The sequence below is a fragment of the Podarcis muralis genome, chromosome 10, assembly GCF_964188315.1.
Source record: "Podarcis muralis chromosome 10, rPodMur119.hap1.1, whole genome shotgun sequence".
NCBI lineage: Eukaryota > Metazoa > Chordata > Lepidosauria > Squamata > Lacertidae > Podarcis > Podarcis muralis.
The window spans coordinates 38642378-38714466 of record NC_135664.1 but is presented as its reverse complement, the minus strand read 5'-3'; the positions used below and the strand labels follow the sequence as shown (position 1 = coordinate 38714466).

The 72089-nt window shown below is 42.6% G+C and overlaps 1 protein-coding gene across 2 annotated transcripts; it reads left to right on the top strand.

Annotated features, from left to right (window-relative positions):
- Positions 1–16273: 16273 nt before the first annotated feature.
- Positions 16274–53961, top strand: RASSF9 (Ras association domain family member 9). 2 transcript variants are annotated; one of them, XM_028746812.2, is made up of 2 exons: positions 16274–16543; positions 51164–53961. In XM_028746812.2, the coding sequence occupies exons 1-2, from the start codon at positions 16497–16499 to the stop codon at positions 52428–52430; spliced, it is 1314 nt and encodes a 437-aa protein (XP_028602645.2). In that variant the 5' UTR covers positions 16274–16496; the 3' UTR covers positions 52431–53961. The 2 variants fall into 2 exon arrangements, with proteins under 2 accessions (XP_028602645.2, XP_028602646.2); XM_028746813.2 differs by lacking the exon at positions 16274–16543 and adding an exon at positions 16909–17191.
- The last annotated feature ends 18128 nt before the right edge of the window (positions 53962–72089 follow it).

Genomic DNA, 72089 nt, shown 5'->3' with positions numbered 1-72089 from the left:
GTGACTTGCCCCAAACTGGCATGTGATTAGGCCTTTCAAATTTACAGGTGGCCTGCAATTGGCCAAAAAAATATTTTACCTTTACGGGCCTCTCATGCAGCCAATGGAGGAAACACATTATCCAGCAGTCACACGAGAGCCAAGGATGCCCCCACCCCCACCCACCCTCCTTTTTGATCCCATCAGGCCTCAATTGTTGCCACTTGTCAAAATGGTAAGCAGGCTTTCTGGCACAATTAGAATAAGGTAGTTGGTACATCTCTCCTGTAGCGAATCAGGAGGTTGAAGGGACCCAAAGGATTTTCAGAAGTGCCTTTCATTCACTTCCAGCTTTGCATTCATAAGAACAGCACTGCTAGATCAGGAGAGTGGCCCACCTAGTCCAGCATCCTATTCTCAACCAGACGCCTGCAAGCAGGGCCTGGTCTAAACCATCCATTGAGAAAGCTTCCATCTAGGAAGCCCTGAATCTCAGCTGGTTAAGAATGGGGACACCTGTAGAAGCAAGAGAAGATGGCATGATGGTGGTACTAAGCAGCTAGAGCAGGACATGAATGCTGCACTCCAGAATCTCAAAGTTATTTGGTGGGAAAGGAAAATGCACAAGCAATTAGGCAAAGCTCACAATGATATAGTTGGTACTGCAAAGTCCAGAGGGTTGGTTGAAGTGGGAGGAAGCTGGAACATCCAGAAATCCTTTTCCTTGGGAAGTCAAAATACCTGGCACTGCCAGAAATGAGTAAGATTTGCTTTGGCAGGACAGTCTGAAGATCAGAGCTTTACTTTCATCATGTTAGGGGTTGTTGTTTTGTTTTCAAAGCAGTATCACACATCTCCCAAATGATTCATCCAGTAATTGATTAATACCTGTTTGGAAACCACTGAAAATTTAGAGTTGTTTGCTAAATAACATTTTTGCAAAATTATGATTTATTGTTTCATGACTTGTAAGTTGGGAAGGGTGATTAGTCATGGCATCCACATGCCATTTCTTGAATGCTTTTGATTAGATCTATTAACTCTGCTGTTTTTACAGTACAATTCCTATGCATGCTGAGTCGTAAGTAAGTCTCACTGTGTCCAACAGCATTTACTCCCTGGTGTGTATATTTATAGGAGTGCAGTCTGAAAATAAGACAATGATTTCAAAAAATGTAATAAGGCTTAATTTCAATGCGATCATAGTCTTGTGCCCTGGTTTTAATTCCTTACCTAGTTGGGGAAAGATTCAGATCCTTCAAATACCCATAAGTGGATATATTGCACAATGTCAGATTGACAGGGGAGATGTCCCAGCCTGTTTGAAACAGACAGTAACAGATTGGACAGATCACAAATTCTCACCAGTGACCACAGCCTTCTGTCTCTGGTTTGCTGGGAACCCTATGAAACACTGTGAACTAATTTTTATATACAGACTCCGCATATCAACTGATAAAGAGACCTGCATATTTTGCCTCTGCTTTAATAGTAAGTTATACCAGGTATAACCATACATAATAACAGTCATCAAACTAAATCAGTCTGGTTCTTTGCAAATATGGCATGCTGCAAACAAAATAATTAGCATGTGTGCACAGATGAAAGTACATGTCTCTTGCTACTTATTGAAATAACCATTGTCAGTCTGCAGTGTGCTATCATCAGGCCCACCTGCCTGTTGAGAAGGGATTGCTCCTTCAGGCTGCAATCCTATATAAATGTACCCAGAGTAAGTCCTACTGTACTAAATGGGGCTCACTTCTGAGTACACATACATATAATTACACTGCTAGACTGCATTCGCACCATTCATTTATTAAGTCTGCTCATCTTCTGTGGTGGTGGTATTGCAACCAGGCCACAGGCCAGGCCAGTGATCTGACAAATGGCTGGCCAGATCATGCAGCTGCTGGCAGTTGGCCAGTCCCAGCAGGCTTCAGACAGGTGTTCCCCGGGATTGGCCCAACTGACCAATGAGCAGCACTTGGGCCCGCTCCCAGCTCTCTTCCTCAGATCTCCCATGCCTCCCTTATGTTCACAAAAACAATGGCCCAAAGTTTCCTTTGCCAAATTGATAATTACTTTTCCTGGAATCCATACTGGTAATGTGGGGAACAAGCATGGATGGGCAGAACATTTTTTGTAGCCACAAACATGAAAAACAAACCTGTTTGAAATTCACCAGAAATCATTTAAATAGTTCTCAAGTAATCTGAACAGGTGTTCAGATTACTTGAGAACCATCTAAATGATTTCTGGTGAATTTCAAACAGGTTTGTTTTTCATGTTTGTGGCTACAGAAAAATGTATTTATGTAAATGACGTATTTCCTCACGGTGAAACACAGGATCCAAATGAGCCGAGGCTTGTCTTTGCTCTAAAGGAGACACATGAAAGCAGAACATTTCAGACTTCTTATAATTTGCCTTTAGCCCTGAAACTATATGAAAAGAGTCCAATTCATTACAGATTTTATTGCTCTTGTCAAAGCGTTTACCACCATGAATGTTGAATTATCCTCACAGAGGCGCTGTTTAAGGATTGGTTATATTTAAAACGCTTCCAATATGGTCAGCAGTTTGGTGGTTGGGAATCAACCAGATTTATCAAGATTCATTTAGGTAATTCTTTATTTCACACATTTAAAACCTCAACCGCCACTTTTATTTGCTAATTGCTTTATTATGGTACTTTTATCATCATTTTAATTTTGTTGAATGTCCTGGAACCAATTTTGGCAAAGAGTGGTATATAAATATTTTATACAAACGAGAAATAAAAACAAACATCCGGTCGAGGAGAGAACTAGGTGTATATTTCAAAGAAAGCTCAGTCGTCATAATAGTCTCACAGGGACGTCAACACCTGGCCTTAAAGGGTTTTCTGTACCTATAATCGCTAGATGGAAGAGACATCCTGGAGCACTGTAATGGCAAAATATATACTTAGTAAAAAAAAAAACTTCCTGTCAGACAACTATCAGAAGCACAGGAACCCTGAGTCAGGAGGTGGCACCTACAACAGGCATCACCAACTAGCAGTTTGAGGGCCCTAAGCACATTCTTCTGCCTCTGTGGTGCCCTCCAGATATTTTGAACTCCAACTCTCATAACCACCAGCTGCAGAACTGGGTTCCATTTAGAACATGTGGACTGGTTACCAGTTCATTTCTGGGCCCAATCCAAGGCAAACAAGGTACCAAACATTTGAAAGAACACCTCTATCCCTACAGATCCTCTCAGGTATGGGAATCCAAGGCTGTGGCTGTGGGAGAAGCAAGACCCTCTTGGGGTGTTAATGCTGTAACCCTCTCCATCATAGGCTCAAGTTGTATACCTTATTTTTTGCTCTATAAGACTCACTTTTTCCCTCCTAAAAAGTAAGGGGAAATGTGTGTGCGTCTTATGGAGTGAATGCAGGCTGTGCAGCTATCCCAGAAGCCAGAACAGCAAGAGGGATCACTGCTTTCGCTGCGCAGCGATCCCTCTTGCTGTTCTGGCTTCTGGGATTCAGAATATTTTTTTTCTTGTTTTCCTCCTCCAAAACTAGGTGTGTCTTATGGTCTGGTGCGTCTTATAGGGCGAAAAATACTGTATATGTGTAATTAAACCATATATCCTAAAGACTCCACAGTCCCTCATTCTGAAGGAAAGATGAACCCTGGGTAAGTGCCTGGAACTCCTGGAATCTCACACTGCTAAGATAGGGGTGGCATGCAACAATAGCAATAATAGTTGTTGTTGTGGTGGTGGTGGTTTATTACATTTGCAACTCTGTTTTACACATTGTTCCCATTGGGTTGCCACCTGCTTAACTTAGTGCTGCTGCAGCAACTACTCTAAAACTATGAACTATGAACATTTTTGTGCCATTTTAAATATTCCAGACTCACTCTTTGAAGTTTAAATTTCCTTTCTTTTCTTTTTGCTTCTTTGGCTTTGACCACTGGAGTTGACTTCTAAGTATACTTCCCAGCCTTGGAAATACCCTATACAGTGGTAACTCGGGTTATGAACTTAATTCATTCTGGAGGTCCATTCTTAACCCAAAACTGTTCTTAACCTCAGGCGCACTTTTGCTAATGAGACCTCCTGCTGTCGCCGCACCACCAGCATGTGATTTCTGTTCTCATCCTGGGGCAAAATTCTCAACCTGAGGTACTACTTCCAGGTTAGTGGAGTTTGTAACCCGAAGTGTTTGTAACCCGAAGCATTTGTAACCTGAGGTACCACTGTACGTGTGGCTCAGACACGAAGTTTAAGAGCAAAAGAGGTAACCTTTTTGTGATTTGCGTATCCATTAATATGCCATGGCTTTGAGCCTCTGGCACTGCTGATCAAGTGGGATGGGCTCAGAGCTGGAATATTCCGACCTTTGTTTGTAAATCTCCTGGGCATAAGCATTCTTGCTATGCGATACCCAAATACAAATGGTTTTACTCTCCTCTCTTCTTTTGAACCTAAAGGAGATTATTCATGGCAATTAGCTAGAATTGTTCCATTGAATAACTGAAATACTTGAGTGGATCCACAGGGCAATATATGAGCTGCTCAAGTTGTGGACTTCTGTGCTCAGTATCAATTTCACAGTTTTTGCTGAATTACAGAAGTGGCACCACCATCAGTACAAATGTTGGGCAAGATCACAACCATTTGGAGTGACATCTCTCCCAAATGGACATAATCACACCCTCGATTGGTGTTGATGGCAGGGCACCTGTGGGCGTGCCCACTCTGGGGTGTGTATGTGTGCTTCTGCCACCTGAAGCAGTGGCCTCACCCTGCCTAATGCCTGGGGCGGCTCCCACATTCGTGGTGGATTTACACTGGAAAGTCCACACACCACTCCACTTTATTCCTTGTTCTGTGATCCTTTCCCCAAAGTGACTGCCCCATTGTCATCTGGAGGGGCACTCTTGCACTATTGCACAACAAAAGCGAGACCAAAACTCCTGGAATGTTTGTGGTATAAAAAATTACAGGATTTCAGCAGGAAGCTGAACAGGGCATGCACTGACTGGGAATGAAAGCAGTATGTCCTCTCTGAAACTTTTGCAGGTGCAAATAGTCTTGAACGCATCAAACCACCCCAGTACTATCATGACTGCAAATTATCGTGAATGCAAAATATATTGACATCCGGAAGGGCCCATAGGAAGCTGTCTTATCTTAAGTTTAAAAAGAACCATTGGTCCATCTAGTTCAGTATTGTCCACACTGACTGGCAGCAGTTATTCCGGGTATTGGACAGGCTACATTCCCAGCCCTGCCTGGAGATGGGATTGAATCTGAGACCTTCTACATGCAAAGCAGATGTTGTGCTTCTGGGCCACAGCCCTCCTTCAAAAGCTAGAAATCTTGAGCTGGACATGTGTTAAATGGATTGACTGTACCTTGGTCCCAACACAGGTTTACTCCAACCTGAGAGCTTGGTTAAGACTACTTTGGGTATTTATGTCAGGAACGAGATTGAGATCACAGATTTCCTCATTTGTAGTGCAGCTTCTTAGACACCACGCTACACCACTTTCTGTTCTGCAGTAGTAATTGGCTAATTGTACAAATGTCAGATAAGCCGTAGCTGTCATAATGTTACCTTTTATCTTTGTAATAAGAGAAACTTAGGACCATAATGTAAAACTGCCTGTTGAAACAATCTGCCTATAATATTGTAAGTCAGACAAAGAAAGAGGGAAAAGGGAGGGGGAAGTAAGTTAATGTGTATTGGAGAAATTCCCAGCTGCGGAATGAGGTTTCTGTGCCAAGAAAAGACTGGCAGGCATTTCAGGTGGTTGAGAAATATTTGTCACCATTGAATGGTGCGGAAATTCCCTCCGGTTGAATTAAACCCCAGTTTTGAGGTATCAGTAGAAAGCTTTCTATGGAGATATGAAACAAGGACAGCTGTGCAATTGCCAAGTTTAGGGGATTTATTTGCTTCTTTTCTTTTCTTTTCTTTTCTCTTTTCTTTTCTTTTCTTTTCTTTTCTTTTCTTTTCCTCTCCTCTCCTCTCCTCTCCTCTCCTCTCCTCTCCTCTCCTCTCTCTCTTCTTTTTGTAGTCACAGTTTAGTGCCATGGGATTAACTGAAAGTATGTAGGGTATTCCCAAACCAGCTGCTAATAGGTAATCCATGGAATGAGTTCCAACATTGTTCAGTGAAGGTTGGTGTAGCTACAATACTAGTGTGATGGGATGATGAGCTGCTTGTGCGTAAAATGCAACTCCCTCAGAGTTTGATCAGGTTTTCAAACCTCTGCCTGTGACTGAGCCCTTCCTGCATGGCTGCGTCAGTCGCTAGCAGAATCCGAAAGTGGTTGCTTTCGGAATCGTTTCCAACATAAAAGCTCCTTAACGGAAACACGTCTTCTGGACTCTCGGCGTGACAGTTTCCGGCGAGGAGTGGGTGTCCCTATGGGAGGTCCTGAGACCTCCCCACTGTTTTCGCTGGAAGCGTCTCTGAGCCATCCCTCCGACTCACTTTCCCTTGGAGTTCCTCCTCTCCCCCTACTGGTTCCCTCTTCAGCTGCTGCGTCTCTCTCAATCTCAGTGAGCCTTTGCACCTCCTGTCCTTCCGATGGCAGTTCCCTGACATCCACCTCCCCTCCAGGGCCCCCTTCACCCCCTCCCGTCTCCTCCCCTACGGGCGGTGAGGAGGTAAAACCCCTGAAAGAACCTCCCTCATCTTCCGAAGTCTCGAACACTTCCCTCCACTTGTTGCTGTCCCTGGTCTCTCGGTACTCCTCGTCATCGGAGTCCATTTCCTCTTCCAACTCCGAATCCGCGAATCCTTCCAGTTCCTCTTCCTCGTCGGTGGTGCCGAAATACTCCCTCCTAAACCTTGCTACAGGCTGAGGTTTCCTCGGGAATCTTTGGTGGAACGTTTCTATTAAAACCTCGTCATTGACCTCCCCTGCAGTCACCCAGGTGTTTTCTGACTCCGGTTCCCCTTCCCACGCCACCAAATACTCCACCTGATTTCCCTTCCACCTGGAATCGATGATTTCCGCTACATGGTTGCTGCTTTCCCTTTCTTCCAAGGTGGGTTCCCTGGCGTGCTCCCCTTCACGTCCCCCCCTGTACGGTGACAGTAACGACCTGTGGAACACTGGGTGCAATTTCATGTGGTTGGGCAACCGGAGTTTGAAAGCCACTGGGTTGACCTGCTGAATGACCTCAAAGGGTCCCAATCTTTTGGGTCTCAATTTCTTACAACCCCCTTTGAACGGCAACCCTTGGGTTGACAGCCACACCTGATCCCCCACCCTTATGGTTTCACCTTCCCTCCTGTTCTTATCTGCCTGCTTCTTATATTGTGCCTTGGCCCTTTCTAAGATGAGCTGGAGCTGATGATGGATCGCTTCCATCTCTTCTACAAAATGTTCGGCCGCTGGGACGCTCCATCTCTCCCCTCCATCCCCTGGAAATGCCCTGGGGTGACACCCGTAATTAGCCAAAAAGGGGCTCATCCCTGTGGACACATTCTCCGCATTATTGTAGGCAAATTCTGCCAGCGCCAACTTTTCGACCCAGTCGTTCTCTCTGTCATTGACATAACACCTCAGATATTGTTGGAGGATGCCATTTGCTCTTTCCGCCTGCCCGTTGGTTTCAGGGTGCCGGGCAGTCGAAAAATTGACTTCCACGTGCAGCAAGCTCATGAGCTTCCTCCAGAACCTGGAAGTAAATTGTTTGCCCCTGTCTGAGATCACCCTCAAGGGGGCGCCGTGCAACCTAAAGATGTGTTCTACAAACAACTTCGCGGTTTCTTCCGCTGTGACTGCATGTGAGCATGCTACAAAGTGGCACATCTTAGTTAACAGGTCTACTACTACCATGATGGCTGTTTTCCCCTTGGACTTCGGCAGATCCGTCATAAAATCTATCGATACCGCTTCCCAAGGCCGTTCTGGCGTGGGTAATGGTTCTAATAACCCTGCCGGCGCCCTTCTTTCCCCTTTGGCTCGCTGACATTGGTCACACCCTCTTACATACTCCCTTACATCTTCCCTCACCTTGGGCCACCAAAATTCCCTGGTAACCAACCACATGGTCTTGTGTTGCCCAAAATGTCCCGCCGTGGGGCTATCGTGCAACTGCTTGAGTACTCTCCCCCTCAATTCACCTTCGGGTATATACAGTGCCCCTTTGTAATACAATGCCCCATTTCTTTCCTCAAAACCTCCAGGGCTCTCGCCCTCCCCCCTGAGACCTCTGAGCTTATCCTGGGCATATTCATCATTTTCCGTTTCCTCTACCAGTTCTCGTTGCCCCACCAGCGCCGCCCCACACACCCAGCGGTCCTCAGGGATGACATGTCTCTCTTCGATTGCCCCCTCCCCCTCCAAATACTCTGGTTTGCGTGAGAGAGCGTCCGCCCTGACGTTTTCTGGGCCTGGCACATAACAAATTTCAAAGTGGAATTTGGAGAATTCCTGTGCCCATCTCACTTGTCGTTGGTTGAGCACTCGAGCCGTTCTCCAATACTCTAAATTCTTGTGGTCGGTGCACACTTGCACCTTGTGTTGTGCCCCAATTAATAAATGTCTCCACCTCCGGAACGCTTCGTGAATGGCGAGTAGTTCCCGGTCATACACCGTGTAGTTCCTCTCGGATTTATTCAGCTTCCGCGAGAAGAAGGCACACGGTCTCCACTCCGACGTACTCCTCCCCGGTTGAAGAAGCACCGCCCCTACCGCCCGGTCGGACGCATCGGTTTCCACTCTCATTGGTTTCCGTAAATCCACATGCAGAAGTTGTTCTTCCGAGGCGAAAGCCCTTTTCAGTTCTTCAAATGCTCGCTCCGCCTCCGCCGTCCAAACAAATTTCTTCTTGCTGCTGAGGCAGTCGGTGATGGGCGCCGTCAAGTGGGCAAAGTTCTTGATGAACTTCCGATAGAAGTTCCCAAACCCCAGGAATCTTTGCACATCCTTCTTGGTCTTCGGTGTCTTCCATTCCAGTACCGCTTGGACCTTGCCTGGATCCATTGCCAATCCCTTGTCTGACAAGCGGTACCCCAGGAATTCCACCTCCTTGGTATGAAACTGACACTTCTCCAGTTTCACCCACAGCTGGTTGGCTTGCAGCCTGCCCAACACTTCTCGGACGTCCCTCACATGCTGCTCCTCATCCTCCAAATATACCAACACGTCGTCTAAAAAGGCCACACAATTCTTGTAGAGCAAAGGTCCCAGGACGTGGTTCATAAAGGCTTGAAAGCACGCCGAGCCTGCTTGTAGACCGAAGGGCATCACGAGGTATTCAAAGGCTCCCAAAGGGGTGAACATGGTGGTCTTCCATTCATCCCCCTTCCTTATGCGTATCAGGTTGTACGCCCCCCGCAGGTCCAGTTTTGTAAAAATCTTTCCCTTCCTCACCCTGGTCAAAATGTCATCAATTCGGGGCATAGGGAAAGCCAGGGGTTCCGACACTGCATTCAGGGCCCTAAAGTCCACTACAAGCCTCGGCTTATCTGTGTTTTTTTTGTCCACAAAAAACACTGGGCTGCCCCCCACCACTCTGGACTCTCTGATGAAACCTCGTTTCAGGTTTTTGTCAATGAACTCCCTCAACTCCTGCATCTCCCTGTCTGACATGGCGTACAGCTTGCCCACTGGGAGTTGGGCCCCAGGGAGTAGATTGATTTGACAGTCAAAGGGTCTATGCGGCGGCAGTTTGTCTGCTTCCCTTTCGCTGAATACGTTGCTCAGATCTGCGTATTGCGGGGGCACCTTCCCTTTATCCGTTACTTCCATCCCGGCTAGGGTGACTCTGGCTCCTCCCGGAACCATCCCCTCTTTGCAGTGTTCTAGGCAATGCGCTGACCCAAAGGAGACCACCCTCTGATGCCAGCCCACTAGCGGATCGTGTAGCGCCAGCCAGCTCATCCCCAAAATGATGGGAGCTCCTCCAAGGTGGCCACGTTAAACGCTATCCGTTCGGTGTGCCTTGCCACCCTCATTATCATCGGGACAGTCTGTTGGCTAACTTCTCCTCCCAACAGCTCTCTGCTGTCAATCGTGGTCACCTGCAAGGGGTTACTTAAAGGGAGGGTCTGTATCTGGTGCTCAGCTGCAAACTCCTTACTCATTAAATTACAGGAGCTGCCTGAATCCAAAAGCGCCTTGGTCTTTAGTGGGTGTCCGTTTGGCAGCTCTAGTAACACCTCTATCACTAAAGCAGGTCTTGGAGGTTCCGGCGTGGGCACTTTCACTGCTCTTTGGCCTGGCTGCTGTGCCCCGACGGTGGCAGCCAGGCGTTGGCTTTTACTTGCTCCTTGCCTTCCTCCTCTTTTTCCCCAACAGCTCCTGCCATCCCTTGCCATTCCTTTCTTTGTGGGCAGACTCTGGCAAAGTGACCTGGCTGTTGGCAGAGATAACATTTCTTGGCGCTCTTCCCCTCCTTCTTCCGCCCTTCACTGGGATTTGAAACTGCGCGCGCCCGCGCTCTTCCAACTTCCATCGGCTCTGCCGGCGGGAAAGGTGGCTCTGGAATGTCTGGAATGCGGAAATCCCTCCAACGTTCCCCTTTCCCTTCCCGCTTTTCCAAAGCCCTCGCCTCCTGGCGTGCTCCTATGGCCAGCGCGGATTTGGTCAGCTGGTCCATAGACTCCGCCCTGGGTGCCCAGGAAAGTTCATCTTTCACGGCCGGAGAAAGCCCCTCTTCGAAAAGCATCTGGATAGGTTCCGCCGATAGATCCCACCCCAACTTATGGATCAGCATGGTAAACTCAGTCCAGTACTCACGGACAGATCGGCTCCCCTGTTTGCAAGCTATTAACTGCCTTTGCACCACTCCCTGCTCAATGTCGCTGGAAAACATCAGGTCCATGGCACGGAAAAACTTCCTCGTGTCCTTTAGGATCTCATTATTCACTGCCATCAGGGGTCTAACCCAGTCCTTCGCTCCCGATTCGAGATGGCCAATCACAAAAGCCACTCGCGATTCCTCGTCGGGGAAGTCATCAAACTGCAGGTTGAGAGCATATTGCATCTCTGTTCTAAAAGCATGATAGTTCCTGGGATCCCCCCCAAACTTCTGCACCAATCCTGGCACCTTTCTGGCGAGCGGGGTGGTTTTCTCCTTTCCCTTTTCTGCATCCTGAGCCCTCCTCTCCTCGAGCCTCGCCGTTTGCAGCGCAAGCTGGATCTCCAACGCCCTGTACCTTTCTTCCAGGCTTGGACCCCCTCCAGCTGCTCCTGCTCCTCCGGTTCCGGCTGGGTCGCTCATGATGCCTCTCCCTGCACAAGCTGGCTTTCGAAGACTTTCGGATTGCTGTGATGGGATGATGAGCTGCTTGTGCGTAAAATGCAAGTCCCTCAGAGTTTGGTCAGGTTTTCAAACCTCTGCCTGTGACAGAGCCCTTCCTGCATGGCTGCGTCAGTCGCTAGCAATATCCGAAAGTGGTTGCTTTCGGAATCGTTTCCAACATAAAAGCTCCTTAACGGAAACACGTCTTCTGGACTCTCGGCGTGACAGTTTCCGGCGAGGAGTGGGTGTCCCTATGGGAGGTCCTGAGACCTCCCCACTGTTTTCGCTGGAAGCGTCTCTGAGCCATCCCTCCGACTCACTTTCCCTTGGAGTTCCTCCTCTCCCCCTACTGGTTCCCTCTTCAGCTGCTGCGTCTCTCTCAACCTCAGTGAGCCTTTGCACCTCCTGTCCTTCCGATGGCAGTTCCCTGACAACTAGGTATCATTCTTTTATTTCATTCTTTGCCACAATTACACAATGAACCTCTTCATGCAAAAAACAGGTCCCTATTCCCCTAGTCACTCAACTTCTTCCTTTCTCTGCATCAAAATATTAACCTCCTTCCTAATTTTGTTTTTTTACTCACCCTTCATCATGAGGTCCCAGAGCAGGTCACAACAGCTTAACGCTACCCTACTAATTTCAATAGAAACAAACGAACTATCAAGAAAATATGGTGATTCCTAGAAATATCTCTCTCTGGTGTCAACGGTCAAAGTAATGAGGTGCTTCTGAATACCAGTTGCTGGTATTGTGCCAGTTCCAGGATGCTCAACTAGATAACCTTTTAAAATGTGGGGTTTGGGGGGGGGTATTGGGTTGTTGTTTTTATTTTGATTATGTATTTTGTGGTTTATATTTTTATTTTATTCTGTGAAGTGCCCTGAGACTTGCAGGTATAGGGTGGTATATTATTGATGAAGATGATGGTGATAGATAGGCTGGGGGCCTGATCCTGCAGGCTCCTCTTACGTATCTTCAGCATATGATGAAAAACTACAAAAGGAGGTGCCAGACCATGGTTTAGGGACTGGCGGAGAGCATGCCCTTCCCCTATTCAAAACATTCATGGATAAGTCCAACCATTAAAAACAAATGCATTTGTAAAAGAAATCAGCAGCAAAAACCTTAGAAAAGGACAGTATGGAGCTATCACACCTCTATATCCAAGAAAACCTTAAAAAAACAAGGACACATGTTTTACAAAACAAAATGCTGAACTAGAAAGGCTGATTGAGATAGCCACTATAGCAGCATGAGGGATGATGCTGGCACTCATTTTTTTGCCATCATTCATGGCTGTTTCACAAATTTACAAAAATTTGACAAGGAAAACTCTTCCTTCTATATGGGGGAGGTGAGAGGAGGAAAATATAGGTTGTTGTTAGAGCATCACAATTGACTTCCAAGTTATTATCTTCATGCAAATTATGTTGTTATTATTTTTTCATTTTTTTTCACTTGTCAGTGAGCAAAGCAGCCCATAATGTTAAAAAGGCAGAATGTGCCTCATGACCCTCCCCATTCCTTCAATGAGACAGTAACAGGAGAAAAGAATTGGGATTCTAATTTAAAGCTTTTTGCACAGTCCCTGCACTAATGGACTCTGTTAAAGTGTCAGAAAGAATAATAATACCAACAAAGCATAAGGGATAAAATAGTAAAACATACCCAAAATTATCAAAGCTGCCTTCTAACTCTTTATGTCTGTGATGTGTAAAAATGATTAAAGAAGATGCACAACACCCTCATTTGATGGGTTTTTACACCTGTTCATTTGTCCTCTATATCTCATTTCCACACTGCCTCTCACAGGTAATTTCAGTCTCTGTCAATCTGCTGTCATCTCCCCTAGAGTTGATGGGGATAACGGTGAGATCCTGTATAGGCTGGATGCATAATACACAGCTGGTTGCCTGCTTTTTTGACACCTGTCCTCAGAGGGAAATATGACTTTCTTGTTCAGGGGTACTTTAGATTTGTGCCACAAAGCTGACTTGGGAGTTTTGTGTGTCCATATTTTCATGCCATAAATGTTTACATTGCATTTAGAGCTGACTTGAAATTTTTGGGGGAGTTTTTTTTAAAAAATAAAAATAAAAATCATCTTTTTCTCACTAAAAAGGTAAAGGTACCCCTGCCCGTACGGGCCAGTCTTGACAGATTCTAGGGTTGTGCGCCCATCTCACTCAAGAGGCCGGGGGCCAGCGCTGTCCGGAGACACTTCCGGGTCACGTGGCCAACGTGACATCGCTGCTCTGGCGAGCCAGAGCCGCACACGGAAACGCCGTTTACCTTCCCGCTAGTAAGCGGTCCCTATTTATCTACTTGCACTCGGGAGTGCTTTCGAACTGCTAGGTTGGCAGGCGCTGGGACCGAACAATGGGAGCGCACCCCGCCGTGGGGATTCGAACCGCCGACCTTTCGATCGGCAAGCCCTAGGCGCTGAGGCTTTTACCCACAGCGCCATCCGCGTCCCTACCCACCTCCAAAAATAAGCAAACAACCTGCAGACATTTTGCCAAATGCTCTCTAAATATTTTTGTGTCAACTGTCATTCGTCTCTGCAATGTTCTGTAATAACATTAGATCTGGGGCACTGTGAAAAATGAAAAATGGTTGCCACACTACCAGTCCATTAAGGTACAGTCATCATGTTTTGTTTAATTTTTCTCAGGGGTTGACAAGGCCTGTTTTGTTTTTAACTGTGAGCAGTTCGTTTTCATTCAAATTGGTCATTGAAAACATCAATAATTTGATATTTGAGCTTGTTTTCCTCTTCCCTCACCATCCATTTTCCTTTTGTGATTTGTCTTTTTAGGTTGTCTTAATTTTTGTTGATTTGTAAGCTGTTCTTAGAGCTTTTCAAATGAATAGTTGGTTACAAGTGTTTGATGGAATGAAAAAAAATCATATATACTTGATAAATACTTGAATAGCATGCATAGGAGTTGCAGGAGTGTCCTTTCTTTTTCATTCCACTGCTGCCATGTTGAAAGTACCAGGCTACGTGGGAAGATCCAGCAATGTGCCTGCCTCCCACACTAGCGTTGACCCCCACGATGCTTGGGAAGTGCTGGCATGGAGAGATGCTACATTGCTATGTTGTTGTGGCAGTACAAGAAATACAAACACAAGGCTCTCATGTTTCTCAGGAGACACTGGAAGGGGCCTTAAAAGTAACTTTGCACTTTAGTAATATCATGGATCACTGCCTTGTCGTGGCAAAGGGGCTTGAATAACTCAGAGAAGCTATGAGCTATGTCGTGCAGGGCCACCCAAGACGGACAGGTCATAGCTGAGAGTTTTGCCTAAACTTGATCCACCTGGAGCAGGAACCAGCAAGCCACTCCATGCACACGAAAGCTCATAGCAATAACAAACTTAGCTGGTCTCTAAGGTGCTACTGGAAGGAATTTTTTTATTTTGTTTTGACTATGGCAGACCAACATGGCTGGCTACCTACCTGTATGAAGTCTTGGGTTTGCAATTTTGGGAGACAGGAGATTGCCCGCTGGGGAGTGGGAGGGCTGGTGAGCCCCTTAGATTTAGAGGCCCTAGTCTTCAGCCTTCCTAGCCTATACATAAATCCGGCACTACAGGAAGGGTAAATGAACCATGTTTCCTGTATTCAAGTATATAATTAACTTTCAAAGTCAGGACTCTTCTCTTATACCTTCCCCAGGGAAAGAAAATATATGCTGTAACCATTCCAAGAGCATACACATTTCCCCATTCCCACTCCTATTATTTCTATTAATGTCTGATGCTACTCCCAGGCTGCAGTACTAATCATATCTAGAAGGAGGTCCTATTGAATGTAATGGGCCTTATTCTCAGGGAGAGTCAGAATTGCATCCTAACTTGCTTGAGATATCTTTCCCACCGCACTGTGTTCAAGGTACAGATACTTCCACAAATCCACTCTCCCCTCTCTCATGGAGAAATCTTCCCTTCTATTTCTGTCTGCTCACAAGAGTTATACAAAAAACCAAGAGCAAACAAATTCCTCTCCCCAAAAGTCCACATATAGAACAAAAAAACTCCAGCAAAAATAAAAATAAAACAGAACCACATTTTAAGACAGAATTAAAAACTTAGAAGACTAGACTATTTTAAAGGCTTTGGAAGGTCTTTACAGAGTTGGTGGCAGGTGATCTTCTCTGGGGAGGCAGAGATATGTTCATGTGTCCTCTTTTTCCAAGATGTGTCCTCTTCTTCAGGGGTAAAATTTGAGACAAATTGTATGTATTTGCTTTGAATGGCCATCATAGTGTCCTAGCATCCTCATTTTTTATTTTTTATTTTCAAAATACAGTCATACCTCTTGTTACGTCCACTTCATGTTACATTCTTTCAGGATACGCCCCGCGGTGACCCGGAAGTACCGGAAAGGGTTACTTCCAGGTTTCGCCGCTTGCGCATGCGCAGACGCACAAAATGACATCACGCGCATGCGCAGACGCGGCAAATCGCAACCAGCGCACACACAGACGCGGGTTGCGTTCTGCTCATGTTGCGAACGGGGCTCCAGAATGGTTCCCGTTCGCAACCAGAGGTACCACTGTAGGGCAATGCTAAATTGATGCAGCCAGTGGAATCCTCTCTGGTAGTTCAGTCAGTAGAGCATGAGATTCTTAATCTCAGCGTCATGGGTTCAAGTCTCATATTGGGCAAACGATTCCTGCATTGCAGGGGGTTGGACTAGATGACCCTTGTGGTCCTTTGCAACTCTACAATTTTATGATTCTATCCTTTAGTGGTCTGATGCTCTCCACCTTGCTTGCTCACCCCCAACAAAACAAAACAAAAAGTTGGCTTTCCGTTTTGCTTTGTTAAACCCCCTCTGCCCCGCGCTCCCAAACACTCTGGTTTTACTGATCCTGCTTTCTTTCTTTTTAAGTTAGCAGCTCGGAAAGTTTAGCAGCATTGCTCCCCCTCGCCATCGCTCCTATTCCCCCTTCCACCTCGGGTTTCGCCCTTCCTCTCTCGACACCCATCCCCTCCTCCCGCCTGTTCCTAAACGCCTCCTTCAAGATCGCGGCTGCTGGGCAGGGCTCCAGAAGAGCAGCAGCAACAAACAAGGAGGCAGGAGTTCAAAGTTAGCAACGGGTTGCACAACTTCGACGCTGGGTGACTATTAACAAGCTGGAGTAGCAGCAGCAGCAGCAGCAGGAACGCCAGCGAGACAGCAACGCGCCAGCCAGCCAGCCAGAGCTTTCTTCTGGGACCTGTTTGATGTTCTCCTCCTGCCTTTGGGACCTACCATGGCTCCTTTTGGAAGGAATCTCTTAAAGACCCGGCACAAAAATAGGTAAGGAGTTGTTTGGAGATTCTCTTTCTTGTACCTGTTTGATTCACACACAGCCGAGCTTTCTCTTACAAGACGGTCATCCGAAGATTAACTCTTCGGGGGAAGGTGCCTATATAAACTCAAGACGGGTGTGTGTCTCTTTCTCCCCCTTTTTGCACTTTCCCCCTGCCTATGAGTTGGCTTCTCCAACCATGGCTTTTCAATAGGAAAATTCCACCCCACTCTTATCCCTCCCCTCCCCCTTTATAAAAAGGTGCGTGTAAGCACTCGGATACTGGAGCACGACTTTACTACTACTACTACTACTACTACTACTACTACTACTACTACTACTACTACTACTACTACTTCATTTCCTCCTGCAAACTTGAACGTGTGAAAGAATGCCCGAGAAAATTCCAGGGTGGGATGAATATGTCCCGGCTAGGAGTGGGAACTAAACGCAAACGTTACAGCGCCCCTTATCTGGAAGCTGATAAGTTTCTGCGCGCACTAGTTGGCTGGCTGCAAACAGCGGGGACTCGCTCGTCCATTGAAGGGGGCGGCTCATGTTTTTGTTCGTGTCCCACCTAAACTTTGCCCAACATTTGCCTGAAAGCTCTCAGGAATCCACTCTCGCTTCTCAGCAGGCTACGCTCGCTTTTCAGTGTAAGTTTTGTACTGTAATGAGAAGTTTGTTGTGTTTGGCGGGCTGGATGATGGGTTTGCTTTTTTTTAGTTTTTTGGGTTTTAATCTATTCTGAGCGCAGAGTTTGGGATCTATGATTCCTAATTCATCATTTAAATTTCTGTTACCATTTTTTTACTGGGGATAAGAGTTGGTTCGTTTTGAATAGCCTAGTCTGTCCTAACAAGGGCAGAACTTCATGTTCCCCTCCCTCATATTTCAAGGGCTCCTATCCGTCCCCCTACCCCCAATAGCCACACTTGCTTCTGCATGTTCTTTCCAATACTCTAAAGAGAAAATTGCATGCTCCAGAATTGTGTAATTATTTTTAACTGCTGGTGTGGCTTTACATCTTAAGTGTAAGTTTCCTTGGAGCGAACATGATATTTTTTCTGTTGCTTTGGCAATTACAGTGACCTTGAACTTGAGATGGAATAGCTAAAGTGCCTATTGTTGAACTGCATTGTGTCCTCCTTGTTTCTGTAATTCCGATTTAAGTTCTATTGGGGTGTTTTCTATTTTTTTTTATTAAAAAACTATGTTGTATAGTCCCCCCCCCCAAAGTGAATGCTGTGTTCTCTCCCCGCCCCCAAACCCGTATGTATTAATTGGTTTTATTTACATTTGTGTGCCTTGGCCTCTTTAGGACCGTGGTCACATTCCATGATAAGGCCAATAATCTGCAATAATCTCTCTCTGCCTCTATCCGTATATTATCAGTGGTTATCATTCACAAGTGCAGGCAAAAATAAATGAGCATGTCTCTGTGTTTGAGAACAATGATTTGTTCATGAGTTTTCTGTTAATGTTAGAAAATGATAGCTGCTTTAGATTGCAAAAGCTATGTAGGATTTCCATCTGAGCAAATATGCATAGAATTGCAGTGTAAGAAGCTAATTTAGAAAACTCTACAGTGAGCTGCGATGGTGGTGGGCAGATATATGCAGAAAGTTTCAGAGGCCTACACTTGGATATATTCCTTTCCAATTAAATTACAAACAAGTGACACATTTTCAGAAGTTTTTGGGGGAGTTTTGTGGGATGGCATTGGGGCCTGCAGCCTTTGTTTTCCTCAAAAATTAGTGTTAGCCCCAAAATCTGCTGTGGTTCTATCACGTTCTTGTTGAACCGTGAGGTAGGGGTGGAGGGTAAGTCTTGGCACAATAACAAAGGGCAAAATCTGGAAAGTAAACAAAGGCACCCTTTCTTGCACTACAGTACTGGAACCAGAGGACAATTGTCTACAGCTTGCTCCTGGTAGAGATCTGTGTCTGATAATTTAAAGGCTGCCAAGAGAGATGGAAAACGGATGTTTTGTAAATCTGAAAAGTTGTGATGAGATAGGAATCATTTCCCTGAGTAGTTGCTGCCTTTTCAAACATAAGTAAAATCTTGCCGTAAGTAGGATCTGTCCATCAAAGTTTTAATTGATATATAGAACAGTAAGCTTGGAAATAGATGTTCCTTTTTCTTTTTGTTCCTGGCTCTGCTACTTTTGAACAAATAGTGCCAGCTAGTCCTGGTGGTTTGGTACATGCAAGTACTCATAATGCACTCATTTGTAATCCACAGAAGTGTTCTGAGGCCCATTGTTTCCAGTTCTGGGGAACTCAATAGACATCTCATAGCTCCACATGAATGTCCATAGAAATACATTTGAAATTATCAACAACTATCCAAGAAATAGTTTTTTAAGCCCCACAGAGTTACATGAGTGCCATCCATATTTTATCTCTGATTTTTCATCCTATTCTAACATGCTTGTATATTAAAAAGTCCCATTCATCTAAATGACTTCAGTGACGTTTAGGCAGGAGTTCTAAGCATCCTTAGATTTCTAGTACAGTGGTACCTCGGGTTGCAGATGCTTCAGGTTACAGACTCCACTAACCCAGACATAGTACCTAGGGTTAGGAACTTTGCTTCAGGATGAGAACAGAAATCGTGCGGCAACAGGAGGACGCCCCATTAGCTAAACTGGTACCTCAGGTTAAGAACAGTTTCAGATTAAGAACGGACCACCAGAACGAATTAAGTTCTTAACCAGAGGTACCACTGTATGTATGTTTCAGTTTACTCAGTCAAGCAAAGATGATGATGATTTATTAAATTTCTGTACAACCCTTCATTTGAAAGTCACAGGGCAGTTTACAAATGAAAACACAAAAATACTTACCATAATAACAAACAAAAACATTGACACACCCCCCCCCCCAGTTTAAAAGGCAATATATTGTTTAATTAGCCAAAGAGGTCAAGATTATTTGAAGCAGATGGAAGCAGAGTGTTCCTGTTGAGAGCAAATGGTCCTTTTATTCAGTTTCTAACAGTGGTCAGTGTGGTGTAATGGTTAGAGTGTTGGACTATGACCTGGAAGAGACCAGGGTTCAAATCCCCCCTCAGCCATGAAGCTCACTGGATGTGACTTTGGGCCAATTACTGCTTTATTACGGACATGGGCGGCGCTGCGCGTTAAACCACAGAGCCTAGGACTTGCCAATCAGAACGTCGCGGTTCGAATCCCCACGACGGGGTGAGCTCCCGTTGCTCAGTCCCTGCTCCTGCCAACCTAGCAGTTTGAAAGCATGTCAAAGTGCAAGTCCCACTCTGGCGGGAAGATAAACGGCATTTCCGTGCACTGCTCTGGTTTGCCAGAAGCAGCTTAGTCATGCTGGCCACATGACCCAGAAGCTCCCTCGGCCAATAAAGCGAGATGAGCACCACAACCCCAGAGTCGGTCACGACTGGACCTAATGGTCAGGGGTCCTTTACTTAACAGTGGTCAGAAACATCCTCTTGAAAAGGAAGAACACAGGGCAGAAGACACTGACTTATATTGAGTCAGATCATTTGGTCTATCTAGATAAATTCTGACAACACTGCCTGGCAGTGGCTCTCCAGGATTTCACGCAGGGATCCCTCCCAGACCTATTTGGAGATGCAAGCAGGATAAAATGTCCTTTGGGGGTGATGGTGGTGGGTGACAGGCCAAGTTCTACAAGGAAGGTGGAAGCAGTTGTATATATTTAAAAGAGGCAACAAAGAGGCTGTTTTCAAATATTTGAAGGACTGCCCCATGGGGGATGCAGCAAATTTGCCTTCTGTTGCTCAAGACGGTAGAACTTACACCAATAGTTTCAAATTACAAGAAAGAGGGTTTTGAGTAAATATTAGAAAGAGTTTTCTGATTGTATGAGGTGTTCGGCAATGGAACAAGCCACCCTGGAAGGATCAACTTTCATTTGAGGTTTTCATGCAGAAGCTGGATGGTGACCTTTCTGGGATGCTGTGGCAGCAGATTTGACTAGATGACCATTGAAATTCCTATGATTTTATGAAGGCAACATATTTTCCCTGTTATGTGGTCTCACAACACCTGGTGTTCAGCAATGTACTCTCTATGATCACAGGGAACCATTTAGTTATAATTTCTAATACAGACAATATTTTTGTCACCACAAGTGATGGGGGGAACTAAGGACATTTTGTGCTTAGTCAAAAAAATGGCATTTTTCCTGCTGCTTGTTTAGAATTTTCAGCACTGTATTCCAATGTGTGCTGAAGATGGTAGAGGCATAGTCACATCATATAGAAAGAGGATTTGTATACCCAAATGAAGAATTGAGTTTGGGACAGATCATTTTTGGGGAGTTACAGTTTGAGTTACTGTGGTTGTTGTGGCCATTGGCCTTATGTGAAAGCAATGATCATTTCCATGTTTTGAATGTATAATTTGGCAGACACGTGCCCTTTCATACTTCTTGCACTTCTAGAAGGCTTGGGTGGATGCTGTGGCCCATAACTAGAGCTCTTTCTGAAAAGAGGGGTGATCATTTCAATGCGACCAGTGCCAATTTGCCATTGCATCAAATGGATTGGTAGCAAATAGGTTTTCACCTTCCCCAGAAGTGTGTGGCAATGTGGCATGGCCAGCATGTTTGATCCATTGGGGCTTGGCTTCCTGAATGTGTTCCTTACCCTGAAGGCTGTGCTGGTCATCTGTATCTCTGGCTGCCTCTTTCTGCCATGCTGTAATCTGGATGATGACAGGCTGCATTCTCCTCTTCTTGCAAGGAGCTAATCTTTTAGGAATGTTTCGACTGCAGAGGAGGATACCTTAGCAGAGGGGGATTGCACACTAGAACATTATATTGTGTGTGTTTTTCAACGTATTCTGTCTACTCTGTCTTTATTATACATATAGATAATACAACAAGTTTCTTTTTAAAAAATCTCTATGTGAGTCTCAATCCTATAATTTAAATATATTGTTCGTGCAAGTTTTGCGAACCTGGTAGGGGATAAAGTATAAATATAAATGATTGACCAAGGTGAAAGTTTGTGATTCTGCTATAAACAATTTTCAGCTATAAACTAATATATATATATATATATATGACTCTCACCGGTCATCGCAAACCTGTACATGGAACACTTTGAAACCAATGCTTTAGACAAGTCAGAACACAAACCCAAACTTTGGCTCAGATATGTTGACGACACCTTTGTAATTTGGCCACACGGGAAAGAAAAACTGGACAGCTTCCTCACACATCTCAACAGCCTACACCCCAAAATACAATTCACTATGGAAATAGAAGCCAACAACCAACTTCCCTTCCTTGACGTCCTAATCTACAAAAAACCTGATGGCTCCCTAGGACACACTATCTACCGGAAAAAAACACACACCAACCGCTACTTACATGCACAATCACACCACCACCCTGCACAAATAAACTCCGTAGCCAAGACTCTCATCTCCAGAACCAAACGCCTGGCTGACAAAGACCACCTGACAACTGAGTTACAGAATCTCTCAAATGTGTTAATTGCCAATGGATACCAGCAAAACAGGGTTATGAAGCTAATCCAAAAAGAAACACCCCCCAAAAACCAAGACACAGAAGAAAACAATGGCATGGCCCTCCTTCCTTATATCAAGGGCACTACAGATAAAATTAGCAAAATCCTCCATAAACACAATATCAAAACAGCCTTTTGCACCAACCAAAAAATAGCCAATATCCTCAGAAACCCCAAGGATAAAATCCAGTTGGAAAACCAAGGGGTCTATGAAATACCCTGCAAAGTCTGCCCAGCCACGTACATTGGACAAACAAACAGACGAATAAATGCACGTATTGCAGAACACAAGAATGCCGTCAAAAAAGAAGAAAAAACTTCCTCTCTTTTCCAACACATGAAAGAAACAGGACACGAAATTAATTTTGCAGATTCCAAATTGCTCTTTAACATGGAACATCACCACAAGAGAATAATCATGGAAGCCATCGAGATAGAAAAACACCCTCACAACATGAACAAGCGTGACGACACATCCCGCTTGCCAGACATCTGGAAATTAGCCCTCCCCACAAAAACTGACACCAGAGCCAGAGGCACACAGAACGCCATCACCAATCAACCACACCAGATCCAAACCCAGACCCTCTCCACAGATAAATTACAGACACCATCCAGTAGCCAAACCATGGTGGCACCTCCGGATGCTGCACCGCCCTGCAATCCCTACACAGATCTGGCTGGCACAGGCCACAAAACCACAGCTCGCCCCTATACACGAAGCCAAGCCAGAGCACGACTAATTTCAGTACAGCCATCTTCTCAGAAAAACTCTTCACAAAGTTCAAGAGGTCAAGACACAAAGGCCTTAGCAACTAATCCACACCTAATGACCCACCTAAGTGGTACTCAGGATATCACTCAAGAAATCACTCAAGATATCCCTCAAGTAATTAAGGAACAAAAGAAGAAAAGGCACACTAGCCTGGGAACTTCCTCTCTGCCCAGAACATTGGAGGCTATACAACACACCTCCTCAACAGTATTTATAGGAACTCAAACACTGAGATCCTGCTCTGTTCCAGTAACAAGAAGCCGAAAGCACCAGCCTGAAGATGACGAGTGAGACCTCGTCGAAACGTCGCCTAGACACCCCATCTTTTACACGGGAAGACACCCGAGGACACCAAAACCTGCATATATATATATATATATATATATATATATATATATATATATATGCATAGAAATGTGTGGCTGCTTTTTCAGTGTAGATCTGCAAACAACAAAGTCAGGTCTAGCAAGCTACATTTAAAAAAATAATAATAGTAGTACTACAAGCAAGCATACCCATTTTGCCAGCTCTTAAATATGTAAAGACAAACCACCACTCTCACACACCCTTTATAACGGGTTATAAAGGAAAGTTACATTCGTAACTTTATCCACAAAAAGGTTCTGGTCCTACAGCTTAACCTGCTCTACAGCTTAGCCAGCTTAAAGTCCATGTAGGCAAACTAAGGCCCGGGGGCCGGATCCAGCCCAATCGCCTTCTAAATCCAACCCGTGGACGGTCCCGGGAATCAGTGTGTTTTTACATGAGTAGAATGTGCCCTTTTATTTAAAATGCATCTCTGGGTTGTTTGTGGGGCCTGCCTGGTGTTTTTACATGAGTAGAATGTGTGCTTTTATTGAAATGCATCTCTGGGTTATTTGTAGGGCATAGGAATTTGTTCATATATTTTTTTTCAAAATATAGTCTGGCCCCCCCACAAGGTCTGAGGGACAGTGGACTGGCCCCCTACTGAAAATGCTTGCTGACCCCTGGCTTAAAGCATTACTATGTTCATAAATTTCATCCACTGTAGCCAAAAGGGGGAGAAAGTTAAAGCTCTTTTTAGATTCTCCATGATAGTGAACGGGAGAGCACAGAGCTTCATTTTACAGAGAGTGGCTTAGAACCTTCAACATTGATTGGATTCATTAGAACACAGCGTGGTTGGAACTCAGAAATTGATCTTTCTTTTTAATGCACAGATACGAGGTGACTTTTGGTCATCCTTAATACTGTACACTGCTACTATGTAGCATCCTTGTATGCTGCTACCATGTAGCCAAAACAGGGCCATTGAGAAGCAAGAGGGAGGTATCAGTATGCTCAGTGGAAACCCCAATATTTGTTCAAGGGCATATTACACAGGATACACAGGCACTGGAGGCTGAGAGGGAGGGAGGAAGGAAGAGGGAGACTGCCTACAAGCACATTTACTTGCACACTTGCTGTTATCAGTTTATTTAGTACGTTTTTTATAGCTCAGTGCTGCACACAAGGTTGTCTCACCCTGCCACTATTTGATCCTTACAACAATCCTGTGAAGTGGTTAAGCTAAGAGTTGGTGATTAGCCTGAGCTAATCCTGCAAGCTTCATGGGACAACAGGGATTTGAATCCAAGCCTCGTTGGTCCTAGTCTATCACTCGAACCCAGACTTCCCCACTTGACCATTGTCCATGCTGACTGAGGTTGAGGAGTGTTGTTTCCCAGTAACATCTAAAGGACATCAGGTTGGAGAAGGTTTCTCTAACTAGACTTCATTTTCTCTCATTGCACACATGTGCAGTCACAGAAGAGAAAGGGCGGGGGGAATAGTGCCTTTTACAGGTTAGGCTATCTTTGCAACAAGCTGTTATGCCAGCTATCCTAGGACAAGTCTGGGGTACCTGAAGCCCTCCATATGTTGCCAATCAACTCCTATCAGGTTGTTTGGGGCTGATATCCAACAATATCTGTAGGCCCACAAGCTCACCGTTTCTTTTTAAGGGGAAAACCAACACAGCTTTATTACAGCCATCTCTTTCTTAAATTCACAATAGATATGATGTTATTGTTATTCATCATTCTGATATAAAAGTAGTACTGAATGTTTTGTGACTGTGATTCTTATCCACACAAACTTGTGAAACAGCTCCACTTAACAGAAGCCCAAAATATATGTTCCAAATTTGTGCATAGAAAGATCGACAAATGCTGGGCAACTGGTGATAAACTTCCATGCATCTGATGAGGTGGGCTCTAGTCCATTAAAGCTCATGCCACAATAGTTCTACTAATCTTTAAGGTACCATAAAACTCTTCTTGCATTAACATGAATACATGGAAGGGCTGCAGGATTGGGTCCATTTTCCTTACTCACAGCATGCATTCAGCATAACTTCTGTCTCCACATGCTCTCAGCCCTATATGAGTATTTATCAATGTATGTTCTTTAACCCAATTTTCCTCTTTCTCTGGCTTAGGTAGTATTACATATAATACCATTAGTCATGCAATCTACTCCACTAGAAAGAAACTGTTGCCTGCTTTCCGAAAGCAGTCGATCATTAACACTTAAGGCACAAATACTGGTGCTTTCTTTGCCACTGAGAGAAAACTCTTTCTGACGCTTAAATCAGTAAGTACCCAGAGATTGCTAAGAAATGCTTGCCAGTGAGCAATCTCATCCAGTACGTGCTTGCTCGGAAGTCACCCAAATAGCATACTAACAGGACCATAGGCTTGCCATCACATATTAATTCTGCATTTTCCTAGTAACCTTTAATTAAAGAAGGCAGACAGGCGTCATTGTCCCTGCCAAATGGCAAGCAATGCAGTGAAGCAGAGGTGGGGAAACTGACTCTGAGTTCCAAAGTTGTAGCCATTATAAAGATTCTTCAGAGGAATGCAGAGTGTACACACATACTCTCTGTTTGCAAATCTGAGACATTCTCTTTCAGTGATCCCTGTCAAACCTACATATTGTGGATTCACAGGCCCTTGCACACATGGGTTATGCCAGATGTGGTTGAGCCAGCAGGTACAATTCCACTCCCCTCTTTCTGCATGCATGTCAAAACACACAGGGACATAGGAATCTTTCTTAAATCAAGTCAGACCATTGGTCTATCAAACTCAATACTGTCTCCACTGACTGGCAGTGGCTGTCTGGGGTTTCATACAGAAGTCTTTTTCTACCATCCTTACAGGGATTCTGTTTATTTATTTCACAAAAATTTCTATACCGCTTGATTTGGTTAAAAAAACAACCCCCGCTTAAAGTGGTTTACAAAAAAATGAAACAATTACATTAGAAATAAGAAGAATTAACAACAAAAAGGTAAAACTTCCAAAAAATTAAAACAGCAATAGACGAAAAGCAGATTAAAACTTGCATCAACTTCCTAAACATCTGAGTAGACTTGTCTACACAAGAATGTTTTAGCAGGCACCAAAAAGCATACAATAAAGATTCCTGCCTGATATCCATAGGCAGGGAGTTCCAAAGTTTGATCCTGGGACCTTTTGCATGCAAAACATGTGTTCTTTCCCAAATGGAGTCCTGAACGCATGATGGCTCATGAAACCATGCTCGGTTTTCCATTTCATTGGCTGCCACTTCTTGAGAATACTCTTGAATGCAATGCCCCATGAATTTAACAGTAGTGGCTGGTAAACATTAGGACTGATGGTGCAGAAGGCAGAAATGCTAACAGTAGGTGGGGCCTGAGCCAATGATGGGCAGAGCCAACCAATTTGAGTTTTGTCCCCATCCTCCTCCCTACTGAGTTCTGCAAAGGGCAACACTGAAACTGAGGAGGAGGAAGCTGGCAATAGGGAACCCCTGAACTAGTTGTAAGTTAGAAGACAGGCAGGTGAGAACTAAATGAGGGCAGACTGAGGTTGGTAGGGCAGTGCCCCATCAGTCCTAATGGACAAGCCTACACTGGTGTTTAACTAAAGCACGCACAGGATCAGACTGCTAGTTAGCAAAAAAAAATTCTAGCAATATCTGGATTCTTACTCATTTACCCAGGAAGAGTTTTCTTTCAATGGCAAAGCACAAATACCTTCCCCTGCAACAGTTAATTATCTACCACTTTAGAAAGGCAGGCAACAATTTCATTCCGGCAGGCTAAATTACATGACTAATGGACTCGAGCATAAGACTGAATAATCTGGAGAAAGAGAAAGAGCTGGCTTGGATAGAAGCTAATAAAACACTTACTCAGAAATAATCACTTGAGTTAAGAAACCACAGTTTTCTTGTAGGGGAAGTACAGTATACTTTATGAATCCTGTAGAAAGAACAGATAGCACTTCTAAACTTCTCAGACACTTATTTAGAAATGAATGTTCAATGGCAGTTGTGAAGAGGGACTAGAGGTCAACACAGTTTCAGATGGCTAGCAGGATTGCTTCACTGGAAATTTTCAATAGAGGTCACTTCATACAGTGAGGAGTAGGAGATATTGTTGTTGATGGTTATTTATTTTAAAATATGTGTGTGCTGCCTGTGATTCTCACAGCAAGAGCACCATTTCAAAGTGGCATGTAGCAAAACAAATATACAATATACTTAAAAATCCCAAAAAAGGTGTCCAACATAATCAGAAAAATCATTTTAAAAACCATAATGCCTGCCAGCACACACCAGCACACACCAAAATGAACAGGATGGTTTTCAACGTTCATCAAAAGTGTAGCCGGGTTAATGTTTGCTTTATGTTTGGGAGATGCTTATTCCCCTCCAAAAAAGTGTCATGACAGGGAAGACTCTGTTGTGAGTTGTTGCCCATGAACATTTGCAGGTTGTGGGAGATGACTGAAAATGACTGCAGGAAGCAGACAGTTTTATATGGAAGGCATTTTCTCAGATAAGCTGGTCCCTAGCTAGTTAAGAAATTGTCAATTAATATTAGAACCTGGAACCTGTCCTGTTAGCTAATTGACACAGTACAGGTCTTTTAACAAGGGTGTTACATGTCCCTGGCTCATTAGCTTAACTGTTGCATTCTACGCTAGCTTCAGCTTCCAGACTGCAGCTAGGGGTGGGTCCACATAGAGCACATCACAGTAATCAAGGCATTAGGTTAGCAAGACACAAGTCACTGTGGCTAAACTGTCCCTGTCCAGACACAGCCAAAGCTGATGTACCAGCCAAAACTGGTAAGAGATGCTCCTCATTACTGCAGCCACTTGAGCCACCAGTGACATTGATGACTCTAGGAACATCCTCAGGCTACTGTTTTGGTACTTTTGTTGTTCATTTCTTCCAGACTCTTGGTTCAGGGACACAATCTCACCCACAGGGGAAATATTTCTGAGATTCTCTATAGTGCATCATATATCGGGCTTCTCTTATGGATGATCCAGAGGTGCCACTGCTGCAGAATGCCCACAGCCTGGGTGCTGAGTGGTGTCTTTTATTGGGCACACATCACACCTGTACTGATGGATCTGCTCTTGCTGCCTATTAGCTACTGAGCCAGCTTTAAGGTCTTGAGAGTTACATATAAACTGCTAAAATACTCTGGACTGCTGATTTCTCCTCTACGCGGGTGGCGCTGTGGTCTAAACCGCTGAGCCTAGGGCTTGCCGATCAGAAGGTTGGCAGTTCAAATCCCCACAATGGGGTGAGCTCCCATTGCTCGGTCCCAGCTCCTGCCAACCTAGCAGTTCAAAAGCACGTCAAGGTGCAAGTAGATAAATAGGTACTGCTCCAGCGGGAAGGTAAACGGCGTTTCCGTGCAGTGCTCTGGTTTTGCCAGAAGTGGCTTAGTCATGCTGGGCACGTGACCCAGAAAAACTGCGGACAAACGTCAGCTCCCTCAGCCAGTAAAGCGAGATGAGCACCACAACCCCAGAGTCATTCACAACTGGACTTAAATGTCAGGGTCCTTTACCTTTACCTTTTTACCCTGTAAAGGCACTGAAGTCAACAAATGGAACCCTGCTAATGTTGCCATGGCCCAACTGGCAATGTGAAGGTGGCCTTTTCCACTTACAGTGGTACCTCGGGTTACATACACTTCAGGTTACAGATTCCACTAACCCAGAAATAGTACCTCAGGTTAAGAACTTTGCTTCAGGATGAGAACAGAAATCACATGGCAGCAGCACGGCAGCAGCGGGAGGCCCCATTAGCTGAAGTGGTGCTTTAGCTTAAGAACAGTTACAGGTTAAGAATGGACCTCCAGAACGAATTAAGTACATAACCAGAGGTACCACTGTATTGTACCAGATTTATTGAATGCCCTCTCTGTTGAAATTTGAGAGACCCAGTCTGTGTTTGCATCCTGCAGGCGCTTGCAGCTGTGTAAGCATATTCCTGTTCCCTTGAACTAGATATTCTGTTTTTACTTTTAAAAAAAATCATACAGCTTTATTGTATATTTTAACCATTTTAAATTCAATTTATGTGCTTGGTTTTTAATATTTATATTTTGTAAACCACTTAGAAGAAACAAGTTCCGGTACTGAGCAGTATATAAATTAATCAACAATAGCAATGCAGGAAAATAATAATAATAATAGCAATGCAGGGAATGAACTTGTGCTTTTTCTTCCCTTGCTTCTATGCAATGTGCAGAGATGAATGCTCACCTCTGATAACCTACGTAATTTCCATCCTACTTAATTTCCATACATACATCATCAATGCAGTTGTCTGAAACACCTACTGGAGACCTGTGCTTAACCTGGAAGAAAGTCAATTATGTGTTGGTACATTCAGGTCAGGGATAGCAAAATCCTTACAGTTCACAGTGAATGCGACTCTGCTTCCAATATTGCATTGAATGGGGGGTGGAACCAACATTGTCAGGTTGAAAGAGCTTTCTGTGAGTGTTAGGGTAAAACCAGGACTGAATAGTGTAACTTCTACTGCTGTAGGTACTCTGAGCTGTGACTTTGAACCACTTTGTGATTCATGCATTTTTATCCCTAGAGAAGTACCTTCATAGCAGTTGATACCACCTTCTAAGAGAAACTCTACAGAAGAGTTGGGCAAATTGTTTATGGGAAAGCGTAATGTTAGAAGGAAAATTTGCTATTAGTATAAATAAAAATTGGAGTATGTCTGCAACACAGCTTCCTGCATTTTCAAAAGTAGCACATGAAACTTCTGTGCAAATCTGACCTAGTTTTTTTTAGTTTTTTTAAAGATGGGATGGTGGTTGAAAGGCAGAAGTTCGTTGCTTCACTTAGGTGTTGTGAGGATAAGTGCATTTAGAAGCTGGTTATTTACTCACAGGGCAATAATCATAGGGACAAAAAGTTCCTTGGGCATATACAGAATAATAAGATAAATACATAAATGTATTTCACAAACCTAATCTTCAAACATAATCTGCAAACTCTGTAATCACATGTTCTGAAAACATCAGTTCTTGAAGCATCCTTATGAATTAGGAATGTAAATATCATTTAAGGTCTGATTTCATTTTAAGACTAGACTGTGCAAACAGGTCACCAAAATGAATGTTGCATTCATTTGCTTGTGAGTGAGTGTCACTGCTTTCAATAGTTTTTACTAAATGTATAGTATCTGTTGAAATGAAAGTCACTTTCATGGAATCACAGAACTATAGAATTGGAAGGGACCCCAAGGGTCTCCTAGTTAGATGCCTTGCAGAGACAAAGGTAAGGTTCTACACTTAGGTAGGAAGAATCAGCACCACAAATATAAAATGAGGAACACTTGGATTGCCGATAGTACATATGACAAGGATCTAGGGATGTTAGTAGACCACAAGCCAACATTGTCAATGGGGAGTCAACAATGTGATGGAGCAGCAAAAAAAGCTAATGCTATTCTAGGCTGCATCAATAGAAGTATCTTGATCAATGGACATAATAGTCCTACTCAATTCTGCCTTAGTCAAACCACACCTGGAGTACTGTGTCCAGTTCTGGGTGCCACAATTTAAGAAGGATATTGACAAGCTGAAATGTGTGCAGAAGAGGGCAATCAAGATGATGAAGGGTCTAGAAACCAGGTCTAATGAGCAGCAGTTGATGGAATGGAGTATGTTTAGCCTTATAAAGAGGAGACTAAGAGGTGATATGATATCCATCTCCAAATATCTAAAGGGCTATCACATGGAGGGTGGAGCAAGCTTGTTTTCTTCTGCTCCAGAGAGTAAGACTTGAACCAATGGATGTATGTTACAAGACAGAATATTCTGAATAAACATCAGAAAGAACCTTCTGACAGTAAGAACTGTTTGACAGTGGAACACACTGCTACAAGAGATGGTGGACTCTCCTTCTTTGGAGGTCTTTAAGCAGGGTTTCGATTGTCATCTGCCATGTATTATCAGCTGAGATTCCTGCAGTTCAGTGGGGTGAACTAAATGACCCTGTGGCTCCCTTTCAACTTCACAATTCTATGATTCTATGAATGCAAGAATCACAGCTAAAGAATTCCTGACAGATGACCAATCAACTTCTGTTTTGAAAACCTCCATCTTCTGAGTTGCACTTAGACCACTTTTGAACTATGCTTGTTTCAGGGAAGACAGTGGACACTTCTGAGCCAGTCTGAGACTTGTCCTTTTTGGACAGCCTTCCATAAACCAAGGGACGCGGGTGGCGCTGTGGGTAAAAGCCTCAGTGCCTAGGGCTTGCCGATCGAAAGGTCGGCGGTTCGAATCCCCGCGGCGGGGTGCGCTCCCGTTGTTCGGTCCCAGCGCTTGCCAACCTAGCAGTTCGAAAGCACCCCCGGGTGCAAGTAGATAAATAGGGACCGCTTACTAGCGGGAAGGTAAACGGTGTTCCGTGTGCGGCTCTGGCTCGCCAGAGCAGCGATGTCACGCTGGCCACGTGACCCGGAAGTGTCTCCAGACAGCACTGGCCCCCGGCCTCTTGAGTGAGATGGGCGCACAACCCTAGAGTCTGTCAAGACTGGCCCGTACGGGCAGGGGTACCTTTACCTTTACCATAAACCAAAATAGTAGTTTCCCCCAAGATGATGGCAAATTGATATAACACTGCAAAAAGATATAATTCTAAAGAGAAATGTATCCTTAATTATTATTTATCTCTATGTTTCTGGATGGCAAAGTAGGTGCACTTCTCACACCTATTGTTCCTTGTGTTTGTGATAATTATGTGCTAGGATTTCCTGTATGGATAGAAAACAGCTTCCTGGCCAAGGGAGGTATATTTTGTCTTCCCTTCTGAAAAAGCAAGACTGACAGAAGGCTTGCAGGAGAAAACGCAACTCCTTCCTTGAGGGAGTAAAGGATCAAGCAGGGGTTGGGCGCCATGCTGTAGTTAAGCAGGTCCTAGCCTGGTATCCTTGAAGTAATGATTGGTTCATCCAAATTGCCAAACGCTGTATAGTTAAGCAGATGTAAATAAGCTGTCTCCCCATACTTAATGATTCACTGAGTGCAAAAGAAATTACATATGATTGTAGGTAATGATTTAGTTTGCAGGATTCCTAATTTAGGGCCTGAACTAAAAACGTGCTCAGCAAAAGGAAGTCTTTTGGAACATGTGGGGCAATGGATCTCAAAATGTTTAGGAAGAACTTCCACCAAAAGCCCAATGCTTGAAGCTGCACACAATTAGGGTTGCTGAATTTCCTGGACATATCTAGAATATGGCATTTGTCAGTAGTGTCCAGGCAGAAATTGGCTAAATGTCTTGGAAAATCTGGACAGATGGCAACCCATGTCAGTAGTGTCGTTTTTATAGAAAATAGTCAACAAGTTTGGGCAAAACTAAAAAAAGCTCAACAATGTTTTTGTCCGGATTTTCACTGTTTGAAATATGGCAACCCTACACACAATCATTTTACCTGAGCCTATTATTTTGAAGGTTCAGAGGTCCTAGCTCAGGCATAGCCAACATGGTGCAAATGATGCTGGACTTCACCATCCCAGAGCACAGGCCATACTGGCTGGGTCTGATGGGAATTGGAGCCAGACAACAACAGGAGGGAACCATGTTGGCTACCCCAGCCTGTTGACATGCCCTTCTCGATCATGGGTGATGTAAAGATTTGACACTCACAGGAAACAGAGGGACAGTGTTTTGACAGAGATAAGAAAATATGAGTTGCCTCTGGTAGGGATGGTCCATTCGTTCCTCTAGAAAAATGAAGCTGCCTCAGGAAGGAAAGGACCATGCTAGCAGGAACGGAAAGGAAGGATAAACTAGATAGCTTTTGAAAGGTCTCTGGCCTGGACCCCAGTATAGTATATGGTAACAGGTCCCTAAAGGCTTTATTTTCGTAGACTGTTTCCAAGGGAAAGACTGGTTTGGTTAGTTTCCTCCCAGCAGGTGGAAGGGCCATTGGGTCACTTTCAAAATAAATTAGGCATGAGCCTATCCATTTTCTTTTCCTCAGCTTTGATACAAGACATTCCTACATAATTTAACTGATTCAAGGGTGATTGGAAGGCAGCCAGATTTTATTGGGGTGGAGATGAGAGTGGAGTCCGAACAGGTGTATTTATGCATACTAGCTTCTTTGTTGTCTTCGCTACAGGGAAAAATAATAATAATTCAAAGGATATTTTATTGCTTCAGATCTCAGGAGCCCATTATGAAGATGAATTTAGATCATCTTGTGAGGGAAACATATTACCTAACTTTCTTTATGGTGAGATGCCACCAAATGGTGAAGATGTATATAGAGCCATTGTCATATAGCATTCCCAGCAACCTTTCCCTGATGAAAATAGGGAAATCCATTATTATTATTATTATTATTATTATTATTATTATTATTATTATTATCCCACCCATCTGACTGCCTTAAATTTATGAGTAACAAAAATAAAATCTGATTAACATTTATATAAGCTGGGTTGTTGTTGTTTTAAAAAAAGATATAAATAAAGGACTTCATTTAGAAAAAGCAAAGAAAGAAACCACACTAAATGCCCAAACATCTGCTGGAAAGATCTATAGATCGGAAGCCAATACATTAGGTTATGGTGTGACTGTGTGGCGCTAGGTCAGATGAAGATCCACCTTGTCCATCATTCTTGTCTTGTCCATCAAGAAACTGCTTAATGGACCACAATCTATTTTCTGTCCAGCCCTATGTTTGAGGAAATATGATGTATAGTTTTCTTGTTGTTTTCCCCCCTCAAGCAAGAACATGCATAATGGTTGTTGGTTTTCCTTAGTAGAGTCTGTGTAGACTATAATTAAATCTATAATTGTAATTCCGAGGCTTCCTACTTATTTGTGTAAAATATGTTTTTGTCCCATTTTTTTAAAACTACTCTTGCAATTATGTGTCCTGGGACCTTAGGCTGAAAGGAGGATCATAAAAGCAGCAGCAGCAGCACCTGCACTTTTGTAGAAAATAAATCCAAGGCTCTTCTTAGCTGCAGTTTAGGCTGCAATCTAGGAGTGACACTGCACTCAACTTATCTGTTGGCATTTTGCCTTCTTTGCAATAAGATATTTGGAATGATTGCCAGTAACCTTACAGTGCCTTTGCATACATAAGAATGAATTTCATCGTGTCAGACAGGTGGCTGGATTTGAGCTCCAGGTATGAATTACCAAAGAAAACCCCCAGCAGTGTTACCTTAAGGGTAGAGGATGCATGGTGTAAACAAACTTTTTGTGACAAGTAAAGAAGAGGAATGGATGTACTAACAGTGTAGACTTGCAGATCGAGAGCCATTACTGGAATGAAAACCAGCAGTGTAACAAGTGCTCACTGCACTCAGCCTATGGGCAGTGTTTTTAGCATATATCTGTCTAGAGAAATTAAGCTGGATATTGCACTGTAAATTTTGCACTAAAACCCCCCTTCATATTAATAGAGCACCTTACAAATTGTGCATATGTGATAAGTGAATCCCAGTCCTCATACACCTTTGGATATAGCTGAGAGGATAGTGGGGTAATTGTACAGTCAACGATAACTGTCATGACTGCATTGCATGTGACGTATCTATTCTTTAATCTAAATCAGTATTTCAGAAGAGCTGAGTTAATCACAGGCAAGCCCATCCCAGGACTTACATTAGACTGGGGAGAATTTGGGGAGGGGGTACCTGTTCTGGAAAGAATCTGCTATTTTCTGCTACCAGTGCTGATTTCTCAGGAGCTGAGGTTGTGCAGCACCAAGCCTGTTACGATTATGTAGTTGGGAGTGCATAGAGGGAAGTAGGTTTATAACACCAAATGAGGGTAAAAGCCTGCTCCGATATAAAACTTGGTGCTCTCGGGCGAGAGATAAGAGATGAGCAGGGTGAGTGGGGCACGAGCCCATTGGGGTTTCTGGCTTTATTTAGAACAACATTGTGTTTCTATTTATTGATACAGTATATGTAGCCATTTCACTTTTATGTCAATCATTTGCTATGGTTTTGATTGTACTCATACCTGTGTTTCAATTTATTGTAAACCGCTTCAAGATCTTCAGATAGTAAGTTGTCTAAAAATGGAAATAATAAATACATAAATAAAATAGATTTGCTTAGCTTATTCTGCATCCATACTCCTGTTTATTTACATGTATTTAAAAGAATTTGTCAACCATTTCATATTCTTAAAAACTCTAAGCAGTGTATAGTCTGAAAAATAAACAATATATCAAAAGAAACAAAACCATAACCTAAAACCAATATAAAAACACAGGAAGCATATAAAAGAAAAGAAAAAACCCATAATATCCTGATGTCCTTACAAGACTGTTGAAGCAACCAATGGTTTCCGCTTCTGCATACTCAGAAGAGTCCCAGGCCCTCTGACTACTACAATGACTTATTTTTGAAAGGTTAAGCATGTCCTTGCATGCAGTCTCAATTGGCACAGTTTTGTGGTGAGCCATTTGACTCATACTGACTGCCTAATTTCTATGAGGCAAATGAAATGTGATGCAGCCTTTGGCAATTGTTGGGGGAAAGGCAAATAAATAAAAATAAACTACTCTCTCTGCGAGGAAGCGAGGACAGCATGCTTAGCTCTAGCCACAAAGAGCACGCACCTTTACTTTATCCCATATAAATGAATGGTTAGGGACTCTGTTGCACAAGAGAAAAAGCCTACACATCTCTAGTCCCGACACTGGGCAGCCTGAGAGGGGCCATACTGGCATACAGTATATTGCATTGCTGTACATGGCAAAACTCTGTAGCTCACCATCCACTAAACCCCTTTGCTTTCCAGAGCATTTTGCTAGTGCATTGGGTTGTATACAATAGCTCTAGTCAGAGTAAGCCCATTGAAATTAATAGTCATGGCTAACTTTGGTTCATTCATTTTAGTAAGTCTACTTCGAGGAAAACTTGGTCAGATACAATCCATTTTGATTTATCATGGCAAAATATGTAGCAGTTCCATTGCTCACTTCTTTCATCAGTCAGTTATCCTAAAAACTAAATTATAATTAATCATGTGGTCTCTCAGTAATTACTCATTTATTATTATTTTTTACCTCCAGGAAGACTTTCAGGCCAAGATTTTAATTATTCTTAAATGTCCCCATTCCATTCTTAGTCACATACTTGGGTGTTCTGTGGAAAACAGTAGGACTTGTTTCTGAGGCCACATTCACACCATACATTTAAAGCACTATGATATCACTTTAACGATCATGGCTCCCCCAAAGAATTCTGGGAGCTGTAGTTTGTTAAGGGGGCTGAGAGTTGTTAGGAAACCTCTTTTCCTCTCCCAGAGCTACAATTCTCAGATTGGTTTTTTAACAACCGATCCCTCTTCACAGGGAACTTTGTAGTTTTGAGGGATACAGTTCTCCTAACAACTCTCAGAACCCTTAATAAACTACAGTCCCAGAATCCTTTGGGAGAAGTCATGACTGTTCAAAGTGGTATCATAGTGCTTTAAATGTATGGTGTGAACATGGCCTAAATGTGTGCAGAATCAGGGTGGTTTTAAAGAATAATTTTGCCTAACTTCTTTGCTGAGTCCTTTGTGAATGTGCTTTGGTTGAGCTACTATGTTATGCTGCGTAAACGATATTGAAATGTTGAAGTGCAAACATGTCAGTTTCCTGGAGTAACTGCCCAGATAGCAACCTAACATGGAACATACTGCATCAAAGGTCAGTGCTTTGTTCAGACTAACTCCTTTCAGGCCGACTATTTGTTCAAGCTTTATCCCTGTAAAGTATTTGGGGGTATGTGTTCTCAAGCAATGAAATCCAGATTCAGTTATGCATCACTGTTCTCCTTAGTTCATTGCTCTTTGGCCATAGTGCTCCAACAGACCATGGAAAATACTCTTTCCTATCAAACAACAGGTTATTTCATCTGTACGTTTGCAGTGCTGTTTGATTGTTCGAGATAGACCAGAAATAGATGAACTTTGCTACCAAGATTCACAGCATCTGAGGCAACTCGGACATTGTGGGCTTTGAACATTCTATCCGCTGAGATGTTGCATTAGCCTCAGAGCACAAAAGTCATCACAGATTAGTCAAGCCCAGAGAACCAAGGCTTGTGCGCTTGATCCAGGCAGCTGGAGAAGTTGTTCACATACGGTACCTGTTTGATTCCTGCATCTCCATCATAAGGTATCTAAAATGAGTATGGCAAATGTGATTACAGTGGTACCTCAGGTTACATACGCTTCAGGTTACAGACTCTGCTAACCCAGAAATAGTGCTTCAGGTTAAGAACTTTGCTTCAGGATGAGAACAGAAATTGTGCTCCGGTGGCGCGGTGGCAGCAGGAGGCCCCATTTGCTAAAGTGGTGCTTCAGGATAAGAACAGTTTCAGGTTAAGAACAGACCTCCAGAACGAATTAAGTACTTAACCTGAGGTACCACTGTATCTTCTTCATCTGTATGCTACCAGAACTTGCTGGAAACAAGCTAAGATAGTAATGTGGGTATTCAGTCTCTCTCTGTGTGTACATGTTCTTCCTTCCTTCCTTCCTTCCTTCCTTCCTTCCTTCCTTCCTTCCTTCCTTCCTTCCTTTCTTTCTCTCTCTCTCTCTCTCTCTCTCTCTCTCTCTCTCTCTCTCTCTCTCTTTCTTTCTCTCTCTCTCTCTCTCCCTTAGATTTTTCATTTTAGCTCTTTTTTTACCTCCAGCATGAAAGTGAAAATACCATAACAAACAATATCCCCAGCATACCTAAGTTTCACCACCCCATAAGCATGGAGCTTGAAAAGCTTTGAGTTTCAAACAAAATGCAGTCATAACTTGAACAGCTCTGCCTTAAGGCCCTTTGATAAATCCATATTTATTTAGTTTTTGCAGTATAAAAAATAGGGACAACTCCAGGGGGAAAGCCAGACCTGAATATGTCTTTGATTTCTATAGATTGAAAGTAGAAGTGATCTCATCTTAGAAACTTTACTTTAAGCGGCAGCTAGTTAGTATACTATACTATCTGGGGTGGGGGTTGGCACTGAAGCTGCAGCACCTGAGTTTAGGAGAGACATGTCCTAACGCCAGATCTGTTTGGGCTGCCTCTAGGGAAGGGGCCAAGACTGAAGCAGGAGAGGAGCAGTAGCTGGGTCAACTGCAAAGCAGGCAAAACTTTTGTTACCACCTTCCTGCTTTGCTTTGCTACTGCTGCCCCCGAAGGGAGAGGAGAGATGACAGACCATCCCTGGAGGACACTAGACCCACTGACCACTGCTTTGTAACAACTGGCCTTGACACCAGACTTCAGGGTGGGGTGGGGAAGTTAAATGGGGGAAATTGCTGGTTTGATGTGCGTGATTTTTAGACTAGGAGGAGGCTGAGGTTTTGTTTATTTGCTAGTGGATCAAAGCATTGCTTTGTTTATCATTTGAGTATTATTACTCTTTTTTGCTACTACAGTCATACCTTGGTTCTCAAACGGAATCTGTTCCGGAAGTCCGTTCGACTTCTGAAAATGTTCGAAAACCAAGGTGCAGCTTCTGATTGGTGCAGCTTCCGCGTCGGACATTTGGCTTCCAAAAAAGTTCGCAAACTGGAATACTCACTTCCAGGTTTGCAGCGTTTGGGAGCCAAAAGGTTTGAGTCACAAGGCGTTCAAGAACCAAGGTACGGCTATATAAAGCTGATATGTGTGCTTTTTTGTTTTTCCATGGGTGTTTGTTGTATGATACACTATGGTATTATATATTGTATATTTTTCTTTGCTGTGAGTTGCCTGGAGACCTTTGGGTGGCAAGCGATGACTATATTTAATAAATAATAAAATTAAATTAAAATTCAGCTCATCACAGAATGGGAATAGAGTCCAATCCATCCCATTGCTGTGCGGGTTTCTGAGGACAAATCTGTATAATTCTTTAGAAATCTACACAAATGTAATGTACAAAATAAAGGGGAAATTCCCACCTGCTTGCCAGGTGGCTCCGATAAATGCCTACCTGTGTTCAAAAAGTAAGTACAGCAGCCTACAAGCAGCTAACTAGCAAATGGGTCTCCTGCTGTTGCACATATTGAAATCAATGTAGCAAGTCCATTTAAGTGATGGTGTTCTATCACCCATGGGGAATTTTGTGTATTTTATACACATTTTATTTTGTTGTTGTTGAATTTCCCCCGAAACTCTAAGGGAGATTTTAATGTAAAATGCACATAAAATATGCTAAATTTCTGCAAGAGTGTGAGGCATATCATCAAGACCTGTTAATCCCCGTGGGATTTGCTCTACTGATTTCAACACACATGAGCAACAGGAGCCCCACACACCAGGTAGCTGCTCTTAGGTGGCTGAAATTACTTTTTAATGAAGATGGACAGGCAGCCACTGGACCACCGCATATATGTAAATCTGTACAAGAGTGAAAATCTGACTGTGCATGGATTCCCCACCCATCGCTAGCTGCTTCTTGTTACTCAGTGGTGATCAAACAATACATGTCGTTTATGTGTCTTCTCTCGGTCCCTCTCTTTTCCAACTTCACAGGTTTCCGAGCTGGGACTCACCAGAAGACCTTTGCTTCCCATTAACATCTATTTATATAGCAATACATACATGTTGTCTTCTCTTCAGTTCAGACACAACATTTGACAAGTACTCCTTACCTTGATGGCTTCGTTTTCGTTGTGTAGAAATGCATTCTGAAATGGCGCAGTCCTAGGAGAGCCATACCATATTATATTTCTGAACATGTAGAATCAGTCCTCAAATGGCAATGGAAGCTGCTTATTTCTTAATGCAAACATATGTAATGAGGCAACTCATTATTAATAATCATTATTTTTACATAAGCTCCATTTTTGGACAGAAGAACAAAGAAACGCAACCCCTTATGGTATTAAATGGTTACTGAACAAGCAGAAGCTAAGTTCAGAGCTTCTTTGCTGGGTATTACCAGGATTAGCTATAATTAAAGAATTATGATGTAATTTGCCTGAAAAGACCATACGATATTAGATCTTACTGACTTAATTTTCTGAAATGTGAGATGACAAAGAACAGATGTCTGAGATATTACAGCTGCATGGCACTGCTTGATAAGTTTTGAATTAATAGCATGCTTTACATGAAAGAAGCGGTAAAGGAAACCAAATGACCGTAAATGATAATAAATCCAGGGTTGTGCAGGCTGGGGCAGATACAATCACTCCTAAATCCTCTTCTGCTTCAGTTCTGTTCTATATGGAATGGGTGAGAGGCTGGCAAGGGGTTGTGTCATTGGCTAGGAGAATACACATAATCATATCATAAGGCATTCTTTTGTCTGCTCTATAGTTTATGAGTTGCTCTAGTGCAGGGCTAGGAACCTGTGGCTCTGCAGATGTTCCTGGATGATGTTCCCATCATCCCTGACACTTGGTCCTGCTAGCTTGGAATGGTGGGAGCCCCAACAACATCTGGAAGGCTACAGGTCCCCCATCCTGCATCCATGGAACTCTACCTTCTATTACCTGTTGAATAAATTAATGTTATTTTTGCTGTCAGCACGCCCAAAAGTTGGGCTTTGCCTTGTGAAGGATGCATTAGCATCTCTCAGCAGTGGAGCTCAAATCCACAGTGCCTGTTTCACAAAGTCTTTTCTTTCCTACTGAGTGAATAGTCTGTTGGTGCTGTTGCCTCCTGTGTGCTACTGTAGCTTTCAGTCTTTCTTAGCCATATGGCTTTCACCCCTCCCTCTTGAAGCAGGGCTTGTTCATCTCCGACATATATAACTAGATACGTGTTGCAGTCTGTGTTCTGAACTTGTATGTCTCTGTGTGTAACAGAGAGTATCTCAAAAACATGAGGCCTTCTCCTGAGAAGCCTCCATTTAGCCCTGCTAACCATGAGACCACAAGAAGCTCTAAGCAGAGATTTCCCACCTGCATTCTTGTGGATTTTATATGGAAGGGGCGTAACCTAGGTAGGATGACATTGTCTGACATTCCCATTGTCATCAGCTGTTGATTAGTGCCTTACTTGCATGGGTACTGTGGGTTCATGATTGATGTACTGTAGGAGCAGAGGGAACATAGGAAGCTGACATCCTCCTGAGTCAGGCCATAGATCAGGGTTCCTCAAACTCGGCCCTCCAGATGTTTTTGGCCTACGACTCCCATGATCCCTAACTAGCAGGACCAGTGGTCAGGGATGATGGGAATTGTAGTCTCAAAACATCTGGAGGGCCAAGTTTGAGGAAGCCTGTCATAGATCCACCTAGACTGGTATTGTTTACACTGACTAGCACCATCTCTCCATGGTTTGTCAGGGATTGAACCTGCAACAGAAACATTTCCCAATCCTATCCAGCTACTGTGGTGGCAGAGTTTTTGGAAACACTCAGAAATCTGCCTTACACTGAATCAGACTATTGGTTCCATCTCCTTCAGTACTGTCTACACTCTGGCAGTGACTCTTCAGGGTTTCAGGGGTCTTTCTCAGGGATTGAACTTGGAGCCTTCTGGAATTTGAGAACATCTGTTGCTGCAATAGCTTTCGTTTCAACAACAATTGCTGTTGACACTACTCCTGGTTAAGCAAAGGACAGCATATCAGATTATCATAATGGTCATCCAAGGCTCACCCTGTCTTGCATAATCAAATATGGAACAATAAGCCACTGAGATTCTATTTTAGAATTGGAGCCGTGTCAGTGAATACTCCTTATTGTCTACCAAATTTCATTTTGAAGTGTAATTATTGTTAAAAAAACAAAAAAAACAAAAACACCTTAGGCCATGGTACGCTACCCATTCTGGAAAGCAGATCAAGACATGGAAGACTGCCAGGAAATTATAAAAGTACAAGGCAACCTCTTCTTACATTCCTATTTTATCTTCTCTGTAACTATTCATGGATTTCTACCTTGCCTACTGGGCTTCCATTCAAATTTACTACATTATCTCCTTAGGCTGAGATATTTGCATCAGCCTTATATGAAATATCTAATAGTGCTTAAGGATGAGTGAATCAGTCTGTTTCTGGTCTGTGTCAGCTTTCCATAAGTCCGTTTCATCCTATTTCTGTGTTAATGTGTTGTTGTTTTCAAATTCTCATGGGCAAAGCAAACCGATGAGGTTGGAGGAGGCAATAGAACTACCAGTTCCCAAGCCCAGCCAGTCTCATGCCTGCCAGGGTAAAAGGTTGGGAGGGGTTAGTATGCCACGTCCAAGGCTGGCATTTATTCCATCTACCACCATCATGGCATACTGAGATAATGGGAGGGCTTGGAATTCACTGAATCCAACGCCACTCCTAATCAGTCCCCGAAATGCCCTTTTCCTTTTCTCTGCCAAGTTTTTCCTATATACCCTTTCACATACCCTTTCTATGTGATCCTTTCTCTGTGTCATGGCTGACATGAAACAGAAACACCTGCAAAGTCATATGGCCTCCCACGGATCATATGATTGCACCCTTTAATACCTATTTAAGACCACATTATAAAATGTGTTTTGTTCTGAGCATGCTTTTTGAACTGAAAACTGCATCAAAACATTTGGGAAGTGTGAAAGCTCATGGAAAACTGTGTTATGTGATAAGGGAAGATCAGGTCAGTCCCTATCAGAAAAAAAATAGTAAAGATCAAGTGGTGCTAATAAGAGTACTTTTCTTTTTAAAAAAATGTTATTTCCACTGTTCTTACATCTCTCTCTCTCTTTCTGTAAGCAAGTTTGCTGTTTCTCCCATGGTTCCTATATTACTCTTTAGTTTGGCACAGCTGAGACACCAAAGCTGCCAGCCTCCTTCTCTAGCTATTATCACCATTTTTATTTTTATTTTTTTGTATCTTGCCAAACCTCTGTCTCCACAGACTCCTCCAGATTGCTTAAGGTAATAAATAAATAAATGTACATTCTCAAGTACAACTTAAAATTGTTACCATAATTGTATTCAGTATTCATATCTCATTATTATTATTCCTCTATTGAGAAGATTAAAGGGCTGGTCTGCAACAGCAATTTGTCTAGGACAGAGTTACATAGCACATCTCTCCCTCCCAAGTCATCAGATCAATCATTTGAGGAGCACAGAGGGGATGATAACTAGGTATGTACAAACATGTCTCATTCAGCTATGATATTCGTTCACCTTTTCATCTGGTTTGACTTTCCAGTGTTGCAATTGGTTTATTTTGCACAAGTCTATGCAAACTGAGTTGATGGAAGGAAACAGATTGCTAGGGCATTTGAACAGTTTCCTCTGACATCCCCAGTGATGAACAATCTTCTCAGTTGATCTGCATCAGAATGGGGCCATGTAAATGGTGTTCCGTTGCACCAGAAGCATTTTAGTCATGTTGGCCACATGACCCGGAAAGCTGTCTGTGGACAAACACCAGCTCCTTCGGCCTGAAAGTGAGATGAGTACTGCACCCCATAGTCACCTTTGACTGGACTTAACCTTTACCTTTTTTGCATGTATATGAGTGAGTGTGCGCAAGTGTATGGTGGCCAAATGCACCACTGGCATATGACCTCTGGAGGGTTTGCCAAGAGTGAAGGTGTTCCCCAGGCTAAAAAGCAGTAGCCACAACCAGAAGCCTTATAGTGGGTCTCTAAAAACTGAAAATAGGACTGTTGTGCTTAACATGAACCGTAATGGTGACACAGATTAGCTTCAAAACAATACAAGCATTCTTGAAGTTGGAGGTTCCTTAAACTTCTTCTTGGTATTTGTTTATGAAATTTAGAAAGCATGTCATATGACAACTGAAGGAAATCAAGGCTGATGCAGGTTTCATTTAGGGTGGGTATATCATAGAAGCACAGCTGTGGGGTTGGAAGGGAATGTAGTGAATCATCTGGCACAAGTCCCTGCCCTGTAGCAGGACATCCTATGCATAAAGCATTTCCTGGCAGATTCCTGCCCATCCTTTGCTTAGATATTTCCACTCTCTAGGCAACTATTCCTGTTTAGGATTAAAGCTGCTCCAGGAAGCTGTCTAAAGATACAGACATATACCATGCACACCCAACCACCTTAGAAGCAGAGCAACATTTCAAAATGAATCCTTTGGAATTTAAAAATGCTTAGCCAGAGTATGATACAACCTTTTATCACATAATCACATGTTACAACTGCTCTTTTCATTTCTTGCAAAGTTACTGCTCCCTGCCATTATTTAGCTCTTGTGAGGTTTCCAGGTTTTCATTCTCAAGGACCCTTAAAGTTGTGTGCCTAAAAGTAGCCATTAACAATTTGTGTTATAGAAATTATTTTATTTTGTGTTATAGAAATTATTCTGTTATAGTGTTATTTGCTTCAATTTCTCATCCTTATTCAGTGGCCAACAGAACAACAGCCGATTTCCCCATCTCTCCCAATACAAAAAACGGCTGTTACTAAGGCTGTTATTAAACCAGATCTTCACACATGAGAGAAAACACAGGTTCTCTGATAGGTGGAAAGCACAAATAAAGTAAACCTAGGCAGTCTTAATGTCAACCAATGTGGAAATTAATTCAAGGTGATATGCTAGGTTTTTTAAAAAGTGAATAGAGGGGAAATATTTTATGTGATGTGGAAAATACTGAATTTCACCATTGAACAGCGGAACCATAAACTGGAGGAAGAGGATCTTGTGAAGATTGGACTTTATTCCCTAAGAGAAATTCCACTCCAACTAAAAAGTAGAGTTATCCAAATGGCATTCATGTTACGTAAGGTGGGATGCCACTACTGGAGCACCTTCCTGCCTGCAGTGGTGCTGTCCCTTGCTAAGGATGAGGTGGAGCAGCAGTGAGGGTGGAGGAAGCCATGGATTGGCAGCAGCTGTGGGCCCAAGTGTTATACCCCCTCCACCTGCTGCCAGTCTTGTGCTTATTTGCCCTTGCTAACACCTGATTGGCCCATACCAGGGAGCAGCAATATCTCCATAGCCAGGAGGGTGATGCAATAACAATATCTCACATCATATGGCACTATTGCTACTTTGGCTTCTACTATCTGCTGCCTCCTGCTATTTTCCATTTTAAGACATTGACCAGATGCAAACTCATGGTGCTACCATCAACCACCACCCCTCCCCCCCAAAAAAGTTCTTTGTCTACTCCATAACTTGATGGAGAGTTCTGGAGAACTTGCAGCCTTTCACCCTATTTCATGATGCTTTGGTTGGTGAAATAAAGATTTTGACCTACTATGAATATTCAAAACATGTGCCAAATGGAAATGACCCTAGGTTAAATTAACAACAATATAATCGATGGATTCATTTGTGCAGCAGAGAAAAATACTAATAAATGTTTAGGGACATGGTGAGGGGTGGCATTCCATTTTTTTCAGCCATAGAAGCCCATAGAAATCTTGGCATCCAGAATATCCTCCCCGAAGCTTTGCAGGATTTCTGTATCAATGCAGCAGCCTGTACTATTATCTTAAGCAATACTAGATAAAATAGATGGGTTGACCACTTCTGCTGTGGTCAGGTATATGGAGGTGAGATTTCAAACAGGTGTCAAATAGTTCCATAGAGCTGAATAGTTCCTGGTAGATTGCTCCTTTCTCTTTTTTATCAGCACCTGCTAGTTATTTGTAAAGCTATCAGTTGTACTTGATAACTCTTGTGTTAATGTGCATAATCATCATGGGTCACTTTGCTTTTCATTTTAGCCACAGAATATCGAAACACCTTCAGAAACTCTGTTCCATTTGTGGGACTAACTTTTTATGATTGCTGAAACTTAAGGCAAATACAGCTCAGAATTTGTTGACATTTAGTGCTCACCTGTTGCCTCTGTTGCAATTTATATATACGTTCTATTTTAACAGCCAGTTTGTGAGCTCAGAATGGCATTTATACGGCATCTCGGGCTATGTAAACATCCCAAAAGGTGGCAGATATTTATTTTGTATCTGGTGACACATTCAGAAATAATGTTGTCAGACTGGGTCTTTCACTCTTTCCTTTCCCTATGTTATGAATCGATGTACTTAAATTGATAGCTGCAAAAATAAAATAGTATCACTGGGTTGTAGGCAACCAAGTTCTACTTAGAATAGACCTGCTAAAATTAATGGGTCTGAATTAATCGTGTCCATTAATTTCACTGGGTGGTATTCAACTAAGTTTTACACAGTGTAGACCCATTGAAAGTAATTAACATGACAAAGTTAGGACCATTAATTTCAGTAGATCTATTCTGAATAAAACTTAAAAATCACCCAATTGGCCTACTCTGAATATGACTAACATTGGTTGCAGCTCACTGTTTCACAATTATATCTATGCAGAACTATACTTTGCCAAAATGATGGTCACTCCAACACTTCATTTTTTTCGTAGAAAAACCTCCATGATAGCTCATGACTGTTCGAATGAGTCGCATAAAAACAATGAGTCTCTAATGTGAATGTGTGTCACAACTACTGGCTCTATATGCAGCAGAATTCTAGGAATACCTGAGGAATTTGCTGTTTGGAATTGCAATATGAATTAACAACATGACCTGTACCTCCCAGACAAACATGTGGAATGGAACATACAGTACTATCCATTGGCTTTTGTGTGTCTTGAAATGCTGCAATGCAGCTCTCTGTTCAAAGAAAGCTGGATTTAAATATGGATTCCCCCCCCTAAAATAAACAATTCATAGATGGATGTGAAAGTGAGATGGAATGGACAAATGCAAAAGGGACATGGATTGGGAATAGTCTGATCCACAGTGACTTGGGCACAATTGGCTCATGCCCACACAGATGTCACCCAAAGATCCAGAATCATTTTTTAAATGTTTCCATTATGTTTAATCTACCCTATTCATTTCAATGCATGGGTAACATAATACAAATGGGATGCGGGAGACGTAAAACAATCTGTATCATTTGAGGAAAGAAAGTGTCAACAGCAAATACTGATCATATTTGCTGGACTGATTTCCATTCCGGACGTGGGACAAACGTTGACTTGTTTCTGTCAGGATTTTATTATCCTTACCCCCAGCACACACAGCTCTTGCGGCATAAAAAAGTGAGAGGACAACAAACTAATTTCTTCTTCTTCTGGCTTCCTGCTCTCTGTCCCCTGTGTCAGCCTTCTCAGGCTCTGGAAAACTCTCTCCCATTCACTGTAGAGGCCAAGCTATATTTAGGGCTTCCTGCAAAAGATTGAGATCTCTGGGGCCACCCAATGGTGACACCCACAGTCACTAACTCATTCTTTTTTTAATCAGCAAAACAACAATACTACCATGACGTTGTTATAAACATTAAACAGGATGAAAAGTGAAAAATACAAGGAAAGGTGTGTGGCTCAGTGGTACAGCATCTATGTTTTGCATGCAGAAGGTTCCAGCTTCAATCTCCAGCATCTCCAGGTTCATCTGGAAGAGATCTGGAGAGTCACAGCCAGTCAATGCAGACAACTGAGCTAAGATGAACTTAGTATAAAGCAGCTCTCAAAGTTCCTGTGTGCTTCACACATTTTTAATTCTGTCAATGCAAAACATAAATAGACAATATTCAGACTATAAAATACTTGGTACATTTGAGAAAGCGTACTTTTAATAGTCACACCAACCCTTCCCCAATCCCTGCAGCTTTCCTTTGAATTAGGCTGCTGCTACCAATATTATGTAGCAGCCAGCACAGCCTTAAGGCAGCATGGGAACTAGGGAGTTAAATGTTAGTTCTGGATAGCAAGCCAACGGGATGGGGGAGTGTAATCTGTGCGGCACAGCATAACAATGGGGAATGTGACTGCGTGCAGAACAGGTGGGAGGAGGCTTACAAGTGTGCACTGTTTGAGTTACCAGTGTTTTGTGTGTGAGGGAGGGGTAAATTGAGTGGGTACTGAGAGAAATGTATTGGTATACTTTCACATTTCTAAACTTCGACCTGTGTCAAGCTGACTTCTCTTGTAGATTAGCAACCGCTTGCAACTGTCAACCTTTCCATCACAGCCTTTTTGCAGCCTTCCACAGACCTTTTGACTGGGAGAAGTCCCATGTCAGTTACTTTGTTTGAGAATCAAATATTAACAAGGGGGCCTGCAGAGAAGCATTGTGCTGTGGAGTGCTTCTGTTCAGGATTAGAGCAAGCTGGCCAAGCCCTCTTTCAAGATACTCCATTTCATCCACCCCTTCCCTCCTAGTTTTCTGGTTTCTCTTCACCTCCAACATTCTGTGTCAGCATTCTGTGTCCATTGAACATGCTAAGTCATTGGTCTTTTTCAGGATTTCCCCTCCCTGACTCCATCTGCACTACTACTACATGGCTTCCCCCCAAAGGAGCTTAGGAAATGTAGTTTGTTAAGGGTGCTGAGAGTTGTTAGGAGGCCCCTATTCCCTTCACAGACAGGGCTGGATTTAGATGAAGAGAGCCCCCCCCCCAATCCCCCATCCTCATGACTAGAAGAAAATGGAAGTGTTCTAAAGTGTGTTCTCCCTCATGGAAAGCACAGGTTGTGGGCGGGGCTGACAAGACACCTCACTGTTACTAGGCAAATGGTTTTGCCATCCTTTAAGCAGGGGCGGGCTGTTACTGGGGAAATCTAGATGTTGCCATTTGTTGATTGACAGCCCTATTTGTTAAATACAATGCTTGCGGTGAGGAACTTCCTCTTTTCGCTGCTTACTTTGGATCACCCGCCCTCCCTTCCCTAATTTTAGGCTGTTTGCTTGACCTTGCTATGCCTGTCATGGGGTCGTTTGCTTTGGGGCAGGGGGCTGGTAGGAATTTTGTCCATTTGGCTGATTAGTGTGTGCCACTTGGTTTTTGCCTACTGCGTAGCAAATCGTCACAACTTGTAAGCTTTGCGGTTAGGCATTGGTCTTGGAATTGGTTGGTGGAGGGGTATGGATTTGGCTGTGCCTGCCCCTCCAAAATGCTGCTGCTTCAAGGGTTTTCCATGCTTTTGTACGAAACCCCCTGGCAAGGGGCTAGGGCCACGCAAGCCCCTGGGAGCATTCTGGGGAGAAGTGAGGCATGGTTCCCAGTCCCGTCTGTCTCCCCAGGTGACTTACCCTTGCTGACTTTGCGGGGGGTGCAAATGTCAGAGCTGTCCCCATGCGGGGTCAGTTAGTGCTACCAATGCCTAAGCAACCACTCACATTGCTGTAATTTGAATAAAGTTGTGGCCAAAATTATGCCAAAAACCTTAAACAAAAATTAAGTGTCAATTGTGTTTTTCTTTGGGGGGGGGGTGTCTTGGGGACCTCTATGCGCAAATAAAATTGAGTGAAGCGAAGGATGATGATGGGTATTTAAAATTCTGCAATTCTCAATTTCTCCTCTAAAGGACATAAGATGTTATTGTTAACTTAAATACCATGGTGATTTTTAAAAATGCATAGAATTAACACTGAAAAACTTTTGTAATTATGTTATCCTGAAAAAAGCACCTTGAGTTTACAAATTATATTGCCTGGGAAGTGTAAATAATATGATCATGATTACCTGACAGTGTGACACTTTTAGAATCTATTTTATGCTGTCATTAAAAAGTTATCGTTTTAAAATGGAAGTAAACTACAACCATCAAATACAGTAAGGCTAAAATGTTTTCTCCCTAGCCTTCCTCATAGCAAAATCACCCACAATTTCATCAAAATTTGTCTGTCTGTCACTTTCAATGTACAGAATGCTCATTGCGGACAATCTCTCTTGAGAATCACAAAGTTACGATTATCAGAATTGTTTAACAGTCACTTCCAGAGAATTCTGGGAACTGTAGCTATGGTGGAAATAGGGATCTCCTAGCAACTCTCAGCACCCTTAGCAAACTTTGTAGATGTATAATCAGCCTTATAATAAATTAAAGCTTGTTACCTTGAAGCACTACTCCTGAGAGGAGTATATTGGCCTCACTAATCCAGAGACGAGTATGCTTGCACATACAGCACATATGCACCATCCTGCTGCATTGCATTAAGAGGATGGCATTAAGAAGTGCAGCAAAGAGCTGTCAATGCACTGTACATGCCCGATCAGGATTCAAATGTATTCACTTATTTATTTGAAAGATTTCCAGCCTTCATTTCAACAAAGTTCCCACAGAAGCTTTCACTGTCAGAATACAGTTCTGAGTAATGGGGGAACTCTAGAAAAAGTTCCACTGAAAATAACTTTGTCTACTCAGATGCAAGTCCTACTGAGCTCCATGGGACATGGGGTGCAAGGCTGAGCAGACCTGGCTTGTGTCTGGATAATGCCAATTATGTACCATGTACTCTAGGGTAAATGCAGTTTTCCTTGGGAGGGTGACCTCCCCACTCCCCCTGCTTGCTACTGGTAGTTGTATGTATGTATGTATGTATGTATTTCCTACCTTTCTCCCAGAACCAGGACTCAAGGCAGCTCACAAAAATTAAAACAAACACGTATAAAACACAGAAAGCTAAAAACCTACTAAAGATTATAGTCAAATGCAATTAAACTATAACAAAATTTAAACAATACAAAAGCAAGTCTATTAAAGTACGGCTAGCAACAGTGCCACACTATTAAAAGCTTTTTATTTCAAAAAAAATAACCAGTCAGTTCCTCAAAGTCTGTCAGAATAAAACCGTCTTCACATGCTGGCGAAAGGACAGCAAGGAGGGAGCCAGTCTAGCTTATCAAGGAAGGGAGTTCCAAAGTCTGGGAGCAGAAACTGAGGTGGCTGCAGTTTCCTCTGTAAGATTTCCTGGGCTCCTTTGGGAGGAAGTGTTGCATATATTATTATTATTATTATTATTATTATTATTATTATTATTATACATAATTGTTCTGTATCAGCTAGCAAGCTACCATGGACAGCTATAAAGAATTGAACGTGAAACTACATAGAGTTACTTCCCGCATGTTAATATAAAGAGTAGCTTTAATGAGCATGCAGATCACAGCCATAACCTCTTTGAACTTGTGAATTTCCTCACCCCCACCCTCCACGATGGTTTTAAAAGGTTGAAATCTACCCACAGTTTAAACACCTCAAATACGTATCATGTTCAAAGCTTCAGAGATAGCAAGTGCTCTGTATAATATTTGCTTTCTTTAATTCCAGGTCACCAGAAAAAGAGATGGGTTCTACAGAGCGAGAAATTGTGGTCTGGGTTTGTCAGGAAGAGAAAATTGTTAGCGGATTGACAAAGCGCACAACTTGCACTCAAGTAATTGAAGCTCTGCTTGAGGAACATCAAGCCACCTATGCAGAAAAGAAGTTTCTTTTTGGACAGCCCAAGGATTACTGCATCATAGAAAAATGGAGAGGTTCTGAGAGGGTCCTTCCACCTCTCACTAAAATGCTGAGACTCTGGAAAGCCTGGGGGGAAGAGCAGCCTAATTTGCACTTTGTCTTGGTCAAGGCAGATGCCTTCCCCCCGTTTCCATTGTGGAGGACAGCTGAAGCCAAGCTCGTACCAAATCTTGAAAAACCCTGGGACCTGAGCCCGGCCAATTACATGAAGATGTTGCCAGTGGACAAGCAAAAGAGGATTGTTAGGAAAACCTTCCGGAAGCTGGCCAAACTTAAACAAGAAGGAGTCCTGCAAGAGAGGGACAACATAGAGACTCTCATCCACTTGATCCTTTCTCAGGACCACACCATTCACCAGCAAATCAACAGAATGAAGGAACTGGATCTAGAAATCGAACAGTGTGAAGCCAAATTTCACCTAGATCAGCTTGAAGGTGATGGAGGAAATTATGTGCAGGAGTCTTATTTAATGGCGACATCCAGTGATGCTGAAGAAGAAGCAGACATGCCTCACAGCAACCAGCAGATGCCAGAAAGCTCGGGCAAAGGAGAGGGGTTGTTACAAGTGGAAGAAGGACTAAAGCACCACAAAGAGCTTATTGAAAAGCTCTCTGCGGAAATTGAACGAGAGGTTAATGACATTGGAAGAAGCGGAGACATGAGGACAGAGGAACCGCCTAAGGAGGAAATGGAGAGTTCCGATGTAGGAAGTGTCAAGAACGAATTGGAGAAAAGCATGAAAGATGCCTTGAGGATCCATTCTCAACTAAACTGCATCCAGCAGGAGTTAAAATATAGGGACCTGATGCTTCAAAAGAAGGAAAAGGAGTATGAACTGATTGTGGAAGAGCTTAATGCTTTGCATGCTAAGGCCAAAAGTGAAATCAGGCACCCACCTAATGAGGAGCAAGCAAAGGACAGTGAAATTTCCACCAAGAGTTTTACGGGGACTGATCTCCTTCACAAAGTGACTAGTCTAGACATAAATGATACAGACTCTGATACTGGAATCAGTTCCACTCACAGTCAGGACTCGGAAACAGCAATAGGGGAGACGTTGCTGTTGTCTACATAGCTGAAAACTGTCCTTGCTTTCCTGAGAACAAATTAGTAATATATAATGCCCTGGAGAAACATTAGGATGAGGTAGATAAGTGGTATCTTCTTATGGGGCCAAGTTCTGGTGGCATAAGAGCTTCCAAGTTAGAGAACTCCTTGTCATAAAAATAAAAATTATAGCTGATTTTCATATGTTCTAAACTTACTGATAGAAATAATTTAGTCCGTTCAGCCTAATAGCAAAGTTCCTGTAGGACAGTTCAGAGGCATTTAATAATAATAAAAACCAAATAGACTTTGGTGGCGATGAACTGAAATCTTAATCTAAATCAGGAAAAGCAGCTACCCTAAGGGTTATACAGTATACATTTGTACATCATCTGTTTGTACACCAGTTTTCCGTGAAGTATTGTTTCTCAGTATTTTACATAGAACCCACTGCCAATGTATTATAACATCTCTGGTGATGATAACCTTGCTCACTTGACCATATAAAAGACCAGTGTGGACATCACATTATACATGTTATAACCTTTGAAAGATCTTCCCTGCCCTGTGTGCAGAGCAAAGCTGACAAACGTAGGGTTAGGCCTAGCCATAGAAGGGGGAAGGGGAATTATTTGATGAACCACAAACTCCATATACAATATACCTGGGACTTTGTTATGCACAAAACAATATTTAGGAGTTTCCACAACTTTGAGTTGCAGTAGTTCCTTATGAGCACCTCTACCCATTGTTTGCTTCTGAAAAATTGGTCTTCCATCTCTCTAAAGCTGATGCACATTTTACAGATCAGCTGCTTCTTTCCTCCATATTATTCAACTGAAGAGTAAATGAATACGTTTTACACTGCCACAGGACGAAATAAGACCTGGGACCCTTTATTTGGTATATTGCTTATTGTAACTGCAAACGTCCAACAAAATGTATCCGATATCAAGGTCCTGGGCATGAAGACATAGACAAGAATGAATTTCGTTAGCTCCTGAACTGATATTTTAGACCAGGCCTGTCAAAATGTTAGACCCAGGCTTCAAGCAGTATGTATGCCATCTGTTAAAAAAAAACTGGTCGGCTACAGTACATGGCTGCCAGATGGAACACCTGTGTGAGAAGCCTGCTTTTAGACAACAACAAAATAGAAATATTTAGAATGCCTAAACAGAAGCTATATTCATTGCATTCTAATTGGGAGGTTTGTTTGTTTTCAAAATGGCTGGAAAAAGACACTTGATAAAACCTTTCTAAAAATTATGGTTTGGTTTTAATTTGTATTGTTTATGTTATTGTAATCCACCCCAGAACCTTAAGGTGAAGGTTGGTTAATAAATCTAATAATAATAGCTTGACAAGGAAAACCTTTTTCTGAATTCTTCAGGCTATGGTCAGGATGTTATGAAGAGATTTTTCATTTAGAATTTTTGGTTGACTGCCTTTTTTTAAAAAAATGTGGCTGCATTGTTTGACACGATATTAAATGCTTTAATATTGAGCTTTCTAAACTATCATGTCTTAATGGAAACACATAAATTACTGGCCAGCTATCATAGATTTGTAGTAATTTATTAACGCTTCTGAACATTTTATTTTTTATTTTTTTGCGATTTGCAATGTAATTCTCAAATCTCAAATATTAAGAACAGGTTAATATCTCTCATTAATTTGTTGTCCGATGTATTCCTGCAGTTTATGTTTATAAATTCAGGTCTTTCATGTTGTACAAGCTGCAGTTTGCTAGTTCTTCTTGCCCTCACATTTGTGATAATTAACTTTGAGGACTTCTTTGACTGAGTGAATTTCACCTACACTTAAGGGCTGGTTTTTACTTCCCATGCACACTTCTTTGCAATTTTTAGAGTTAATACGTTCTTGATTTGGGGAGGTGCAGGGTGATAGACATTGGGACTTTCTTCAGTGCATACTGCAATGAGGGACAGGGAACCTGTGGCTCTGGAAATGTAGTATACAGCTCCCACCATCCCTGACAGTTGAGCATAATGGTATTTTGAGTCAAAATGTCTCGAGGGCCACAAGTTCCCCATTCCCACTGAAAGAAATAGGACAAACTTTTACATACATACTTTTCTACATCTCATTTTTTTGCCAATTACTTTTTATTGCTTTTCAAACAAATTAACATCAAATTAATTCAAATTTAATGTAAAAGTTGATTCCCACCCTGCTTCCATGATGTTTCTCTTCCCTCCCGACATCTACTTTTTTGTTGTTGTTCTGGCATGTGTTAAAATGTTCTTGTTGGTTGGGTCAACCAATTTAACATTGTCATCCCTTCTCTATCTTTCTTGTGAGTCTTTGTCAGGCTTCCTCAACCTCAGCCCTCCAGATGTTTTTGGCCTACAACTCCCATGACCAGTGGTCAGGGATGATGGGTATTGTAGGCCAAAAACATCTGGAGGGTTGAGGTTGAGGAAACCTAGTTTTTGTATTTGTTCATTATAGAATAGGGAGCAGCCAAGTTATGCAAATAAACAACCTAACCTGCAACCAGATATTGCCAAGGTGTGCTCCTCTGGGAAGAGTGTGAGACAAGACTAAAAAAAAAGTAGGAAGAAGGGTATCTGCATCTACTTCACAACCATTGTCTCTCAATACATTGTTTGGAATCCGGTAATACCGGATTTGTACTTTTCATGAAAGTAGCAACAGAGGAGGAATAAAGGACTTCTTCTTCCTCATCCCCTGCAACCAGGTCTCAGTCAAAGAGGAAGAGAAGGTTGTTTGTACCCATATCCAAGAGATGTGTAATTCTTGCCTTTGTGCAAAACCTGGAAAACTGGGAACAGTGATCAAAGGGAACATGAGTAACCCATGCTTTCATGGTGATATTGAGCTATCACCAAACATCTATCCGAATAGGCCATGCAACAATGAATTTACCAGGGCTTACTCCTAATGCTTAAGGTTGCAGACTTGGCATGTAACTTTGCATTCTGATTTCAGTATGCCTGAGTGGTGATTAAGTCGCTAGACTCTGCCCTTCTAACACACAATGTGAAAGTAAACTTTGTCTGGGACTCACTTCTACATAATCATCCTTGTCCAACAACTCTGGTGTATTCCAAGTGGTCATATATACATCACAGAGTTTTGGGTCAAGGGAATGAGTTTTTCAGGAATGGGACAGGGGAGATTTATTCTGCAACTTAATTTTGTAAAAAATAAATTAGTGTGTTAGGCTTTTCATGAACGATCTGTTCTCATAAAGTGACAGAGGATCCTCAACTGCTGTGATGGTGGCAATGTACCAATTTAGGTGAGACACAGGCCCCAATCCAATAGAAGTTAGCTGGGCTGAAATCCCATTGGAATCAACAGAACTTGACTTCAGCATGACTAACATGCCTCATTAATGCTAATGGGAATTAAGTGCAAATAACTTTAGTTGTTCAGGGCCAGAGGCTGAAACCTCTCAACTAATAATCATTTATTGTTGTCTGTATTCTCCTATAGTAACATGTACAAAATAACTTCTTAAGCTCTATCACTATGTCTCCAGATTAAAGAGAGATGTTTAAATTAAAATATTTATGGTAACTGACAGATCATTTAACAGGTCTTTTTTATCTAGACGACTGCCTCATAACTTAACTTAATTAACATTCAGTTGCATAGAAATGTACATGGGCAGTAATTACAGTTGCGCTATATGTGTTTTTGAAAATAAAGTGAAGTTGAAGAAATAAAGAATCCTGCCTTTTTGTTATTACAGTGTGGAATGTTCATGTTCAAGGTCCCAGTCAGTCCACCATAACTTCCTCGAGGATACTGCAGTCATCTTCCCTGCCCTAAACAACATGCCTTCAGCATTCTATGACCACTTTTTGGCCCCTTAAACATCATCATCATCATCATCATCATTATTATTATTATTACATTTGAGCATGCTGATATATGTATTTTGGGCATGGGTAATGTCCTTTTGGTGCATAAGGATCAGCACTTGCTTTCATTCATAGTCTCACCTCAAAACCGATATTGTAGAGCTAGAAAGGGTTCAGAAAGGATCAAGGAGAAATACCAAAGGGATGAAACAGCTCCCCTATGAGAAGAAGGATACAGCATCTGTGGCTTTTCCATTTAGAGAAAAGGTTAATAAGGATTTTGGAAAGCAAAAATAAAGTAAATCATCAAACCATCAATTCTAGTATGCAGGGCGGCACCTAAATTGTATAATTTGGCATCTCAATGATTGGTATTATTAATTATATTATAATTTGGCATTGTTATAATGAGGCTATTGTTGGATTGTTGTAATTGAAAACTAATAAAAAATATTATAAAAAAGGGAGAAAAGGTTAATAAGAGGCGGCATGAGTTTATACAATTTTGTAAGACACAGAGAAAGTTTTTAGAGGGAAGTTGTTCTCCCTCTCTCATAACACTAGAATGTATGGATGTCCAATGAAGCTGGACATGACTACTCCCATGATGGCTGTTTTATAGGCCTCCATGGACAGAGGCAGTTATTTGAAATACAGTGGTGCCTCGCAAGACGAAATTAATTCGTTCCGCAAGTTTTTTCTTCTTGCGAGTTTTTCGTCTTGCGATGCACGGTTTCCCATAGGAATGCATTGAAAATTAATTAATGCGTTCCTAGGGAAACCGACTTCAGACCAGGTCCGGGGACAGTCTGTCCCCCGACCTCTTCTGAAGGCTGGGGGGGGGGGACAAGGGCTTTTCTTCCCACCCCCAGCATTTTAAAAAAAACCCGGGACAGCGGAGGGCTTCTCCGCTGTCCGGGGCGATCTTAAAATGCTGGCGGGCGGCATTTTAAAATCGCCCCGGGACAGCGGAGGACTTCTCCGCTGTCCGGGGCGATTTAAAAACCCCTGGGAAGGCAGGCAGGGGGGACAAAGACTTTCGCCCCCGCCAGCCTTCAGAAGAGGTCCTGGACCTCTTCTGAAGGCTGGCGGGGGGGCGAAAGTCTTTGTCCCCCCTGCCTGCCTTTAAAAGCCCTCCCGGGAGAGCGGAGAAACGCGCTGCGTTTCTCCGCTCTCCCGGGAAGGCAGGCAGGGGGGACAAAGACATTTGCCCCCCGCCCTCCTTCAGAAGAGGTCCAGGACCTCTTCTGAAGGCTGGCGGGGGCGAAAGTCTTTGCTCCCCCCCCCCCCGCCTGCCTTCAAAAGCTGTCCGGCCAAGGCTTCGCGGACCTCTCCGCAAGCAGCGGCAGCGCTGCCGCTGCTTGCGGAGAGTTGCCGGCATGCCGAAGCCTGCGCGCGCTGAGATCAGCGCGCCCAGGCTTCGCGGACCTCTCCTGCCTTCAAAAGCCGTCCGGGATAGCGGGAAGCGCTTCCCTGCTATCCCGGACTGCTTTTAAAATGCTGGCGGTGGGGAGCAAAGCCTTTCAGCCCCCGCCAGCCTTCCTGGACCTCTTCTGAAGGCTGGAGTGGGGGGGAAAGGCTTTGCTCCCCACCGCTAGCATTTAAAAGAGGTCCCCGGAGATTTCCCTATGGGCTTTCGTCTTGCGAAGCAAGCCCATAGGGAAATTCGATTTGCGAAGCGCCTCCAAAACGGAAAACCCTTTCGTCTAGTGGGTTTTCCGTCTTGCGAGGCATTCGTCTTGCGGGGTACCACTGTATAAATATGTGTAGATTGATTTCAATAGGAGCTACTATTCACATGCTTTACTTTCCTACTGAAATAAATCGAACTTTTTAAAGCAGAAGGTAAACACATCTCGCCCTCTCTCATCTGTGCTTCATGAATGAATTTGATCTCTGCCAACTTTGAAATGAGAATATACAAGCAAAAAAATATATTTATATTTTAGAATAATGCTTAATGTGATTAAGTTGTTTAATGCATTACCACACTTTTGTAATTGAAACATCTTCAAATCTATACATTAATTCAAATACAGGATTACATGAATAATCAATAGTCAGTTTAATTCTGTAGCCCTTTGACAAGATTAACCCATGTAGTTTTCATAATATGCTACCTGGCTACTTTTAGCCAGGCTGCTGCTTTCTCTGGTTCACTTATCATTCAGTAGTCTGAGCTAAGAAGATTTGTTCATATAACACTTAATATATTGACAATGAAAATTGTTTATGTGCTGGAGGCAGGTCTCTCTGAAGTACTTTGTTTTTGTTTAGACGCAGGACAAACTGGTTATTTTACTATGGGTGCAGATGTTGTATTCATAGCTGAGTACTTTACTAAGGAAGAGCACTGAGTCATTGCAAGTTGTAAAAGACAAGCCTATCAGCACATCTTCATAATAAATGGAGTTCATTTTGTAACAGGAAGAAAGGAGCAAGGAAAAGAAGCCTCTAAAAAAAAAAAAAAGGTGTAGAGATGGAATAAAGAAATAACTAATCATTATGTGTGTTTATATGTGTTCATGCACCCAGCTGGAGAGAAAACATGGGCATATCTTGTGGCTGAGGTTGAACAGCATACCCAGGCTATTCATCATACAATTCAAGTACGCCCCCCCCCCCAAAGAAAGAACCCTGAGAACTATAGCTTGTTAAGGATGTTGGGAATTTGCCATTGAGGGGCAAACTATAGTTCCCAGGATTCACTGGGGGGAAACAACGCTTTAAATGTATGGTGTGTTTTGCTCAGCAGAGTGGTTCATTTAGACATACTTAGAGCAAATGTCAAAACCATCAGAGCAAGACGGCCTGGGGTTTTAGTATTGATACTGACCTTTTTAGCTTGCAGACTATTGATTGTTTCGTTGGTGATCATATGAAGGAAGAAATTGACAGTCAGCAGGGATGGAGGGATTTTTCATTCTTTTCACACTGAACATTTCCCTCCAAGGCCACATGGATCCCTCTGCCCAAAAAGAAACCCTTCTAGTGCGATGTATAAAAGTTCCCTTTCACCCTGTCCTTATTTGCCCTTTTGGAGCCTCCTCTAAAAATCTAAGACAAGCTGATAAGTGAGTCCTGAGCCAAATCAGGCTAATTCAGAGGGATTTCTGAGATGAGTGACTCCTTCAAAATCACTTAGAAGCAAATCTGGGTTCTCCTGGAGTTTCAGGAACAAACAGAACTGCAGGCAGTGTGTCTGCAAAAAATGTTCCCCAAGCTTGTGCTATAAGGAACTTGCCAGACCTTAGAGGGCGGGTGGATCACGCTGGTGTGTCTGTTCCGTTTTGTGACTGACAGGCCTAGTGTCTAATAAGGGAATTATTTTACCACAGTCTCCAGACACAATTTTTTGGGGAGGGATGTTGAAGTGATACGTCTATCATGTTCTTGTCTGAATCACAACATTCACAGGCTGCCTCACACGAGCTCATCAGAATTTTAGTTAATGGCGTATTGATTGAGAATTAAAACTGAGGCATATGTGGCAGCAATTGATGCTTCTTCTTAGGCTGCTCATGATTTAAATGGAAACTTTTATTTCATTCTAGACATTTCTTGAACATACAAGGTTGTATGTTTGATGAGTAAAGCAAAAACACTCATTGGTTAAATTGTCTGGGCAAACATTGACAAAAATTAAACACATTTGTTCACTAGATTAAAATGGATACTTATTCATTCCCCCCTAATTCAGTATTTATTTATTTTTTGTGAAAAAATGGAAATAACAGATCATGAACCAACCATATTTAACTGGAATCTAGTGCATATGTGTGGGACATGGGTGGTGCTGTGGGTTAAACCACAGAGCCTAGGACTTGCCGATCAGAAGGTCGGCGGTTCAAATCCCCACAATGGGGTGAGCTCCAGTTGCTCGGTCCCTGCTCCTGCCAACCTAGCAGTTTGAAACTACGTCAAAGTGCAAGTAGATAAATAGGTACTGCTCCAGCGGGAAGGTAAATGGCGTTTCCGTGTGCTGCTCTGGTTTGCCAGAAGCAGTTTAGTCACGCTGGCCACATGACCCGGAAGCTGTACGCCGGCTCCCTCGGCCAATAAAGTGAGATGAGCGCCGCAACCCCAGAGTCGGTCACGACTGGACCTAATGGTCAGGGGTCCCTTTACCCTTTACCTAGTGCACATGTAATGTCCCATTGGACTAACATTTTGCACAATGGTATTTTAAATGCACCCCATAATTAACAACAGCTCAAGCCTCAAGATAATGGCTTTGGATCTAGAACATGGATCTGCCAGATTATTAGACTGTCATCCAGCACTTCAAAGTCTGAAGATGGCTAAAGTCATGGACCACTTTATTTGTTTATTTAGGGGAGAGCAGGTCTTGAACCTGCTTACATGATCTCTTTTCAAACACAGTATCCAGTTCTGAAAAGAGTTAAACTCTATGACAGATAAATGGATGCAGATCCGTATATACCATAGATATATAGTGCTGTATACATTAGATTTTGCAAATAGATGTATAGGGAATTACTTTCATTAACATACTTTTTAAATGCTTAAATTTATTTCATGCCTTGGTAATTTGGAAGATAGCACCCATGAACGAATTATCCTCTGCAGTAACATATTTTAACTCTGCTGTTAATACGTTTCACCGATTGAAAAGTCTTTCCTCTTCTAAACTACCCTCCTGACGGCAACACTTATGAAACAACAGGTTGGCTACACCAGAACATTTTGTGTTCTTAGAATGCAGTCCTCTATCCCAGCACAGATATTTGCAGATTGGATATGATTGCATATTGGTGGCATCACGGAAGCACGTTGCTATGCTGGCTGGAGCTGGTGGGAGTCATCGTCCAAAACATCTGGAGGACACCATGTGGGCAAAGGCTACAGCAGATGACACAACATTGTGCTAGTTCACAGGGAAGAATGCAGTTAGAGCTGTGCAACTGCTCCGGCTGAATCCTGGATCCAAATCAAATCAGGTATAGTCAAGTCATCCCAGGATTCAAACATAGCAGGAGGCAGAGCATAGCTATCATAGCTTGTAGTCATTGACGGCTTTGTCCTCCATGAATTTATCTAATCCTCTTTTAAAGCCATCTAGGAGGCCATCACAGCCTCTTGTGGGAGTGAATTCCATAGTTTAACTGTTCTGCATGTACAAGTACTTTCTTTAATCTGTCCTGAATCTTCCAACACACAGCTTCATTGCATGTCTACATGTTCTACTGTTATGAGAGGAGAAAAACTTTCTCCATATTGTACTGGTCTCTCCCTCCTTCCCTCCCTCTCCCTCTAATGAATAGATCCATGGCAAAAAAGTCCATTGATTTTAAGTGCCAGACTGCACTCTTGGTTCCTAACTTGTGTGGGCTCCTCCTGTAGAGAAACCAAATCAGAAAATTGCATAGCCCCAGATACTAGCAAAATGAAATGTTCGTGTGTACTATTGATTTTCACTTCATGTCTGAAAGCTAATACATAACCACTGCATTGTTTTTACACTGAAAGGGAGCAAATTGTTCACCTACCTGTCTACTTATGAATGCCCTAAATGCTTTATGATTACATTTTGCCAATGCATTTACTCCTATTTGTAAAAAAGATGACAGCAGTGAAGCAGAAAGCACTGCCAAGAGCAATAACTGAGGCAGCTATACAGTTCTGGCACTTTAATTTGTTATTCCTTCTATCAGAAACCAATGGTTGCTGTTAGTTTCCTTCTGTTCCATGTTTTTGAGAGTCCTGCAGTACTTAAGGGCCACCTGCCTTTAGCACTTTTGTTCTGAGAAGGGAGCTCACCCACTTCAGTAAGAGCAGGACACATAAATCATCAGTGAAATTGGAATAATATAAGTTGTTGTGGGAAATTTTTTACAAGAACCATGACAGAGAATTATGATCTGAGGTGACACAGTTTTCATAATTGTGGAAACAAACCACTAATGGCACATTAGGGTTCAAAATAACACACAAAATAGCTCTGTGACTGTCCTTTCAGATGCATTTCTTTCTGGATTTTGCTCACAACATTGCTTGACTAGCTCCACACTTGTAAGTTATTATGGAAGTTTCAATATAGATCTTTATTTCTTTTTATGATGACAAACTTTTGTCCCCCCCCTCATTTTTCACAGGTTTGTACGGCCATCACCTGATGACTACAAAGCCAGCTGCCTACATTCCACAACTCACACCGTCCATATGTTAATATCCTCTCAGTGGGCATGTGGCTTCATGTAGCCATGAACTAGGAATTGGGAATACAGATTAGACTTGTGCTAAACTGAGACAGCAATGAGGCCTATGAGTGTAATTGTATATATTTAAAATCTTCCCCCATGGACACTGCTAACTTCAGCTGCATGTATAGACAGGTGTTTGTAGTTTCTGGCTATGGCAAATCCAGGTGCTCTTGAAGGAAAATGATTTTCTAGATCCATTTAAATTGGGGTTTAGGCCTGGTTTGGCACAGAGACTGGTTTGATCACCCTGTATGGTGACCTTTGTCACCATACAGAGAGGCAAAGGAAAGAGGCAGAGACAATTTCTCCTTGTTATTACTTCCTGAGTTCTCAGTGGCTTTTGATAGCATGGTATTCCTCTGGGGATGCAGGTGGCGCTGTGGTCTAAACCACAGAGCCTAGGGCTTGCCGATCAGAAGGTCAGCGGTTCGAATCCCCGTGATGGGGTGAGCTCCTATTGCTTAGTCCCTGCTCCTGCCCACCTAGCAGTTCGAAAGCATGTCAAAGTGCAAAGTAGATAAATAGGTACTTCTCTGGCGGGAAGGTAAACGGCGTTTCCATGCACTGCTCTGGTTTGCCAGAAGCGGCTTAGTCATGCTGGCCACATGACCTGGAAGCTGTACTCCGGCTCCCTCGGCCAATAAAGCGAGATGAGTGCCGCAACCCCAAAGTCGGCCACGACTGGACTTAATGGTCAGGGGTCCCTTTACCTTTACCTTATTCCTCTGGAGTGGCTGTCCGAGTTAGGGGCAGATGGCACCACTTTGTAGCTTGGATGTACTCGGATGGCCATTTCCAGAATTATGTTTGAGGAGGCTCACCTGGTGCTCTTGTTACATATCTTTAGGCACCCGACAAAAATGTTTCTTCTTAAAGAGGCCTTTGGCTGATTAACATTTTATATACTTTTAATTGTATTTGTGCAAGGGGTGTTATTGGTTTGTGTTTTTTTTTTGTTTTTTTTCTTATTTATTTTGTATTCTCATGCTGTGAACTGCCCTGTGATCTTCAGATGAAGGACAGTGTACAAATTTAATAAATAATAACTAGTAACAATAAAATGGCTTGCAACATAGGTTACAATTCATATTTAAAATGGCGACACTGTTAAATAAAGATCCTGATAACATTTATGTGCATGGTCTGCACTGCTCTAAATGTTTGATGCATTATTATACTCATAGTTTCCTTAGATTGCCGGAGAGTTTGGGGTTGTTCTTTTTAACTGTGTGGATTTGTGCAATAACTATTACGGAAAGCTTGGAAAGGAGCTTGTAAAACCCAACAACTTACAGGAAACTGGGGACCTAAGAAATGCCTGAAACGGTTAGCTTTTTATTGACAAATTCTGCCTTTGTTTGCTTCTGTTTTCAGGGTTGTTGTTTTTTTGCTTGTTTTATTCTTTTCACTCAGCAGCAGCAATTAAAATGAGCCAGTGAAAGATAAGAGGAGAAAAAAGCCTATGGGCAAATGTTATAGAGCAAACCATTATCTGGACATTGAAATCCGCTGCTTCTTTTGCAGCAGACTAGGTGTTATTGAGCATTGCATTCTATAAACCATGGCCAGCCAAAGTGGTGCCCTCAAGATACTGCTGGTCTCAAGCTCCCATTAGCCCCTGTCAATACAGGCAAAGCCCATGAATGATGAGACTGTTAGTCCATCAACATCTTAAAATTCGAGTTAGATTTCTACCCTTAACTCACAACTTAAAAAATAAGTCAGGGCTTATCCACACTTATCCTGCACTTTACAGCTCAGTCAGAGGAAAGATCAGTTTGGGTTTTCTGCAGATTAACATTTTCTCTGATTGAGTGCTAAAGAGTAGATTTTCACAGGGAAAGCCGAGATTTAAAGTACAGTCTCTGCCTAGAAAGAGCAGAGGAAAGGGAAGTGTGGATAAGCCCTGCATGTTCAAAATACTCTCATAATTCTTTTGTATGTATGACTGCCGCTGCTAATATTTAGATATTCTGTTTCAGTTTTAGGTGTCAAACATGCATTAATTCCTGTGCAGGAAAATCATTCGGTTTGTTTTATTTCGCTTTGCTGTATCCCCGTTCAGAAATAAAGGCAGGACATAAATAAATTTGCCTCTCAAGTTTTAGCCACCAGAGTACCTGGAAAAAACTAAATTGGCCACACTAACTGTAAGTGGGATTAGTACCCTGATTTGTAGCCCTTTGCTTGAAAATAAATCCTGTGCATGCTGAGTTTTTATTTGCTGGCTATCGCAAAGCAAATATTATACCACCTAGTGCCAGATAGCAGACAACAACTCTCATCTGAAATCCTAAGCATCCTGCAATGAGCCCTTTTGTGCATCTGATGCTCACCACTCCATTGAAGCGAAAAAGCCATTCGGGGTGAAGAGGTTCTGTGTGAAGCCATCACCCCCAAAATAAAGGCGTGGAGAGACAAATTGACAAATTTATGTTGGAAGTAAAAACATTTATCTTAATACAGTATGCCCAAATATAGTGTTATGAGAGGGGATTTTTTTTTGGGGGGGTGCTGCCCTGGGTCCCTTCCAATGGATGGCATTCTGTATGTAGTGACGGTTAGAATCTAGAACCTGAGAGGAAGTTGCCAAACTGGTCAGACCAGTTTCTTTTCTTACCATAGCTGGCCACTTCAGAGAATGAGTTAGGTTGCAATAGCTATAGCTATGTGATGGAGAGCATTAGACCAAAGGTGGGCTGGGCTAGAAAGCTGTGTGAGAGAGAGCTGAAAAGGCAGAAAGCGGTAACGAATAAGTTAAAGAAAAAAAGTAAGATTAAAATTAAGTGAAAAATAAGGGAAGGATTTGCTGAAAAATTAGTTAGAAATTGGAATACAGAAAGGGGAGGTATGAGGAAGTCGGGAAAGTAAGTTATAAGAAATTAAGGGTTGAATTTATATGTGTTTTTTTATATTTTTTCTGTTTGTCACTTTTATTGTATTGTTTTGTTTTGTTTTTGTTGTTATAAAAATTTTTTGAAACTTTAATAAAAAATTTATTAAAAAAGAAAAGAAAAGGCAGAAAGCTAGAAGCTGCCGAGGGGTAGACATGTTTTGCTCTGTGCTGAGCCTAAACTGAACTTGGTGAGCTTCTCTGGAAACCTAAAGAGGAAACAAAATCTATGGGAGTATTAGTGCTGTGAGCCCCTCCATTCTATGCTCAGTTTGTATATAGGTATATCATTAAGACACCACAGTCTCTGCTGGCCTTCATTCTGAGGAAACCGTTACCCAGGTAAGCTCTGGAACCTCTGAGTCTCTCACTGCTGAGAGAGTGGGTTGGCTTGTAACACTACTAATGTCAGGATGCTATCAGCAGCTCCCAGCTGATTGCCCAGGAAAGTATAAAGACAAGAAAAAGTTTCTTACCATCTTTTTTTTATTTCAATCTTTACAGAGAGAGCCTATAGAACCCAGCCTCTTGGATAATGGCGTTGTCCCGAGTGAATCTCCACCCCCCCCCATCTCTCCCACTTCCTCATTCATCACTTCTATGGGTGCTGCTATGTGCCCTCTGTCTTTGAGCTCTTTGCTCTCCTACTTTTAAGGCTTGCCAAGTTCTGGGAGATGGAGGGTCTGGAAGGCTTTCTCATGACAACGTATCAGCCAGGCGTTGTTGCGGCTCTCCCATGATTTCCCAGCTTTCCCTCTCATCTGCCTCTGAGCTGATACCTCCCTCAAACCCCTGTTGTAAATCTATACTGTCTTTCTCTTCCTCCATCCTGGAAGGGTCAGGATGGGGAGGCGGTCGCCACCATTCCTCCTCTACCCAGTCCCTGACAACTACATGGAACACAGCCTAACCTAAGTCAGTGTTAGCCTCCAGTGTGGGCTTCCAAGGGTTGTTGGCCAGGCTGGCTGCAGCTGCTGGGGATTGGTGTAACAACTACCAGAAGGCCACAGATTCCCCATCTCCCCTCTATGTGTACTATGCTACATTAAGTGGGATAATATCTTCTTGCTGCTGAGAAGGTGAAATGCAGATTCTGCTGACCATATTTCTTTGTAAAATAATAATCTGCTACAAAATGATGATGATTTGCTTTTAATTTCAGCATCACTTGGGGGATTTGCCTGCCCCCTTTTGACATCTTATGTTTTGGTGCTTCTGTGCTTCACAGGGAATAACTGAATTGCAGTAGAAGCTTGTTTGTGTTCATATGCAGCATTTGGATATCAATCCAATTGGTGTCTAAAGAGTTGGAGTCCAAATATCACCATTTAATTGGTCTGTAGGTTTTACCTGTGGATATGAACACAAATCTCTGCTTCCAGCTTCCCTGCCAATGTTTCATGCAACAATATTTCCCTTCTCTTCCTCTAGCTCCTCTAGCAAAACATGAAGAATATTGTATCCATTTCTCTTGTCAATTCAGCTTGATTCTCCTGGAGTGTCGTGACAACGATGTTTGGAGGATTACTTTTAATCTAAATTAGCTTTCAAGAGATATTTTAGTGGCATTGTGTCAAAACAAGGAGACGATTAGACAGGAAGGGAAGATAAACCCAGGAACTGAATTCTGTACTTGGAGAAGCAAGCTGTGCAAAAGGCGTCAGAGTTGTGCCACTGTGAAATCTGTGTATGAAAGATAAGGCAGAAGCTTATAAGGCTGCATTTTCCCCCCTCAGGATAATGCGGGGCACTGTTTTTGCTGATACTGATGTTACACAAAGGCACAAAGCAACTATCATCATATCTAAAGGATTGAACCCAACAAGAAATAAGCTTTTTCAAAGCCTTAGAAGGACCCCTCACTGGAGAGAGAAAAATGTCTGAATTATAACAACCCTGTTTTAGAAAAATGCCTCATTCCTTTATATTGAACCGTATACATCCCTTCTGTAGTAATAAAGGGTATTTGTAACTCACTCCTAGCACTCGCTCCATTGAGACATAACTAACCTCTGGCCTTTATGAATAGACATAACTAAAAGGTGTTCTGTTCCCTTGTCTTTCACTCATTTACTGGAAAATGCATATGTAGCTTGTGTTTCGTGTATGTCTGCTCTCAACTTGAAGCAACATCAAAAACTACATACTCAAGACTGTATTTATTCATGGCTTGCTACCTTAACCTCTTACTCTCTCCCTTTTCATTCCCACAAGCATTGCACAGAGGGGAGGGCATGCTTGTAACTCACATATCTAATAGCAAAGATCACTGCCTGAAGGCCTCCCCACAGTTGCACAAAACTTTATTCCATCTCCTGCATATGTTTTTATTGCCTCTTGCAGCTTTGGGGGCCACCACCTTGGAGGGTTAGCATGATGGTGAAATAACTGTTTCTTGAAACCGTGTTTATGGTCCCCAGCCTGGGTGAATGTATGTTGCTTTGTAGAAGAGAGTGTAGAAGGAATGTTATTAGCTTCCACCAAAGCAGACTGGTTTTAAAAAAGGTAAGATCAGAGCCTTTAGTTCACAAAGTAGTCCCAAGTCTTTTGAATTAGCAGCGCTGGTTTTGTAGTTCTCTAGCTGAATGGAAATCATCCTCAAATTATACCAACCCTGAGAGATTGTTCCTGGTCTAAGAGCATCCATTGAACTTCATGGATAAGTAGATTTCAATCCTGGGTCTCTCCAGTCTTAGACTGATACTCAAATTGTTACATGCCCACTGGTGCAGATAGCTAATTTTAGACTATTGTCCAAAATATCAAACCAGCTTGGGCTGTACTGCATGCACAGCACACAGTCCTACACATGAACTACAGACAAGATGAATCTATTCAGCAGTAGATAGTGTGGTAGAGCTGTGTTGCTTCCCTGACCTGCTTCCAGTTGAGTCATTCCCACAAACCATGATGGAAAGGGAAAGAGGCAAGGTGGCAGTTGGCATGGTGTAAATGTGCCAGCCGGATTGGCAGATTGGAGCATGAGGAAGAAAGGAAACCTGGAGAATTGCAATGCTAGATAACGATGCTGACAAAAATGAAAGTTCATGAGGCCTGTGTCTGGTCAAGGCCTGGATGGATGACCTCATGGGAACCCTCAGGGTTCCATGATGGAAGTAAGGTGGGATATAAACACAATAGAAATAAATAACATTCCCAGAAAGCAATAACTATGAGCTGTAATTTACCAGAATATAGACACTGCCCCAGTATTTAGGGAGAGTTGGGGCCTAGACCACTTTCCATATAGGAAGAGCCTGATGTGTCAGGCCAATGGTCCATTTAGGCTAGCATTTTGTTCTCACAGTGGCAACCCAGAAGCCTGTGGGAAACCCTCAAGTAAATGCCAAGGAAAAGAGTGCTGTCCTTTCCAAAAACTTGTGTTCAGAAGCATTATTGCCTCAGACCATAGACTGAGAATGAATGAATATAACCAGAATAGTGACCTATGTTTTGCTCATATTTCTCTGTAAAGCATCATGTGGTGTTACCTTTACAGTGGTACCTCTGGTTACATACGCTTCAGGTTACATACGCTTCAGGTTACAGACTCCACTAACCCAGAAATAATACCTCGGGTTAAGAACTTTCCTTCAGGATGAGAACAGAAATTGTGCTCCAGTGGTGCAGCAGCAGCAGGAGGTCCCATTAGCTAAAGTGGTGCTTCAAGGTTAAGAACAGTTTCAGGTTAAGAACAGACCTCCGGAATGAATTAAGTACTTAACCCGAGGTACCACTGTATAACTAATCATCATTGTATCAGCAAAAATTAGGCAATATGCTTTCCATGTTAATGGATGCAGACTGAGGCAAGATCACTGGTTTTAGTTTAAAAGGTCCTAAGTAGTCCTAAAGCTTTTAAGCTAGCAAATGACTCCATATTTTGGTCCCAATGTTATATGTTTGAACAGAGAAACTCATTTAATCATCAACACTCTATCTGGGACACTTTATATAAGCCTTTATTTTCAGAAGATGCCTCCGGTTGGGATTTATATTTAATGCTTTAATATTAATTTCAAAGGGAGTGGTGTGGCTAATACCCAGGTGACTTTCAGAAAACCCTATCCTGCAGTTTAAAAATTATGGGATCCTTCAGTGTGGTATAAACTACAATGGAACTGGATAATGTTTCCATATTGCATAGGAACTGATCATAGCACTGTGAGCTTTACTATGGGGTTGGATTCACTATATGCTGCTTCTGCAAGAAGGAGCATTTGAAAGATTACAAATGTGCATTGATGGTCAATAAAAGCCAACTTGCAGGACAATCCAGGTCAACACACACACACACACACACACACACACACACACACACACACTATCCAAACCCACCCTTCTCTTATAAACTCTGAATAAAAGTAGACTTGTGTTGTGGTAGAGTGTTAGAATATGGTGTGACTCCACCATTTAAACACTGAAAGCCACATAAAGTTTCCAATAGGACAAGACAGACCAATTAAAACAAGTTATAATGTTACAATCCCTGTCCACATCTTCTCATTTTAACTGCAATCTACAGAAGACATCCCTCGTTTTTATCCCCCCAAAAGTTTTTAATTGTGTTCCACTGAAATGAAGCTGCATTTTAATGTTTTAATGCTGTATTTTAATGTTGTATTTTTAAGCTGTATTCTAATCAATTGTTTTTATGTTTGGTGTTAGCCGCCCTGAGCCTGGTCTTGGCTGTGGAGGGTGGGGTATAAATAAAATGGATGATGATGATGATGATGATGATGATGATTAAACCCTGTGTAAGTGATGTCCCTTTCACACATTACTCACTCACATGATCAAGAATTGGTGAGGCTTTCCCCTGAGATTACATGGCTTCCCCTGGCCATGTCCAGATGTTCATGCATTAGGTGTGGGCATCTGTTAGGGAAAAGTCAACACACATAAGGTGCCCTGGGACTTCGACCCCTGATGTGTGGTTGTCCATGGGAAGCTGTGAGACCTTACCAGGCCAGCTGTGCTTCCCCACTACTTCTTGATTGCATGAGCTCCCCTTTGTGCAATGAAGGGAGCTTGGAATGCTTATCTGAGCTTCCATGCAATGATCCATCAACCTTTTCTACTTCCTACAGTGTTTGGCTGCTGTATTTTTTCCCCTGATGAGGTTTATTCTGATTTTTCATGACACTTGAGTAACTTGGGGAAAGGAAGGAGTGGGAGGTGGAAAATCTAGAATCCCATGGGAAATTTTCCTAACAAAAACAGATTGTAGTTTTGCTAATTTGAGAATCCCAGGAGTTGCAACACTGTTCTTCCTCATGGATAATAAAACTCCCTGGAGAAACAATTTCTAATCCAAGGTTGTAGCTTCTTTTAATTAACATATGTCTTGTTTAACAAATATTTGTAGCTTCATGACTTTTCCCTTTTGTTTGATCATTGTGCTGGGTAGTTCTTTGGTGGGGGGGGGGGGAGTCCTTTTGTGTCAATAGCTCCAGGGCCAACAATTTAATAGGCATTCTGCCAGAAATCTTGCATGTCTTTACTTTTGTCACAGTATTGAGTGTGCATTTCCAGACAGAGAGAACACCACAAAGATCGACAGACATTTTCAGCTACTTAAAAAGTAGTTCTCTTTTCCACAAGTATACCAGAAGGACATTTTGCCACCGTGGACATCAATATAGTAATAATAATAATAATAATAATAATAATAATAATAATAATAATAATAAAATATTTTACATTAACATGGTTTTATTCATTTACTTTCTGCCTTTATTCCATCATTGAACCCAAGGTGGTAGACATAGGGCTCCCAGATGGTCACGCATTCCGACTCTGACTAAAGCCAGACCTGCTTAGCTTCAGCAAGATGGTGGCCCCATGTGCCTTTGAACCATATTAAATTTAAATTATCATGATACATCTTATGAGGAATAGTTGTACCCTTGTGTTTGTGAGAAGTGGAACCCGTTCTTCATTATGAACTTATTTAGCCGATAGATACCCCTCAGATTTTACAGTTTTCTGGATATTGCAGTGCAGTTATGGGCAAACACACAAAAAAATAAAATGTGTATTTCTTGAGGAAATATGGCTCTCAATGGGAAACAACTAGACAAGTATTAGGATAACAAATGACTTCTGAATGCAATAAGTCTTTAGCCCAAAGCAGAGGGCCAGGTTATATCAATAGAAAATGGTAACTGGTTCTCCAGCAAAGCTTGTGTTGAGTTGCCGAGTAGCTGGCTGGTAAAGACAAGAACACCTATACTGAAGTTATGGGTACAAACTGGAAGAAGCTACAGCAGGTTCCAAATCTGAAGTGGTATATATTCCTCTTGTTGGGCAGTTAATAACTTTGCACTTTAGGTAGGTGGGAAAGGTTAACTGCATCTCTGCAGAACCACTACTCCAATCAAAACTGGATCCCTCATGCAATTGCTTTTGGCTTGAAGGTGGTATCAGTTGTTCCTGCTGCATACACACAAACATTTTTAATGACATTGCAAAACCTTGGAAAAACTGGAACAAGACCTAGAAAACAATTGTCTACATAAAGACCAGCAATGACTTTCCTTCTGCTATGCATCTCTGAAAAGCTACACTGGTCTGACCTTTATACACCTGTATAATGTGAATAGTGGGAAACTTGCGTTCACCTGTACTTGTAACTTTCTATAAAAAGGCTGGAGAACCTGAAGCCCTCCAGATGTTGATGGACCACAATTGCCATCATCCCTGACTCTAGG

Bases quoted from the DNA above. Each gene is read 5' to 3' on its own strand.
- RASSF9 (XM_028746812.2), top strand. From the start codon at position 16,497: ATGGCTCCTTTTGGAAGGAATCTCTTAAAGACCCGGCACAAAAATAG. The intron at 16,544-51,163 runs GTAAGGAGTTGT...CTTTAATTCCAG, and splicing joins AAGACCCGGCACAAAAATAG to GTCACCAGAAAAAGAGATGG.